Below are 72089 nucleotides of genomic sequence, written 5' to 3' on the forward strand. Positions count from 1 at the left end.
GTGCCGGATCGTTCCACAACGTGTCGGTAGGTCACCGATGAAATTCACCACAATATATCTCAGCCGACCGAGCCCCTTGTCTTATTGACCGTAGGTGTGCTTCTGCTGATGCCACTCGCCAGGGTCATCGTACAAAAGCCCCAGAGCCTCAAAAAACAGATCCACTGAAGTAAGACAGAAATCCTCTGGTTTGAGGCTGAAGGCCCAGGACTGCAGATCTCCCTGGAGGAGGGATATAATAATACCAACGCATTGAATCTCAGATCCTGAAGAGGTAGGTCTAAGTTTAAAGTACAACTAGCAGCCCTCCTTGAAGTTCCAGAATATCCTACGGTCTCTTGAGAAGCGGTCTGGCGAGTTGAGGCATGGTTCTGCAGGAACGTCCCTGAGGATATGGGGGTTTCGGGTGATGCCCTCCTGGGTAGTCACCCGAATGGAAAGTTCCTGTAGGGATTGAGTCAAATTTTGGATCTGGGTATTAAAGAACTGGGCCGCAGCCTGATGTCCAGGATCCATTATATTTTCCTAGGTACGGCCTGGGTATGAGGTTTTGGCCAGTAATAATGTTAGGAACCCCTCCAGCCAGTACAGCAAAACCCGGAGTCTGCTCCGAAAGTCCAGTGTTCACTGTTGCCCCTAATGGTGGGGACAGACTTGGCTGCAGACAAACCGAGGGTCATGAGATGTGCACTGGCTGGGGAGAACCTAGGAATAGAGTTACCGAGGCCGTAGAGTAGGAAGTGCAGGAGGGAGTCTGGTGAGACACCGAGTGGCCACTGGAATAAATAAGGAACAGTTGGTAGAGAAGTCCCCTGATCCACAGTGACTACTGTACCGGAAAGGAACGGAACTTGCAGTGATAGGTAAAGATGATGAAACTAAACGTAGGCAGTACAAGCCAGACAACGTATAAATGGGTTCTACTGATATGTATGTGGTATATGCTGTTATTGGTTTCCGGATACAGGGCTAAAATTTCTCTGTCGAAATTTCCGAATGGTGATGAAACGTATCAGGTCATATCAAATGTATCAGATTGATTGCATTCCTTTCGGAACACCAAATGATCAACTTTTATTTTGCTGAGAAAATTACTACTCACTTATCATTGAGTGATACATGAATGAGAAAATGTCTGCCGTCTACTCCACTGTCAGTACTGTATGTGAGTATTGTATCAGAGCCGCGGGTGTAAACATTGCTAAAAGTCCAGCTGTGACTGATTATTTTAGAGAGACATTGGAATTGGAGATCTTATTGATTTTCTCTAGAGCATTGTCAGTGCTTATGGAATGGATCCCCAAACAAATTCAAGAGATCTATCAGCACTTGTGAGCTGTATCTCTGCTGTTTTAATAATCTGTAGTATTCACACTGTTGGCTATCTTCTCTATACTGATAAGCGGATTGGCATTTAAATACAAATAGGCTTTTGAGCTAATTCAAGTGCCCTGCGCTATAATAACTATTATACCATTGAATTCACTGGTGCACAATAACTCATTCTGACTATGGATGACATTACATTTAACTACTTTGTTCACCAAGTTTATTTTCTCACTTGTTACATCAGGGTGCTAACATTACACAAATTCACTGTTGCAAACATTGTTGTTGTTGTTGTTTGATTGCGAATGAGAATGCAACCAATTGCTTTGTTCAATAAGTCCAACAGCAGAGTTTTGGTGTCACACCCATTGGCAGATGTGAACTGTGTCACTGGATACATTTCACTTTTTTACCAGCTACAAAAACTAAGATAATTGATTTTTGTGTCTTCAAAAATTAGAACGAAGTTATAGATTGATACCAATTGATCTTTTTTTTTACATTCCTATATTTTTACATGCTGGCATGGTATACTTTTCTCTTATTTTAAGAACTTGACATCTGTTGATCTTATACAGCATAACCCCACCCATCAAGTACCTGCTGTGAACCTATAAATTGATTAAGCAGATTTCATTTCTGTACTTTTGTTTGAGATGCATGTTTTGCTATCAGTAGCTGATACGTAGTGCTGGTCCTCCATTGCCTTTTGGAGGCTCTTCGGGTACCTCTCGGTAGGTTAGCTCTCAATTTAAAAACACATGAATGTATGACCCATACATAGGGACTCTCATAGTTTAGAGTTAAGACCACCCTATCAGCAAAAGAGCTGAAAGGTAGTGGGTGACTTATTATGCATTTGGAAATGTGTGTAACTAAGAATTCTGCATTTGTATGCACAAGTAGAAAAGCAAAGCAGCTCTTTTACTGACTCACAGCAGTGTTGCTGGGGTGTTTTCTCTGTATGTTTTCCTCCTATATATTAACCCACCCTTTCACACTCCTGCTGTGAACATATAAATAGATTGAGCAACTTCCATGTCTGTATTGATCGTATACAGCATAAAGTGTGGCAATTTCTGTTTTTATATTTTATTGTTATTTCTAATCAATTAAATATTTATATATTTTTATAGAGATCTGTGTCAGTGGTATTTGTGATAAGGATTTAGGACAACTCTCAATGCTGCACATGGTTATATTTTTTTTATTGCCTAGCAACCGGAATGTTCCCAGTGGAATATTGTGGTATGTTCAAATAATTTATTAAGTGACTATAAGAAACATACTAGCAATAAAAACAAGCAAAAATTAAGTGATTAAATAGTATACACTATTATTATTATTATTATTAATTTTTATTTATAGGGCGCCACAAAGTATCCGTAGCGCCGTACAAGGACAAACAATGGCACAGTACAAGGTGAAACAGCACAGTACAAGTAACAGTAAGCACTACAACTCTGGGGGCTCAGGTACAGCATGAAAGAGAGGGAGGGAGGGGGCTAGAAACAGTTGGTCACATCAGGGAGCCCCTCTGTCTCATTTCAGACACATGATTTCTTAGAGAGAAGACTTCTGGGGCCTGATTCATTAAGGATCTTAAATGAAGAGGTGTCTTATTTCAGTCTCCTGGACAAAACCATGTTATAATGCAAGGGGTGCAAACTAGTTTTCTGTTTTGCACATAAGTTAAATACTGACTGTTTTTCATGTAGCACACAAATATCAACTTTATATTTCAGTGTACAAATAAGCTATCAAGTATTTGTGTGCTACATGAAAAAACAGTCAGTATTTAACTTATGTGCAAAACAGAAAACTAGTTTGCACCCCTTGCATTGTACCATGGTTCTGTCCAGGAGACTAAAATATGATACCTCTTCATTTAAGATCCTTAATGAATCAGGCCCCTGGACATCAATTCCTTGTGATCTCAGTATAAGACCACTCTTTCTTTATTTAACTCATTCTTATATAGATGTTATTTTAAAGATGACTTCCTTGACCATGACCATATAGGGTAATAATACAATTGTACATATATGATTCGCTTAGCACAGCATACCAGTTATGGTCACATCATTCAAGTAGAAACAATACACTCTTGATTTTTATTTGGACTAATTACCATTATGGTGATATGAAGTGATGTTAACATATGATCCAACTGATTTAAATGGCAACATCTCTGCAGTTTTGATACAAATTTATCAAGTACACAAAATAGAAGTTTAATCATAATCTAGATTACAAATAGTACTGCTATAATGTATAAAATACTGTGTAAAATACCACCTAATCCTCCTTTCCATCCAATGAACTAATTTTCAACCAGCTTAATCGTCTACCATCTATGTCTTGTTCAGGCTGATTAAATTTCTCTTTACATTATTCTTTCAATTGTGTAAGTTTGAGTACATGTCCTGCAGTAAAATCAGCAAAATTATCAGGGATTTAGCTACAGCAGGCAGGGCCTACTATTTGACACAAATCTCCTTTTGCTGCTGTCAAGTAGTTCAACACCAAACTATGCTGGTTTAACACTTTAGCATGAAATTGCAAACTGTCACTTAAAACTTGTGCGATGTCCAACATCTCATCAGTAACATTATCAAATAATTTGGCAAAAGCTTCCAATTCATGAATGCTTTTCATGGAACCCCCAAATTTTGACAAAGAGAAACCCAACTTGCTATACCAAGGCTGATAAATTAAATATTGACTGTGTTTTCTGTTATTTGCTCTTTTTTGCATCATATGGTGTGGCACAATCGATAAGGTCTTGTATCCAGGTAGCCGTAAATAATCGAGCTAGAGTACAAGTACTTGTACCTCCTATAGGTAAAAATGTGTATGCCTGATGACCACATACATAATAAAACCCTTTGGGTAACTTATGCTGTCCTCCAAACACTATGGGCCTGATTCATTAAAGAAAGTAAAACAAAAAAATTAGTAGCTTTGCACTTGGGCACAACCATGTTGCATTGGAGGGGGAGCTAAATTTAACATGTGGGGACAGATTGGGGAAAGCTATCAAGCATTTGTATGCTACATGAATAAACAGCCAGTATTTAACTCTTGTGCAAAATAATAAACTAATATACACCCCTTGCATTGTAACATGGTTTTGCCAAGGTGCAAAGGTACTCAATTGTTTTGCCTTACTGTCCTTAATGAATTAAGCCCTATATTTTTTGCATGCCAGAATAACCTTGGGTCTGATTCAAGGAAAGTGAAGCAAAACAATTGAGTAACTTTGCACCTTGGCAAAACCATGTTACATTGGAGTGGGAGGTAAATTTAAAATGTGGGGACAGATTTATAGTTGGGGTAGAGCATGTCCTAGATCAACTTTACATTTCAGTGTAAAAATAAAGCTACGAAGTATTTGTGTGCTACATAAAATAATAATAAAATAATATAAATAATATTAAATGCAAAATAATAAACTAATTTGCACCCCTTGCATTGTAACTTGGTTTTGTCCAGGAGAAAACTTACTCCTTTTTCTGCCTTACTTTCTTTAATGAATTAGGCCCCTTGAGACATTCCCGACTGGACACCATTTGCACAATGAAGCTTTTGCTTTTGATAGACTACGTGCACACCAGATGCCATTACTATCAGAGTATCATTATTGGGATTATTCATGGGAGTATATGAAGTCCATTCAATAATTAAAAATATTAAAGCAATTGGACCAGGTAAGCATAACAGAGCCCATAGCTTCTTGTCAGGCAGGGTCCGAACAAGGTAAAGTAAAGATTAATTTTCTGTGCTCTATGCTTCTCTGGGATACAACTTAGAAGTAGGAAGATAGACAGGGTTAGTTTCACCATCAATCAACATATAATACATTTGTCCTAGCCCTGCAGTCACTACTTCCTCTTTATGTTGGTGCCAACAGCCAATATCCAAACTTTTGCACCCGGTATCTCATAAATCTGTTGTGTGATTATGTATGTGGTATCTGGTATAATAACCACTATTCCCATCGTATCTCCTTTTTTTGAATGCACAGTAATCATGGGGAAAAAAAGCTGTATAAAGTATTGTCCTAATTCATCTTGTTGCAGTCTATCTGGCCATGTACATTAAGCCCTGGTACTGTTAGTGGGAAGAAAATACATAGCTTCTCCATGTTCTACATTTTAAAATGCCAGTAGATACTCTTAATTGTTCTGCTTGATCTGCACCTGGCTCATAAATTTGTCTTTCACACAATGTCACACTTTCTCTGACGAACAGTGGAAAACTATGTGTGTCTGCCTTAAATTGGGATATTTCATGTAATGTGAGTGCATGTGGAAACCTAGGTGCAGGGGGCTGTAACAAACGCTGCAAGGAAGTCCAATCACCAATCGCATCTTTATTTATACTGCACACACCATCCCTACAGACACTATCCCAACCCCTCAATAGATGCATTGGGTGTTTTCTTCCTAAATTGTTCTTTTAACGAGTCATTCATTCTTTCAATTAATACTGCTGGCACCAGTGAAATAGGATCTGTCGTGTTTTTACATTTCAGAAGGGATGCCATATTGTGTGCAAATATTCTGCAATAACTTTAGAGTGGCATTTCGATTAGCATGGGCAGTGGGTAACACCAGTAGTACTCCAGAGTAGCCTTCTACTAATGTACAGCAATTTTGCTGTTTCCTGTAGTTATAGGTTCTGCCATACTTGTCCAGCTTGTTTTTCTCTGGCAATAAACCCCAAATCTCCAATGAAACCTTTTCTGTTATTTAGGTGTTGACAGGTTTCACACTTTTGGACAATGTCTCTTGCCATGATTTGTGTGAGAGAAATTCCTTTTGCTTTAGCCCAGTCATAAGTTCATTCAGATCCTCTGTGCCCTGATTGGGCATGAGCCCAATCTCCTAGATTGTATAACTCAGTCTCATCCATTGTAGATAGTTCTACAGCTTTTACTTGCACTAGAGCATTTGCGATATCATTGTGCTCAGGCCTGTATGAGCATTTAGATGGCCTATGCTGACTTATCGTTTGTCACATTAATTCCATATATTAGGCCATAAATCAGGCCCTCCACAGATTGGCTTGCTATTAACTCTTCAGTCAACTTACTTCCAGGTCAGCATCCAGGTAGTTAAACCCTTGAATACTGCCCAACTCTCTATATAGATAACAATAGGGCCATCTATTACTTCAAGGTACATGTTAACTGCTTTCAGTTCTGCATACTAACTGGATCCACCTTACTCACTCTCATGTAGTATCATTTGTTGTATAGGTTGATATGCTGCAACTGTTCAGCTTCAACCATTTCTTGTTAAAGTTGCTGGACCATCAGTAAACCATACCAAATGCCTCTTCAATCAAAGAGAAGTAGGGCACGGCTATTGCTACAGGTCCACCTCCAATCTCCAATATCCAAGGGGATAACTTCTGCTCTGCAGCTTCAAATGTAATCATGCCAACCAGTTTTGTGCTGATTGTAGGGGTTATTGTGAAGATACTCCACCTCTTTCTGACAGGTACCACTTCAATTTCTCTATGGTGGGTTTCTGTGCAACTGCTGTCTAGATTCAAGTCATTCCTGTCTAACTCATCCAGCAATTGGTAAATCAGTTCTTATGGACACTGGCTGCTGCTTTGTGGTCGACTACACATGCTGTAGAGTTGTGTATGTTGACAGTAGCTGCTTCTCTGGAGGAGAAAACTGTGTAGGCCAAAATCCAATAGGAGTCTTTCTATCTCCTGGAGTTGATGACTTCTATCACAGTAACATCTAAAAAGAAAGGCTGATCTGAGTGTAGAGGACCTAGGGTATTATGGGTCTGTATTACTTGCATTTCAGCTTGAAAGGCATCCTACTGCTCTGCGGTCCACATAATTTACTTTTTTTGAGTCCATTGTAGATAGGTCTTAAAATAAGGCCAACTGCTCTTGTGACAGACCCGGGCCTTATATTAAGAATGTCGTGCCAACCCGGTCTGTCCTCAGTGGGCCAACTGAACAACCATGGCCCACTCTGTTATTAAATGCCGCCCGGTGGCCAGATCTGTTATTGCTGTGGTGTCCAGAGAGGGAGGGGAGAGGCAGTGAATCAGCTGTGGACCCTGTGACATCTAATATCTAAATATCTTATCTAAAATCAGGAGGGGGTCTCTCCCTGTTTGCTAACTATTGTTCTAGCAAGTCTGCAACACGGTCCGAATGGCACCATCACCGCAGGGGGGGAGACCACTGATGTCATGCACTCTTTCCACCCCTGTTACCACCCAAACTCTTCACACCACCAATCACAAGAGGACAATGAGTGGGGGGGTGTGGAAGTGACAAAAGGGAGCTGTCTGGGGGAGGGGGGTTGTTGTTGGAGAATCTTGAGACAGCGAGGACTTGGACTGTTACCGTATTCTCGCAGGGTCTTAAGGGAATGCTTGAGGCAGGAGCTTCTTGACAGAGATCGGACAGTGTACCTCTAGGACTGATTCTGTTACCACTCCATCGGGAGACACTCGCAGATTCTGGGGAATTGGTGAGCCTACATCGGTAGGGAGACTATACCCAGGGTCCGACCAAGCTGTTGGAGAGTTGGCCGAGCGGCTGGGATCAGCAAGATACACAAACCCACCTTAAGGATCAGAAACCGTGGCCCACTTGGATTGTCAGCTGTGGATTCTATTACCAGGAGTTTGGGCCTGCTAGGACTCTGCTCTGTGCTTGGAGGTAACCTGCTGGGGACTTGGTTGGGGAGTTTTTACTTGCACTGGTGATTTTCTGACACTTGATATATTTGGTGGGGGAACAAGTTTCTCCTTGGGGAGCACTGTTGTATTTTACTAAGTGTGTACACTTTGTTTAATAAAAGGGATTATTATTTCTTTCCTGTCTCCTTACCTGTGTGACCTGTGAACCTAGAGGGCAGGGTATCTAGTGAGCTTTGGTTCTAACCCCGGTGTCCTTACAGCTCTTCAGTAGCCCATTGTTCTAAGAATCTGTTATGCTTCTTTCATAGTAGTTGTAGACTTCAACCGCTGCGGTCCTGACCATATCATGCCTAGAAATGTAACATTCTTTATTGAGCCTTGACCTTTGTCAAGATTAATCATCCAGTCGCCACTTAACATAAAGTCAGTAACAGTCTTTAAATCCTGTGTCGCCTGCTCTTTTGATTCATCTGCAACCTGATATCATTGAAGTAATGATACATTTGAAAAGTGTTTTGCGGTGTAACATTGGCAAGGTCAAGTGTAACTGGTCCATGACAAATGGTAGGGCTGCGAATACAGCCCTGTGGAAAAAGCAGTCGGAATGTATTGTCTGCCATCCCAAGTAAAAGCAAATTTGTCCTGAGACTCAGCAGCAATAGGAATTGAAAAGAAAGAATTTGCCAGAGCCAATACTACAGGCTATTCTCCTGCTGTTTCAGTGATTTTCTATGGTGATCATATCAGTTACTGCAGCCGCAATGGGAGAAGCTATCTTGTTGAGTTCCTGTAATTAATTGTGAGTCAATTTGAACTATCCAGTTTCTTTATGGGGTACAATGGAGTGTTAAATGGGCTGACCGCTTCTTGGAACACACCTGTTGGTAGCAATGCTAGCACAGTTTCTCTAATTGCTTTAAAACCTCCTTGTATGTAGTAGTTTGAGGCTTACAGGTTGTGCAGGAGGAGGAATGTACTCTGGGGACCATTTTGCATGCACTCTAATTATCGGTTTCACTGCAGACACCAAGTAGCGTCTTACAGAACAACCAAAGAACATAAGTGCCTGAGGATGTGTGTATGGACTGCCCACTCAAAATATTTATTCCAATTATGTTATGTTGTAGTTCAGATACCAACACTTCAGCTGGAAAAATTGGTCCTTTCCTTATTTTGAGTCTGCACTGAACAAGGGCCACCCACGTTTGTGTACATCCTAAGCCTTTTATAGTTACCCATGTATGTTGTGAAGTGGGGAGATGTGAAACATGAAATAGTGAGACTTCTGCTCCTGTGTTCAGCAAAGCTGTACATCTTATAGGGCTCACATTTGGTTGCCAATATATTGCCACAGTATCAGGATTCCAAGCATGAACTCAAGAGAGATTGCTGATGTAAACATATAAACATAAGTATCTTTATAAACAGCGATTCACAGGCAGAGAATAGTGCAGCAAACAACAACACAATTCAAGGCAGCAGATACAACAGCAGGACTGGCAATATAACCGAATAACTCAGGAAATAACAAATGGTAAACAGTTCATAGAGGCCGTACTGAGTAGCCGGATAGCAGACCTAGCTCAGAGGCTGGAGAATTAAAGAAGACTGAGACACAGAATGTACCACGGTGGCACAAGGCACGAGGTATTGGATAACCACAGATGGCAGGATAACTGGTGTACTCAGGAGGAATGAGGTACAGAATGAACCCTGGTAGACAGGACATGAGGTCTTGCCAGGAGGCACAAGGGACTGGATTAATCACAGATGGCAGGATACCTTGTTTATGCAGGAGGCACAAGATATTAGATAACCACAGATGGCAGGATACCTGGTTTACTCAGGAGGCACAAGGCATCAGACGAACCACAGTAGACAGGACTGGAAGTCTTGCCAGTAGGCATGAGGCACAAGATTGGTCTGTGAGTGTCAGGGTAGAGGAGGTTCAAACAAGCCAAAGGGTCAAAAGCCAGGAGAGCCACATGGCTATCAGGGAATGAGCTGGAGCATAGTCGACAATGGAGCCTGGGTCTAGGTCAGAAGATAAACAGCAAAGCCAAGGAAAAATCAGGGATCAATACTGGGAAGTTAGACTGGGACAGGAGGTGTAAGTGCAGCTTAAGGAGGGAGATTAACTCTTGCTAGTGACTGTACAATGGTAGAACAGCAGCACCTCTGGTGGTAGGAAGGTACTGCAAGCCAGTTTCATATGAAGACAAAGTTCATAGTTCTTAGCAGACAGGAACCACAGGAGGCAAGCAGCATCCTCATGTTAGGTGCTGTAGTGCTGCCGGTGGTAGGTCATGACACACTGTTACATAAGGGCGCCCGTCCCTAGGTTTCAAAATACAGATGTTAAAATGTATTTGTGGCTTCTGGGACCTGCCTTCCTTTCATAAAGGGTGTTGCACCCTCTGCCCACCTTTCCCACCCACCTGCACCTTGCTCAAGTGCTTTTGTACTTCTGCATATGTGTTAAAAAAGGTTGGTGCTGTGGGTTTTACTGAGGGAGAAGGAGGTGCTTCCTTTTCCACATCACTCTTTGCAATGTGCTTAGAGACATTACCTTTGTGTTTCTCTTGCACTGCTTACTGCTATTTAAACAAATCTGCAGTGGGTATACCATGTGTTTTGTCTTTAGGTATTCCTGCATTTTACAAATTAAAGAAAACATTTGTTTTCTAGTCACTTTGTATTGAGTATCTGTGGTGGGGAGCTTTTACTGTTTCTGTTGTTCTCCAATCCCTCCTGTAACAAGGTGTTGCCTATGCTTCCTAAAAGTAAAACTCTGCTAACTGACTCAATATGGTACATACATCAAATACAGTTGTTTCAATAGCTTGTTTAACAACAACATTGCAAATATAGTACATTTCAAATGAACAGGACCTGTTTGCAATAATTGTGTTATCATACAAGGGGCTAGTTTTGCCATATCAGGTCCTGTCCATACCACATTTACATAGAAAACAGTGCCAACAGCATCCTGCTTTACAGTGTTTGAATTATGTCTCTTTATTCTAGTCAAACATGCTAATAAATGGAACCTCTGAATCCCTGCTATATCAGACCAAAGTGTTTTAGGTACCAAGTTTGATGGGTGATAATACACTTGTGCAATCTCTCTCTAAATGTAACAGTGAAAATGCATTGTTAGTCTGTCTTGCTCCAATCTGACACTGGGATCCAGTAAAATGATTTCTGTATTAGTTAACATTACCCCATCTACTCCTGTTTCCCACAATCTTAACAACCAGCTTAAAAAAATCCTCATTATATCTTTGTCTGTGTTTATTCCCCATTTCTGACAATTCTGTAGCAATATGTGACCTGGTTTCCTCAGTCCATCCAGCTATGGACTGCGGTTGAAATGTCCCACTTCCACTCTGCTTATATTCTCTTATATGCTGTTTAGTGTTTATAGTCAATAACTGTATATCTTCTGTGTACTCAATCTCTTCATCAAAGAAATCTGTACCAATATGGGTTAGATCCTCCCAAGCTTGTTTCAGAATACGCATTCTCACACGTACAGACAGATTTATTACCCTTTTTTTCTTTGTATTTTGTTTACAACATCAACCACATACTTGGAGAATTGTTGCTCTAACTCACCATTCTCTTTTTGTTGATCCCTCATGCAAATTCTGAGTAAAGTCTCTCACATTCAATTTTCTGATCTACCATTACTTATAGGCATATATTTAAAACATTAGCAGCTACAATCTTCTCTCCCTTTTCAAATCTTTATAGATCTCTGTTACAGGCTGCCTGTTGAGGGTCAGCTAGATGCACTGGTGTAATTTATTTAACGATTTCCCTTCTCTAGGCTCTATCTTTTAAACCACCATGTCACGGGCACTAGGAGTCTTTACCCAGGGATCACCAGGTGATAGGCTTACCAGAGCAGTATAGGTGGTAATATGGTACTCTGGTAGCAGGGTGATCACGGAACAGGAAATAGCAGATGATGAGATGCTCAGGAAAGTCTATGACTAGCAGCACTGGCAATATGGAGGTAATAATACACGAGGAACTGTATGGACAAAGGACACGTGAAGGTAGTCAGTGGTCTGCGGTAGCAAGTTGTACCACTGCTATAGTGAGGAGGAATGTCCAACAGAAACGAGGAGGTGATGAGAGTCAGCGGTCTGCGGATAGCAAGTTGTACCGCTGTCTGAGTGAAGGAATGGAATCCAAGTGGAGGTATCCGGGGAGTCAGTGGTCTGCGTTTAGCAAGTTGTACCACTGCTATGTGAGAGGATACTGGAACAGGTGATACTGGAAACAGGGATCAGTGGTCTGCCACTAGCAAGTTGTACCACTGAATATATATGTGAGGAGGTGCACGGGGAGAGACTGCAACACAAGATAGACACGGGCACCTTAAACTTGATCCACAGAAATATGCACAATATATATATATATATGACTGAACAGCACTGCCATAATAGAAAGTCTCTTGAAGTAATCCGGCACGAGATAACACAGTCAATGATGGCAATAGACTCAGCGGATAGCAAGCTCCAGAGGAGAACCAACACAGTCCAGCAAGATATGCAATACACCAGCACAGTCAATGAGAAGTATGCATACCGTGGTTCAGAAGCAGGCAGTCAGACAGGAGTGCAGAGATACCTGAACGGCAGGAGGCCGGCAGGATGCAAAGTCCCTGGATGGGTGAAGCGGTGGTCTAGTAGGTGCAGCGCACAGGTAGGAAGGCCAGCAGGGAAAGCGTGGAGAGCGGATCAGCAGTAGATGGATGAGTAGAGCTGAGGAGTAGCAGCAGCAGGTCTCTGCGGACACACGGAGGTAGCCAATAGCAACCAGCAGGTGCAGTAACGATGGCACACGGGAGAGCAGAGTTGAACTGGAACTGTTGATCACGGAGAGTAGCGAATAGCAATAGTGGCAGCAGTCTCGAGGAAACACGGGAGAGTTGAGATGAACTGAAGACTGAAGCGCCCAGAGGCAGCGGATAGGAATCAGCCAAACAGTCACGATGAAACACAGACGAGTTGCAGGTTAAAGACTGTAGTGCACGGAGGCAGCGGATAGGAATCAGCTAACAGTCACGATGAAACACAGACGAGTTGCAGGTTGAAGACTGTAGTGCACGGAGGCAGCGGATAGGAATCAGCTAACAGTCACGATGATGAATAGGTGAGTGGATGTGGATTGAAGACTGTAGTGCACGGAGGCAGCGGATAGGAATCAGCTAACAGTCACAATAATATATGGTAGAGTTGAAGTGGTTAGAAGACTGTAGTGCACGGAGGCAGCGGATAGGAATCAGCTAACAGTCACGATGATACACAGACGAGTAGAAGTGGTATGGGAACCACAGTAGTAGAAGTGGTTTGGAAACCACAGAGGTAGAAGTGGTTTGGAAACCACAGGAATCAGCAGCGCTGAATAACGAGGAAACACAGGAACACCTTCAGAGACTCATGGGGAATGAGACTCCAAGATCAGGCAACGTGGTGTTGACCACAGGTGCTTAATATAGGGAGTGTTGCCTGATCTGCCAATTAAGTTAAAGGAACATACACTGAAGGATTAGAAAGGGCTGCGCATGCGCAGTCCCTCAGGATGGAGGACGGCCACGGTTCCTAAATGTCCGGGAAGAAGCACTCACAGTCCGGTGAGTGACACACCACAAGCATTTTTAATTAGTATCAGTTTAAATTCAAAATAAACTACTGATATCCTCACGACTATGCCAATGTTATTCCCAGTGGAAAGTATGTTACATTAGTGATTTATTAAGTCACTGTAAGAAACTTACTAGCAATAAAAACAAACCACATTCTGGCCTGAAAGTCCGATCACATAATCGGCAAGACCAATGAGGATAGAAAGCACCCACTGTACTATAAACAAAAATATAACAAGAAACATCTAAGTACAATATATAATGTAAGAGGGAAAAGGAAAACAAATAACACCAAAATATAGAAACATAGAGCACAAGCCCTCAATTAAACATAAACTATGTAATATATTAATTATAATGATCTAGATCACACAGGGATCCAGACAAATGGATAAGGTTAGTATACTATATATAGAAATACTCATTAATGAAATATGTTCATAAACAAAAAGAATAACATAATAAAAATACTAAAGTCACAATTTCAATATAAAATGTAATTAGATACAAACACAGTTACAATACACAAATTAAATTAAATACAAACATATGTTGTTTTCTGCTTTAACATTCCAATGGGATATTTCTTTCATGCAGTTGACCAAATGGAAATGTCAATTAAGTAATGCAGATAGACAGCCGCAATTGTATATAATAGAGTCACTAATTGTTTAAGTACTATCAGCTGTAGGCGTCAATATGCAATAAGCCAATCAGGAGCAGCTAGGTATGTACAAATAGTCTTAGGTAAGAAGCTGCCAACTGTTGCTTCTCCATGTCAGTGTAGAGGTGCCATAGGGACATTAAAAATACTGAATGAGTGACAATATTTTGTAGCCAAAATAACTACATCTACTATAATGTATGTAAGTAAACCTCCAATATTTATTATTGATTTTTTCTAAATCAAGATTAAACTCTGCCTATGTGATATATAAGGTAAAAACTATGCCAAAAGTGAATGTAAGAATTACCTCACTCCTCTTGTGACTAAGCTTTGCAGCCGAAACACATGTCGATCTTTGCAGACTTTGGACTGCTATATTCTCAGAGATCTCAATAGAACATTTAAACTCTCAGGTACATGATTTTCAGTCACATCACTTGAATCAGTTACAGGGCAGGTGTAAGAGCCAGGTCACTGTTACATTTGCTAGAACGTGTGTTTGCAATCAAGGGCAACTGTTAAAAATACATTTTATTTATAGTTGGCAATAAAATGAAAAATGTATTTAATGTAAAAAACATGTGTTAGTGTATTTAATCCTTTTTTTCCCATTGGTTTCTGATGGGACTTTATATACATATCCTGGAATGTGTGGTGTCTGTCTGCATACAGCAAGTGCCATATAGGCAGAATGTACTTACACCTGTATTGAACTATAAATGTTTCTTGAGATCCTCTTCTTGTTGAATACTGCCATACTTTGCGTTCCTTAATGAATCAGGCCCAACTGTTTTAATGTAGGGGGGTTTCTGAGTCTCTAGGAACCCCCCCTGCGCTAACTAAGTGGCCACTGTCCTATACAGCAGCCGCGGCGCTGTCAAAGAAGCGTCCGCGGTGGTGCTGTAGTGTATTCAGCACCGCCGCGGACGCTTCTGAGACAGCGCCGCGGCTGCTGTATAGGACAGAGCTGACGAAACGGAGCGTGCAGCAGCTCTCTCTCGGGTTGTTTTTTTTGGGGGGGGCGGGGCAATCCTCTGTGCGCCCCTGACTATACCTCTGCAGAATAAACCAGCCTTACAGGGTCTGAACAGCCTGTATTTCTGCTGCATCTAGAGATACTGACTGACAGGATTCCAAGAAAAGAGCAGCTGGATTGGTATTGAGCCTGGAGGATCAAAGAATGCAGGTGATGTGGAATTTCCACATAAACTTGTTTCATAGACTTCCTCAAGGGGATATTCCACTTCACTAATAAAGTAGCAGATGCACCAATAATGGCTTTTATTGAGAGCTTAACATTAAAATAAAGTACATTCTAAGCTATTAGGAGTTACGAAAACTAAACTACTAGACTAAGTATAACTCAGACAAAATTCATTTAGATGGACAGCACATGCACTGAAGAAATCATTGTGCATGTGACAATTTAAAATAAACAAGTCTATGTCTCATTCATATCTCACCTATAGATATTATGAACCCCTATTTTTGAGGTGTCAAGGAGACCAGATAGCTATAAACATGGTTGACTTGGGATACTCTCCATAGAAGAAACAATAGCTATTTATTGAGAAGTTGAAGGACTCCCAGTGATTCTGTGCTTTGTCAAATATAAAGTATTATTTTTCACGTATATTTGGAAATAAACTGGAGCAGACTTGTGCAATAAAATCATTAGAGAGTATTTGAAAAAGTCACAGTCTGTGATGAAACATGTCAATCCTGAAGGGATCACCTATGGGAGAGTTGGATATACACATTCAAATTTCTGAAAGTTTGATTACTGTGTACGATCATTACAAGTGCACATAATAGTCACAGCAGCGGTATTCGATAGTTGAATCCTTAATATGCAGTTGAACCTTCTTGCATTATTCATTTTTATATTTAGGTTTTAATACTATAGTTGTGTATTGTTATAATAAATAAAATAATTTTTTATACAAGCTAGAAGACTTTTGAATGTTTCCTTGCCATATTTCTCAAAATGTATATATATTTTTTTTATATAAGATGTTTTTTTTTACCTATGTTACGTAGCACTTCTATTGGTGTGGTTAACTATGGCCTTATTTACAAACCAAAGAAAATGTCCCATTGTCTATTCGCCTTGCACATACATAATTGTAAATCTGCATATAGATTTTATGAACTTCCCTCAGGAAAAGCACTATTTTGCAGAAATTTACTAGAGTGGATTTTTTTTGCTGTTTTCAAACCATCACATATCGTATGTGGTTTTCAAATCCCAACCTCAGGATTTACTAACGAGGCAGTATTTATATATAATTTTGTTAAGGGGAAAAGTATAAATATATAATTTTGTTAAGGGGGAAATATAAATATTTTACTTTATTATGGGGTAATATTTGCTTTATAATGGGGGCAATAACAATTTATTTATGGGGCAAACAACTAATATTTTATTATGGGTCACCATTTATAGTGCATATGGGTGTAAGTGTATGCTGGCACTTGTAATGACATAAGTGTGTGTTGAATGAATAGTGTACACACAATGAAATATTGTGTTACCCCTGTCATAAATAAATTATTATTGCCCCCATTAAAAAATCAATTACTATCCCCCCCCAAAAATATATTAATATTCCTCTCTCTAAATTAATATTTAAACTTCTTATGCCTAAGCACAGAAGCTTTTCGACGCTAATGAGGATATGAACATAAGATAAAGTAAATACCTATACAATACACATAAACCTCATTAAGTCCCATAGGATAAAGAGTACCACATTTTAGAGTCCAAGAAGAATCAATTAACCATAGCTTAAGCTGATACTGTATATGTAGTCAGTGTTTTGGAGTGCAGTTGTAAACTATAATACATTGGCAGGACCTCTAGGTCCCTCAAGGCCCAATTTCGGGAACACAGGAGGAACATATTGAATAATGTATTAGTACACAGCGTCTCTAGGCACTTCTCTACTGTACATGGTGGTAATCCAGATTGTTTTACAGTAGTGGGAGTAGAATTTATAGACAATATGATCAGAAGAGGGGATAGATTTACTAAGCTATGCTTAAGTGAATCTTCTTGGACCCTGACACTTGGTACTCTTTAATCTGTGAGACTTAATGAGGCCTTGGACCATAATTGTTTAAATTGATGTGTCCATGAGAGAGTTATATCTCATCCTTAATGGATCAGTATTACAGATTTTTTTTATGTTTATTCTATATTATTGTTAATTTTATTTTCTTTCAACTTATATTTAGTTTTATTTTTATTCTGGTTGGTTGGATTAAATTTATAGAATTTATGAAAGGTCTGAATTTTGATACTTGCTTTTCTTTGCATTTTATTAATTCTGTGTTTATTATTTATTTATTTATTTTCTATATGTATATTGTTTAATTGGACAGAAGGGACTCTTATAGAATTGATAATATATGTTATTTTATTATTTTGTAATAGTATTTTTTTAAATAAATTTTCTAGTGTGCAAAGTAAATTTGCAGTAACAATAAGTATTTGCTTAATCTACTAATATTTCTTATGATTGACTGGCTAATTAACTTGTCATGTGGAGTCTGATTAGCGGGGAGGATGTCATCTTTTGCAGCCCTTAAATAGAAGCTATTATGAACTGTTTGAGAAAGTCTTGCTGATACAAGATGAAACGCGTTAGCTGTGAACTCCATACACTGAAATCCGTCTCTCTTCTGTATGCCATCACTGTTCAGGCGGAGCTGAATTTTGCGATCTGTATTACTATCGGAGGATCTAATAAGGCAACCCCACCTGTTGTTTTTATGGAGACGCTACAGAAACCATGGCCGCAAATAGTATGCATGTATCCTGAAGTTAAGTATCCCTTTGGAGTGTTGGCCATCAAATGTATACGGGTAAGACGTATTTGCACTTTATTACCATTTGGGACCGCTATTGAAAAACAGGACAGAAGGACATATTCTCCAATATCTGACCTGGATAGTTCTTATGCGGGACCTTGTTATCTCCGTTTACCTCAAAGTGGGATCTGTGTGACACACACAATTATTTTATGGGACTGCATTTTCTCCCTCATGTGAATGCTTTTGGGATTCCTCAGGAGAATATATTTATTTTAAAGTCTTTAAGGCCTGAGTTGACTTTATATGGATTTTATTGCTGGAACTTGGCTTGGAGTTATCCTTATCTCTTCATATTTGCATATTAATACTTATTGGTAATATTTTATATGTATATATAGTGATTAAAGTATAGTTTTAGAGACCCTCACATGTTACATTTATCTTTTTTGAAATGTATTAATGTGTATATATATATTTATTAATCCAGCGATCAATCTGCACAGCGCAGTTCTGTTTCCTTTTTGTGCAAGTATAAATTAATATTACCCCCTTATATAATAGACTAAATTATAGTTTCTTCCTTAATAGATAAATAATTATTGCCCCAATAATAAATAAGTCAATAGTGTCCCCATTTTGTTCTGAGCTAACTCGCCTATCAGAACCATGTCTGAAAAATGTGCCTTTTTATCTGGCAATTGTGTATGCAGTTTTGCAAACTGCAACATCACACATTGCACACTTTATAGTCTTTCCATGTAAAAAAAAAAAAAATGGCATGGCGGTTTCAGAACTGGCTCTTTGAAAACATTCTGTTTGATGTGCTTGACATTTGTTGACCTGGTTTACAATCTCTTTCCGCATCAATCATAGATCACCAGACATGACTCTGGCTAGTGCTTTCATGTACACAATTATTGGATGGGCAGCATGCCCATAGCCATAGTGACTTTTGATCTTTTTTGGAATGATCACTCTTTTGCCCCATTACAGACAGCCTTTATGAGCGGACAGTTCATGTTGATGACTTTAATATGGCCTGAACCCCTCAGAAAGTCTCTCAGTTGGCCATTCCTTTCACATGCAGTTGAAATCTAGGGTTATTATAAGATTTTTGGCAATAAGTTTTGCAATCTGTTCAAACTGTAGAGGAGAATTGGGCAGGGATTGTAACTTTGGAAAAACCAATGGTGGTGGGGTAGCACAGTTTGGTACTTGCAAAGATAGGTGGCTCAGAACATCTGCATGAGAAATAATGACAGCTTAAATTAGATTGTTATTAGTAAAACACTTTAATGCGAAATGTGAAATCAACCACATTGTTTGGGCAAGCAGTTTATTATATCCCCATTCTGCTTAACCATATGAGCAATTAATGTAATCCAGCTTGGTTTTTTTATAACTGACTCAAGAATACATTGTGCAGTGAGGTACTCAAATTCAATTAAGCTTTTTGGGTATAACACATATGGAACTGTTTTATGTTTCCTGTGTATTAGAGAAACTACTGGAAACCAATTAAATTGTACTTGAGGTCCATTATAAGTTCCCAAGTCATTCTAAAAAGCTTGAACAAATTCTTCAACTACATCCATTAGCGGGCCTTCAGACATGAACGCCTTGGACACTAATACAAAGCTGGTTGAATTGTTTTTTTCCTAAAATATTTTTACTGGACTTTTAAGATGATAAAAGGCAATTTCCCAATAAAATTAATGGAGCAGACTCCTACATCACAGCTACCTGCCAATTCAATGTTACAATTATCAACTCTCAGGTTACAAGAATGCATTTACAATAATGGAATGTTTATGGAAAAAAGCGTATGTAATGCCCCTTTTTTAATAATTGAAACTCCAGACTGAATCAACATCTATTTCACACATACGGCCATTCATTAACACATCTACAGTCATTTCTGAACCTGCAGCCACATTTTTGCCCACATATCATAAAGTAGGTCTGTTGTAACATTTCACTTTTTTGCATATACAGATTGGAATGTATGTCTTCCTTGGACTATCTGCTTCTTCTTCTTCTTCTTAGCTTTTGCTTTGTACATTCTCATAATGTGTCCTTTACTTTTACAAAAATTACTAACACTGTACTGCAATAGTTTAATTTACAGTTGTAACTATGTTAAGTTTGTGAAAATTCTCTGAGGTTCATTTTGGCAAATCGTGTGCATGTTGATAGCTGCAAGATGAATTTCTGTAGCGTGTAATGATTGTCTCCCTGTAGCTAAGGCCTTTCCCTGTGCAGCTGCAAAAGTTAAATCAGGTTTATGGAGGAGACAACGATGTAGTGGCTTATTAGTAACACCACAAACTAAGAACACTTGCAGCATTTCATTAAGAACTTCCCCAAAATTACAGTGGTCTGCTATACCCCTTAGCTCTGCAACATATGTACAAATAGTCTTTGGTAAGAAGCTGCTGCCTGTTGCTCCTCAATGTCAGTGTAGGGGTATCATAGGGACATTAAAAATACTGAATGAGTAACAATATTTCGTAACCAATATAACCATATCTACAATAATGTATTGTAATGTGAGTAAAGTTACTAAGTTTTAGTTGAAGTTGTATTGATTGACGGTAAGTTAATGTATTATTATTTTACATCTGAGGGCTCAAACGATTACTCCTACCATTTTTATGTACATATGGTTTAAAGCTCCAACAAACTATTATTTACAACAAGAACAATAGAGTGTTATTTGTGTATGTAGTAGAATGCCTGAGATAATTACCTGCGGTCAAGCAGGGTTTTACGTTAGGGAGTTCATTGTACCCATAAATACTAATTACTATCTCTGGGATCTCTCTGGAGAAACAGTAGGAGCTCTAATATACATATTTTATAAGGAAAACACATTGTTACTGAAATCAGTTGTAAGCTAGTGAACCATGTAACAGCTAGTAATTAAGCAAGGAATTTAATATATCCCCTCATATTCACATAATATATCAGGTGTACGACTGGAGAATTATCTCAACAGATACTTGCTACAAAGACAAAACAGTGTTACTGACTTGGTTACTAACAGATCCGAGACAGCTTCCTACGTGGCAGCGACATAGTATGGTAAATAATCCCTAGATTAAAAACAACTGCAATATAACCTAACTGGGTTATGTTGCAGATTTTTTTATCTAGGGATAATGTGTGACATATAGACTGGTTATAATATCTACATAATATTTATATGATTACCGTTTAGTAGAAAGACAGGAAACTTTTAAAACTACATTCATGTCCTTGAGTGCACCATTAAAGACAAATACTCTTCCTAATTGATACATGGGATCCAAGATCCTTAGCAAATACCTGAAATATGGGATATGCACCAACCACGAGAACCTACTTTGAATGCAATAGGTATAGAAAACACTTTAGTACCCCGCCAAAATCTATGCCCATGACTATATCAGTCAGGCTTTTAACAGGAGATCATAGTTTTCTAATAAATCCCACATCACACATAAATTACTGGATCAAATGGTTCTCAACAATTCAGAATAACAATCTGAAGGTGTAAATAAAGTAACAAAATTGTCTATTTTGATGTACTCAGTTTCATTGCAGATATACACTATAAATATATCTAATTGTAGTCTAAGCCCTTCTTACACTTTTAGACATACCTTAACATTAAATTTAAAAGACATATGGAGAATCAAACACCATAATATTAAACACTACACATACTTTTCGTATATCCACAAATCATACCCCTGATAAGATCTAATTCTAACAGACAAATGGTCTCTCTAACAAATCCAAAATATAGACAATATCGCCCAATAAGATCGTCAGATCATTTTATTATGGAAATTGGATCTAATCTCTTCTGAAAGATATCCATGACCAAAGAGATTAGCAAATGATCTAATGATATTGACAAAGGCCAAAACAAACCTACCAGGAAGCATTACAAATATTCCAACAAACAAATCACCTAGGAGACACTATTTAATCATTGGGGTGCGCTCAAGGCTGTTCTGAGAGACGCAGCCATAAAAGTAGCAACTAAACATAAGCAAACAAATTCAAAAACAAATGATAGAACTTGAGCAGAAGCATAGAAATTTTAAATCAATCAAAAACTCCTAGGGCCTAATTCATTAAGTGTTACATGAAAAAACAGTCAGTATTTAACTTATGTGCAAAACAGAATACTAATTTGCACCCCTTGCATTGTAACATGGTTTTGTCCAGGAGACTTAAATAAGAAGTTAAGAGCCTTAATTAATCAGGCCCCTAGATATGATAAAAAAACAAATCTGGTATTTATTCCAAATACAAAAAGCGATATCCCATTTAAATCAAAATGTTATAGTCTTGGTAACAGACTAGTAGATTGCTGACCTTAATTGAGAGGGAAACAGCAATAAATAGAATTAAAAATGTACACAATAAGCAGAGAAATCACTAGAAATACCAAACAGATTTGCAGCCTATTATGATAAAATATAATCTAGACTCTCACACATCCCACAGATGAATCAATAAACTCTTTTCTAGAGCAACTAAAAATTATCTTCTATTAACATAAAGACAGCACAATCTCTATGTAAAAAAAAGTAAAAGTGGCCATATAAACACTCACAAAAGACCACATTCGCACACTAATAACTGTTATAATCCATTCCAGCAAGATCTAATATTCATGCTAACAAGATTTTTTAATGACGGCACTAAGGAAAACAAACCGTTGGCTGAGAAAATATGTGTGACTAAATCCACTAGAGGCACTCATTTAGGATATATGGAACATAAGTTGTATCTGTTCATAGATGATGATTTAGGTATTTGTGACCAGTCCCAACATCTCACTTCCAATCCTAAATGAAGTCCTTCACATTTAAGCAAAAGCCTCAATGCAGAAACACAATATTGATAAAATGGAAGCTCTCTCCATTAAAGTAAAACAAATGACTTTAAAATATCTTAAATATAAATAGCAAAATAAAACTCTGAGCTATCAAGAAATACAATTTCCAGTGGCAATTGAAAATACCACTGATTGCAATTATACACTCATTTTAGTTAAATTAGGTAAGCTCACCAAATCATGGGTCAACTTTGAGGTCTTGTGGTTGAGTTGAACTCAACAGCTAAAATTATGCTGCTACCCAAGATATTATACATATTTTGAAGAATACCATGTATATGGGATTCCTTAATAAATTATATGCTGTGATATCAGTATTTATATGTATTAAAAAGAAACCCAGATTAGCAAAAGTGGATGCAAAGTCACAAACTAGAAGGAAGAATGGCATTCCCATAGTCTATTAAAATTTCAAGGAGTGTGCCTTCTCTACAGTCCTACAGAAACCTTGGCTAGAAAAAAGTATGACTGTGACCTTTTCTATATTGGACCTTATATTGATTCCAAAAGCAATTCACACATCAGCATAGACACCCCAAACCTATCAAAGACTCATTACACGCATAGAACAAAATGATAACCTTGATATTAGATTCTAGTCATCATTTATTTAGTACATTCTACAAAATTATAGCTAGAATTTGATTGGCTGCTATAGGCAACATCTCCACTTTTCAAACCTGCCGTTAACTCATAGCTTGATAGATTTACCCCTTTGTGTTGTTTTTTTTTTATGTGTATTCATTATTTCTGCATATTGCAAGATAGCTACTAATAGTGGGGTCGTCATAAGACACCATACTCTTTTGTTTGGCCATTATCTATAGTTTTCTTTGCTATGCCATTAAATGTACAGTAGATATTGAATAATATGATTAAGATTCGTAACTTCCATATATCTCTCTTTTGGAAGGACAGTCCCTCTGTCCCTTTTTTTGTTTTAGTTTAGTTTAATTTATTGGTATGGATGGATAACACTTCATGCACTGCCAATAGTGTCTGTTTGACTCTTACATGCAGCGTCGGACTGGCCTGCCGGTGAGCCGGTCGATAGACCTGTAGGCCCCGACGCTGGTTAGCCATGCCCCTGCCTGGTCCGTGTTTCCGAACAGGTGAATATGTGATTTAAGTGCAGAGAGCCCAGACGCGACTGCGGCTCTCTGCACATGCGCAGTACAGATGAGTCATCACATGACTCATCTTGGAAGAAGAACCGGAAGAAGAGGACGTCCTGCCGCCCAGAGGAGCTACACGCAGAATGCAGGAGCAAGCAGCAGGTTAGTAAAGCGCGCAGCAGCGAGCAGCCTGTCATTTTGAAGGAGAGGGAAGAGAAACAAATGTGACATAAAAGATGAGGGGCAATGAGGGCATGAGAGCGATGGGCAATAAGGACATGAGAGAGATGGGCAATAAGGACATGAGATGCTGAGGGGCAATAAGGACATGAGATGCTGAGGGGCAATAAGGGCATGAGAGATGCTGAGGGGCAATAAGGACATGCGAGATGCTGAGGGGCAATAAGGACATGCGAGATGCTGAGGGGCAATAAGGACATGCGAGATGCTGAGGGGCAATAAGGACATGAGATGCTGAGGGGCAATAAGGGCATGAGAGATGCTGAGGGGCAATATGGACATGCGAGATGCTGAGGGGCAATAAGGGCATGAGAGATGCTGAGGGGCAATAAGGACATGAGATACTGAGGGGCAATAAGGGCATGAGAGATGATGAGGGGCAATAAGGACATGAGATGCTGAGGGGCAATAAGGGCATGAGAGATGCTGAGGGGCAATAAGGGCATGAGAGATGCTGAGGGGCAATAAGGGTATGAGAGAGAGGGGCCAGAGCAGCATGGCACAGGGTGATTAAGGGGGGGTCAGAAGCAGCATGGAGGGTGCAGTGTGATCATAAGGGGGCAGAGGATGGTGATGAAGGGGCACAGTAATGTGTGAGTGATGGCACAGCGGGCTTGTGACAATGTAATATGTGTGTGGTAGGTGATGGCTAACTAATGGGTGCTATTTTGTTTGTGGGGTGATGGTGGGGCAATTTAATTTTATAGTGGGGACTATTTAAGATGGGGTGGTTTGGGGGCTATTATTTAAATGTGGGGTTGAGTTTGAGGAGCATGAGGTCTATTTATTAAATGTGAATATGAATTATTTAATGGCAGTGACGGTTGCGGTAAATCGGTATATTTATTATACTTAAATGCTATTTATTGCTGGGACTGTCTGGAGGGAGGGAAATAGGTTTATTTATTAAATGTGAATACTATTACTTTAATGTTGGGGCTGAAGGAAGGCCTAAGCATTAATTGTGGGTCCTATTGATTTAACGCCAGGGCTGGTTGGAATTTTCTAATTGTGCCCATTTTTTTCCAAATAGGGAACATTCCAGGATCCAGACAAGCCGCAACTAAAGAAACCAGCAGCCACAGGTGGTGAGTGACAAGAACAGGTAGGACAATCTTTCAAATCTTCCAGTGGGACAATCCAGATTTTTTTTTTTTGTGACTGTTCCGCCCAATCTAAGGGTCAGGTCAAGACTGTGTACTCTTTATATACACACTGCATTTTTTATATACGTACAATACTGTGGTGCTAGTTGTCCTTCGTGGGCTGACCACTCCCCCTCTAGTGTCTGATCTTGCCTCTATGATGGCTGGCCACACCCCTTTGGTGGGCCCTAGCGTTGCAGTCCCCCGGTGGGCCCTTCATGTCCCAGTCCGACACTACTCACATTTGTTACAGCATGTACTCTACATACTAATACATGTTTAGTAATGTGGTTTTTATGCAGTAGCTGTGTAAAATAGGCTGAATTGGAAATTTTCAAAGGCACATGCCTCTGCCTATCAATGCAGAGAATACAATGTGTGAAAGTCAAATAATTGGATGAAGTCAACCAAATTGATTAATATTGCTTTACCGTACGATTGCAATTAGTACGCCACGTATTATGGCACAATTGCACAAATTAATAACACACACATTTACATTTGCACTTACACTTATAAATAATAAACATTTATTAAGGATGTATTAGAGATAGTTTATACATAAATGATAATATATTAAAGGTATCTAAGGCTCAGGATATAGGAAATGTATCATGTTTAGTGTCATTTTTATCTGCACATTACCATTTGGAATCCACCACTTTCTGCAAAGCGATCGCTACCTGCGATCACTAGTTATTGAAGATAAAATATTAATTATCAAAATGACATTGTGTTTGGAAAGCTGATAGGTTGGTGGAGTCTAGTTTAAGTTAGTTTCCTAGGCACAGCTTGTGATCAGCTGTTGGGGGTGAGGTGGTCACACCTTATCAGAGGAATCCTTTGAATTAACCTATGACCAGCAGACAACTGGATCATCATTATCCCTGAGTTAATGAAGACTCATAGACGTGATGCTTGTGTACATAGTGACATCATTAGTAGTTTTTTTTTCTATACTGAAACTGCATGTAGGCAAACTGCTCCCCCAGCTAGCTTTCTTAGCCTGACTACAGACAACATGATTCTATCTTATTCTGGGCCTGGGTGAAGCACTAGAGGAAATGTAATATATTCAGTGTTTTTATACTTTCCTGTTTTATTGTAATATCTTTTATGCGTTATAATGGCTTGCTGTAAATCCTGCTATATTATGCATTTAAATATCTTTGTGCTTTGGAACCACAATAATTGCATTGGGCAATGTTTATTGGTAAGCAATAAAATGAACTTAATAAATGGAATACAATAGAAATACAGTGGGCATAATTTATGACCTGAAAAAGTGCAGTGAAAAATATTTCTGTGGTGACATCATTTTGGTAAACCTAAATTTCTACCATAGTGCATTGGTTTGCAAAGCAAAATGGCAGTGTTTGTGGAGGAACAGAATATTACGTTGGCCAATGGTCAGTATAAAAATGAGACTTCACTTTTCAGGGTGAGATTATTAAAATTCGATAAATGGTTTAGAAGGTGCATGTAAGGGGCACTACTTGTTTTGTTGAAGGGCACAGAGTAATTTTTAGAAAAAGCAAGAAAACTTTTTGCACCAGCTTAAAGCTGGCAGAGATCAGGACTAATCTCATAATTTTAATGGGACACATGTTGCAGCTTCCAGTTAGGTTGGGTACACACTATTAAAAATTTCTCCTGATGTGATATCCATAATGATTTTACCAACAATTAAAAATAAAAAAAAGCCCTGATCAGCATGCCGATTCATGTGTACACACTAAACATATTTTACACGATTTACCTTCAGATCTTTGGTCTTCATCTGTCATAACAATGGGTTGAGAAGATTGTGACTCTGCACACTTCATAGAGGTCTATGGACACTGTCGGTCGTGTGTGCATACACATTGCAGAGCTCCATCATTGAACAACATTTTATTCCGGTTTATGAAATGATACAATGTGCTTTGGATTTATAATCTTTCCCCATTGCAGTGTACACACTAATGGGATATTAGCTCGAACTTTCGTTTATCGCTTCATAACACTGAAAACACTGTAGTGTGTACCCAATGTGTACCCAGCTTTACACTTCTGCTTGAAAGAGCAATATAAAAAAAAAGCTTCAAATACACAAAAGTTCCACATGTGATAAAAGCAGTTCCAATGTCCCCTCTCTCTCATGAATTATTCAAGCCATAATTGGGGCTTAACCAGGCAGTATTTTAGCGGAAAAGCTGAAAAGTTTCATTTAACTGAGGGGGTAGCTTAAAAGTAGTAGATAGTTGGACCAGGGTCGGAAGAATGTATTGCCGGACCCCATAGAAAACTTTGGGTAGTGGGCTGTTGATGCATTTTTGCCTCGCAGGCTCCACTCTCTGCTCTCAGTAGAGCAGATTGGATTATTCTTCTGAATATGTGCAGACCTGTGAAGATGGGGAGAGGCACATGAGGAAGTCATGCAAGCAGGGTGCCCAGAAAGCATGTTTGTGTCGCTGAACCATACACACTGAGGGCATGATTCATTAAGGATCTTAACTTAAGAAACTTCTTATTTAAGTCTCCTGGACAAAACCATGTTACAATGCAAGGGGTGCAAATTAGTATTCTGTTTTGCACATACGTTAAATACTAACTGTTTTTTCATGTAGCACACAAATACTTGATAGCTTATTTGTACACTGAAATTGAAAGTTTATATTTGTGTGCTACATGAAAAAACAGTCAGTATTTAACTTATGTGCAAAACAGAATACTATTTTGCACCCCTTGCATTGTAACATGGTTTTGTCCAGGAGACTTAAATAAGAAGTTTCTTATGTTAAGATCCTTAATGAATCAGGTCCTGAGAGAACAAAACTGGTTAGCTGTGAAATTCTACATAAAGAACCAGATAACAGAAGATGCCTCCTTCTTCTTTTGAGAGCAAGTTGTTGCCTTAGAAGGATCATGGGCTTCTGAGGTCGGGACGACCAGGATTTGCTGGGCCCACCTCACTTCCAGGCCCCCGTAGCAGCCACACCTCCTGCACCCACTATAGTTCCACTCTTAAGTTGGACTTTGATGTGACATTTACATTTTTACACAATGCACTTCCCCCATAAAGCCAGGTGAACTTCTAGCTTATAGAGCCATTCCCAAGACCAGAAGGTGAAGTGTGCAGGTTGAAACATCTGTGCACACTAAAGGCAACGATATGTGCTGCTCATCTAAGGAATTTGGTAAATGACAGTGTCTTTAAACAAAAGATACTAAGTGGTTCCTGCTTGAACACTCAAGACCTGATTCGGTGTAGGGTGTTTGTGAATGTGGGCCATATTCAGAATTAAAGATGCGTCCAGGTATGATTAAGTAGCACATGTGTCCACTTGACAACTGAAACAGCTCTCAGCCACTTATATCCAACTTGTGAACATGCACAAAAACCTTTAATTTTATATGTTATGAGCACAATTTTGACAAAGCATCATGTTACACTTGGATAACCTAGCTTATATAGCAGGAACAACTTCCCGACTTGTGCAGACAATTTTATTTTTATTTTTTATCCTTGCCACAATACCCTTGGTAATTCCTAATCTATGACCAAGTGACTACTAAAGTCTCAGTAAGCATCTGTGAATTATTCACAAACCTCTAACGACAAGCAGTTCGCTAGTTCGGGTTTTCAACATCATCATCATCTTACAGCTAATGATGCACTTGTAGGAATGTAGTGTGTGTGTGGGAGGGAGCCAAGATCTTTTCTCCCCACATTACTTAATTTTTTTTGCCACCTTTAGAGTATCAGAGATAAGGTCTCATGCATTAATTTTAATTGAGATGCAGTTTACACCTTCTCTGTAAACTTTCGTGGGAAACCACATTTCTAGGTGTACTTCAACCAATGTAATCTTTCTAGTGGATCAGCAATCCCAGAAGAGTAGACATATCTGGTGTCAATGCCAAGGACCACAAAGTAGGGGAACAAACATTGAAAGCTTTGTAGACAAATAGACGGATTTACATAAATAAAAAATAAGTAGAGCTCGTATTTTTTGCAGTTCATAAGTGAGTCTTAAAAGTGTCTGAAATCACTTACCTAATAGCTTTGATTAAATATTATCATGTATCATAATTGTCAGATGAATGCTTATCCACTGTATAATAAAGAAACAGGCTATATATATTTAGTCTTTACAGTCTTAAAAATAAGTCTTTATATATTTGTTAGACCTCTGATGCATGGAGATGGGGAGAGAACATCACAACATGCTGCATGATAATGATTAATCTCATTATCCTGTGTGCTTACTCTAATCCTACTCCCTCTCCGGGCAAATATGGAAGAAAGAGTGGAAATGTTCCAGTCTTTACTCCATATTTGATTTAATAAATAAGCTCTATAATTTGTAAATCATTGGTAAAAGGAAATGGAACCTAGGGAATTCTTACTTAGAACTTCCTAGGTAATGGCATAGGTAGTACCTAGCTGCACACAATGCTAGTCACAACTATTCTAGGTATAACTAATGATCACATTTCATCATATGACTGCAGAAAATCAGTGTTTAAGCCTGGTCTTTTGAATTCACTTACCGACTTTGCAAGCATTTCAGTTTTTCTCTCTTTCTAATTTAAACCTACATACTTCCAAAAAAATGAAGGGATTGATTCAGAGTGAGGCATATGTCAATTTGTGTTGTGTATCTTTGCATTTTTTCGCACTCTGCATGCTGGGAAATGGAACATACACTACTGTGGCTATTCAGACCTATGGCCCTTATGACTCATTATGCCTGAAGAGGCATGGAGGGAGGTTCTAACGCAGGCAATGTACAGTATGGGCGTGTACACATAACTGCCTATGGATTCAGACTGGGACGTAGTCCCAGATACAGCTAAAAAAAGCGTTTTTATTTGTGGATGGTCAAATAGCTGTAAGATGATGATTTTTCATATATTTTAGTATCTATATGCCTGTTCTAGTGGGTTGTTTTATCTGGTCATATTTGAGTGTTGTGGTTGAACTAAAGATTTTAATCATTTAGGGTTTTTTTAACATTTTGCATTCAAATACAATTTTTGCAGCTTTTCAAAACAGCACCTCAACTTTCCAGAAGCCAGTTAGAAGATAACAAAGCTGCAAGAATAAGCAAGAGAGTACAGCACAATCTGTCTAAATTTGAATGCTGGAGAATACTTGTGAATATTCCTTTAATGAATTTGTGTGTGTGTACTTGCATTCCTGTACTTATGGGGACATTGACCTGTTTACACACCAACACTGTGGGATCCTTGGTTGTAGTGTGGACAAAAATGAGGTCTCCACAAAGCTTACCAGGGCTAATCAATGTAGGGGATCTTGCTGATATCCTCGGCATAAAAATCTGGTATGTCACCGCGAGTCACTTTTGTCAGACCAAAAGTGTGCGTGTGTGTGATGTGGAGGGGAGAGTGTGTGCACTCCACCACTAGAGGTCAGTTGACCATCCATACGTATGTACCACTACAAGTAGGAAGAAGGGGAGATTGCACCTTTCCTGGCCTTTTTACATCAAATGGAGATAAGACACGATCGCATCAATCTGCTGCTGAAAGTAAAGTGGGGACTGTGGAGCATGACACAGCACATTGGTGGCTTCCACTATAGCCTGAAGAGCAGTGGAGATGAGTATGCCCTTTACACTTCAGAGGAGAGTGGTTGAGACATCAGCGGTAATTGCCCGGCAGTGGAACAAAGTGCAGGTACCAAGAGATGTGGGCTATGCATGACCATTCTCGACCTAATGGCAGCAGTGTTTTAAACACAGGAGGTCGGAAAGACGACGCAGTGTCCATCCAAACACTTGATGATGATATCCAAAAACAGTGATGGCTCCAGGGCGTATAACAAAAAGCAATACTGACTGTTCTGTGAGAAGCCCCTCTAAAAAATAGCCCGACATTTGGAGTATGTTCATCTTAATGAGACTGAAGTAGCCTGGGCCATGAAATTTCACAAGCACTCAAAAGAAAGGTGCATGAAAATGGCACATCTTCGCAATAGAGGCTACTTTGTGCACAACACTAAGGCGATAAGGATAGGAAGCAACGTTCTAGTACCATGCAAACTTCCAGAAATAGACATGAATGCTGAAAGCTTCATGCACTGTGCAGCCTGCCAAGGCTTGTTTGCAAGAAAATACCTGTAGACACACATGAAGGTATAAACAAAACCAAAGGGGCAACAATCCCAAGCATGGCAAAAACAGAGTCCATTCTATGTGTGCCTTTGCACAGCCTGTACCACATGAAATCTTAATCACAGTCAAAAATTACTGATACATCATGCAGATAGGGCTGCATCTCTTCAACCGGGTCTGTTCAGATGTTGGCATGCTACTGTTACAGGTCAGAAGAGCTACCCCCTTGGAGAGAATGGAAGACTTTACCATCCCATCAAACTTTCTGCACATAGTAGACTCTGTGAAGCTGGTAGCTGGCTATGACAAGGAGACAGTCATATTTAAGACACTCTTGCTGGCACTGAAGGTCGGGTATGGCTTGCAAAAGATAGTGAGCATTCTGGAGTGATGGAGGCCTGCACTGCTGTAGTAGAAAATGCACGTACCTTCATTAAGATCTATGAGGCAAGATGGAATGAGTTGATCTCATCAGGTGCCTTAAAAACTCTTAAGGAGTCCCAGTGGAACAAGTCTCACCTCTTACCTTTCACTGAAGATGTGAAAAAGGTGCACTTGTATCTTGATGAGAAGCAACAAGCCTCCCGAAGCAGTTTATCCACTGGGCCTACACTTAACAACTGGGCATTGCTTGCAAAAGTCATCCTGGAGTGGCTAACTTATATGTCAAAGCCTCCGATTGTATACGCTTGTTTGCCCAAGAGTGTGAGGTGAAACATCACCACGCTCTATCTTATACAAATCTCTGAAAGCACATTGCCACTCTTTCAAATGTCTTCAACCTAAATGCCAAAGAACTGGATCAGTTGGCTGACCTCCTTCGGAATCACATCTGGGTCCCCCGGCAGTTTTACGGCCTCCCAGGGGGTACCTGCCAACTTGAGCAGCAAACTTTTAATGGCTCCTGAAAGTGGCAAACTGGCTGAATTCAAAGACAAGAATTTGGACAAGATGGACATTGATTTAGGGGGTAAATAGTCCAGAATTTCCTGGTTTTTGACATATGCGCGTTGAGAAACGGACTCCGGGGACGCATGTGCAAGATGGCGCTGGACACTATAAATAGACTCCCGGTTTGTATGTTAGTATTTCTACTGAAGAAGTCTTTTAAAAGACGAAACACGTTGAGAACTCTTGGTGGACTGTTTACATATCATTAACAGATAAGCCTATTGTAATTGTTATAACTATTGGGATTCATCTATACATCTATACATTGTGGTAACATTGTAAGGAATACACCTGTTGTACCATTTTATCTACAGATAAGCATTTCTTACTTGTCATAATGTGAGTGTGATTTTATTTGAGTAATAAAGTCTTTGTAAGAACATACTACACCATATGGGGTTTTTCTGCTTTGCCCATAAGCATAGAAGAACACTAATGAAAAACAAGCGATAAGAAATACAGATAAGCCTGTATTTTTATACTTCTGGTACGCTTAATCACGAGTGTGCATTGTAGTGGTGGGATCCACATTGGTTATGTTATATTACAATACTACACTATATGTGATTTTCTCCTGTTTTCTTAATCTATGAGATGTCTCCATACTTCTGAGAAGCATACCTGGGGGTAAATGTATGAACCTCCGGATTCTTCAACTCCGGCAAGTTCAGCGTCTTCAGCGCTTAAATTTAAAGCGGCGCTGCCTTGTAAAGGGAGACTTCCCTTTACAAGGCAGCGCCGCTTTAAATTTAAGCGCTGAAGACGCTGAACTTGCCGGAGTTGAAGAATCCGGAGGTTCATACATTTACCCCCTGATTGGACTTGTATAATAGATCTTCTGATGTGCGCATGATTATACATACATTTGGTACGCATATAAGAATATTATTTTTGGAGGCAATATATCTGTTTTTAACTATACTACACTATATCCTTTTCCTTTTTTCTTGACTAACCCCTTTTGTTTACATTTTCTTTACTTTCTTTCTCCTACAACACTGCTCCATTTAGCTACACTTATGGCTTATATTAAATGGTTTTCAATAGTGAAGGAGCATGGAGTTTTTATTGCAGGTTGCAATTTAGGCTGAGTACACACTACAGTATTTTCAGCTGAGTATTGGGTCAATCGAATAATAAATGACGTTTGGGCCTATATCGCATTAGTGTGTACACTGAAATTATGAACGATTGTCGTTCCAAAGCTCATCATATCGTTTTATTTGATTTTAAAACTGAACTGAAAATCTCGTTCATCAATGGAACAATGTCCTTCCAATCCTGCAGGGTGTACGAACTTACGAATCAATTGTCTGACATTTTGCTGCTATTTCCTCAACAGCGACACCTTGTAAATTTAAATTAAATATGTTATATCTATGTCTCTCATATGGTGTAATGTTAAAATGACAAGGAAATGGGATTAGTGTTGTTTTAAAGGAAAAGCAATATTAAGCCTGATTTACATGCTCCATATATCATTTCACTCTGAGAACTGTTTTAAAAAAAATTCTAATACGACTGAGGCATCCAAAAAATCATGGGCAGAGGATGAGGACGTTTATGTGCCCAGTTGGCATATTTTGAACTCCTGTATTTTATTCTTGATGAAGAAATAGCAAGACAGTCTACCTGCAACATGGAGATGGAGAGCAGTTCCCCACCTGAACTTCTACAAACAGACGTCATAACGGCAAGTGGCACAGTAAGTAAAACATACAACACTGTAAATGGGTAAAGTATTTATTTATGATGTAAATGAGTTCTCTGTACAGCGCTGCGGAATTAGTGGCGCTATATAAATAAATGATGATGATGATGATGATTATTTACATTTAGGCTGGTCCAGTGTGCAATATGATGTAGCACGTGCCCTTGTGTTTAAAACTCCCATTGTCCAATAGATTGTAAGCTTCCAAGCAGGGTTCTTTTACCTCTCTGTCTGTATGTATTACCCAGTATTGTTTTATTAATGTTTGTTCCCAATTGTAAAGCGCTACGCAATTTGCTGGCGTTATATAAATAAATGTTGATGATGATGATGATTTAGCTGGCAATTAAGTTTACAATCAAACATACAATGCAAATGCACATACATTACAAAATGTCATTCTGCCAGCCTAGGACATAGCACCCTCACCATTAAAATATAAGGCTCCAAGTTTATCTTTGCCATGTTACTGCCATTTCTCACCTGAGAACACTCCATTACTCCACTACCATTTCCATATCTTCTACAGTGCTCTGTCATATGGTGCTCTACACTGCACAAACTGTGGCTTTTACGTCTAGGAAAGTTGTGTAAGACACAACAAGCCATCACCACCTTGTCTACTTTGTTTAGGCGCAGATTTATGGTGAACTCTAAATCTGTTTAATGTCTACTTTATATTGTACATATGCATGTGCGTATCCTGCAGTCTGTTCTTTTTGTCTACATATTGCAAGTGACATTTAGCTACAGTGTACATATTCCTAGATTCAGAGGTGACATAATATGTATAAAAATGTTATTAACATACAAAGAATTGTCTAATTAACTTTCAATAGCATGGGTCATACAGACGACATTGAGTTATCAGTTGTGAATGGAAGAAAGAAGGTTTCCCAACCAGTATTGGAAGAAGTTCTTTAATGGTGGTTGAGCTGTGGAATTCCTTGCCAGATAAGGTGGTGATGACAAATACCCTAAACAAATTTAGGAAACAGATTTGATGCCTTCTCCTTCTCTAAGAAATGATACCTGTAGCTATAATTAGAAACAATTGCAATAGTATTAGGAAATAGTTGAGCATTCTGGATTCCTCTTATTCTTAGATGTATATCTAGTCTCTAATCACTGTTCCCTTTGCCACAATTATTGAGTAATTCTTGTTATACTGTTTTGGTCCTATTAGCAGACTCACTCACCTTTCTCTTATTCCTGTGTTTAATTGTTCTGACTCATGTCTTTGTCCTGAACAAAATGAAAGTACTTACTCAATGCATTATGCTCTCTCTTGCTGCTGAACCCTGGTCTACCTAATCACCTGTTCTGACTTGTGTTTCTGAAGTCCTTTATAAGCCGGACTGAGAGCCAAAATTAATTACAAACTAGATAAAATTATACTTGGTAATATGAATTAAAAGGAAACTGAACAACATTTTCTCTTGTAACTATCTATAATATAAAAGCCTAGCGGTGTGTGTGTTAGTCTGTGTGTGAAAAAAAAAACCAAGCTGCAGCGCCACCTGCTGGGCGGAGTTATACACTGACCTACTAAATTCTTAGCATTATCTAATATATAAAAGTAAAAGCCTAGCGGCGTGTGTTAGTGTGTGTGTGTGTGTAAAAAACTATTTTCTCATAAAGGGCTCATCCAATTGACCTGAAATTTGGTATACTGACATTATTTGCCAAAAAAATTAGAATAGTGAAGTCAGTTAACTTCCATCATCCTCCCTTCCCCCCGTGGGAGGGGTAGTAAAGGCTAAATTTACGAGTTGAGGGGTCAAACTCATTTTCGTGAGGTAATTTTACGTCATGAACACACATTAAAAATGGCGCTTGCGTCGGGAAGTAACGCTCTTCCCCTGAGGAGGCTGGGCTAGGCCAAAATGCATGACAAGAACCTTTTTAAGGCCTTAAGTAGCTTGATTTGACTAGAATGCATGAGTATCATGCACGGGTTAACTTGTCTATAATATGGCTCATTACACTTTTAAGAAGATTCCTAAGGAAATTGGAAATTCTTTATTTGTGATCCTTTCATAAAAATAGGCCTGTGCCATTCCATCAAAATCTATGTTTACATTCAGAGGAACAAATTTTTTTTAAAAAACCTCATCACCCCAAATAATAAATTTTGAAAACCGTACAAACAATATTCTACTATTCCCACTTCTTGCTATTCTCTGAAATGGAAGGATACATATATAATCTGACACTTGTCCTCAGCCATATCATTTTAATCTGCTGTTACTTTGGACCAGTTATATGCATAATAATATATATAATAATTTTAATAATAAATGACAAAACTAACAATATATTCATTATAATAATACATATGTGGTCTACAATATGATGAGTGCAGAAAAAGGAAACCAAAAGAATGTTTCAGACAACACTGTCAGTGAATATTTACATCAGATTTTTATTTATAAATGTAGCCCAATGTTGCTTCTTAGCACTCTGAACTGCACCACAATCTTGCATATTCAGTACATTTCATATAGCCTAGGAAGCTATAGATTAAAAGATTTTTTTTTAACTAAAAGTTTTTAGGTCTTTAAATGATACTCAAAAGCCTGAAGGTTTAATATAAATGAAAAAAAAATTATATATATATATATATATATATATATATACATACATATATATATTGGCCTATATATATATTTTTATATATATATATATATATATATATATATATATATATATATATATATATATATATATATATATATACATATTGGGCCTGGGAGATCCAGGGGAAAGATTTATCCTTGGCTACAAAGTAATGACTTATTTGGGCTTTTACAAAAAAGATTTAGATGTAAAATGTTAAATAAATCATTCACTGATATTGATTCACATAAACCTTTGAGTAACTCAGGTAATTTTCACTTGGATAGGACATCTGCTTTTTTAAGGCAAATGTGGTTACCAGAAGCAAACAAAAAGATCAGGGGGTAAATGTATCAAGCTGAGAGTTTTCCGGTGGGTTTAAAAAGTGGAGATGTCGCCTATAGCAACCAATCAGATTCTAGCTGTCATTTTGTAGAATGTACTAAATAAATGATAGCTACAATCTGGTTGGATTTTCAAACTCGCCGGAAAACTCTTAGCTTGATACATTTACCCCCAGGTATCAAAAAGAGGGCCTGTTCAAGCGGTGGCTGTAAGCACAAGAGCTCCACTGAATGTGACCCACAGATTGGAAAAGAAGTAGTACTTATAACTTGTCTGATGATATCCCTACTAATTCTGAAATAAAAGTTTTAATTAGGGAGTTGTCCTTTGTATTTATCAACAAAGTGATTTTGACTTTGAAGTTGATTTGTACAATTTCCCCAAAAAAATTAAATTGAAAAGTTCTGATTTCAGCTATCTCTGGGTAGTTAATGCCACTTTTCTTTCTTGGGGAGCTTTTCTTTTAAAGACAGAAATGGCCTTCTGAGGAGTTCCAGGACATGCCGGATTGGTCCTTATCTGTGTTTACTTTTTCACAGGTAAACATGCAGAGAAGGGATAGAGTATGAGTGAATCTTGATATAATTATGGGCAAGTATTATTCTGTGGCTATACAGCTGAATTGGTTTAAACAGGAGAGGTCACATTTAAAATACCATGTAGACATCTATAACTATCTAACTAGCTATATCTATGGTCCTTTTCAAATAACAAACACACAGCTAAAGATATGAGGCCCACTTTGTGTGATGCACATTCACACAGGAATTTGGTGGACAATAATCCTTTTGCCTAGGCTGAGACAAAGTACTAATCTGCATTAGGGGTGTGCACCGGCCACTTTTGGTGTTTTGAGTTTTGGGTTCTGATTAGCTTGAGGTTTTGGGTTCTGATTTGTTTTGCCAAAACACCCCACAAAAGGTTTTGGTTCTGATTTTGGGTTTTGGGTTCTGATTTTTTTTTAAAAAAGCATAAAAAGTGCTAAAATCCATATTTTATTTTTTTCACTCCTACACTATGATTAACCTCAATTACATTCATTTCCACTAATTTCCAGTCTATTCTGAACACCTCACACCTCACAATATTGTTTTTAGTCCAAAAGGTTGCACCGAGGTAGCTGGATGTCTAAGCTAAGCGACACAAGTGGGCGGCACAAACACGTGGCCCATCTAGGAGTGGCACTGCAGTGGCAGACAGGATAGCAGTTTGCAAGAGTTTGCTAGAGGTGCAAGATGGAATTGTCCTTGGGCCCTCTCACCCACCCTGATGTTGTTGAAATAGGACATTCACACTTTACCAAACCAATCAGGAACAGTGAACGTAGTTTAATCTCTGGTACTAATATTTCTGGACTGCAGGAACAGTGAACGTAGTTTAATCTCTGGTACTAATATTTCTGGACTGCAGGAACAGTGAACGTAGTTTAATCTCTGGTACTAATATTTCTGGACTGCAGGAACAGTGAACGTAGTTTAATCTCTGGTACTAATATTTCTGGACTGCAGGAACAGTGAACGTAGTTTAATCTCTGGTTCTAATATTTCTGGACTGCAGGAACAGTGAACGTAGTTTAATCTCTGGTACTAATATTTCTGGACTGCCTAGTTAAGTGGAATCTCGACAGGATTTGGTACCGGGGACACAATACCTCCATCAACCGTCTAAATCCCACTCCACTGATGGCGGACACCGGACGCACGTCTAACACCAACATAGCTGTTACGGCCGCAGTTATCCGCTTTGCCATAGGATGACTACTGTCGTACTTCGTGCTCATGGCAAACGACTGTTGGACGGTCAACTGTTTGGTGAAAGACGTAGCGTTCTTACGACTTCCCCTCTGGGAAGATGACTGACTACCAGCAGTAACAGCAGCAGTGGCAGTAGTAGGCATACCGCTGCAGGATCCTCCGGAAGAATCCCAGATTGAAGAGGACTCAGTAATGCCGGTGACATGGCCTGCAGGACTATCTCTGATGGAGATCGTGGAGGAAGTTGACGAGGAGGGTGTTGCTGGTGTGGATACAACAGGACCAAGGGATTTAGGTGTCCCTGGACTGCTGACGGTCCTAGCCACAGGTCCTGAACTAAACACTGAATTATGAAGGTTCTTCAGGTGACGTATAAGGGAGGATGTCCCTAGGTAGCCAAGATCCTTACCCCTGCTTATTTGAGCTTTACATAAGGTACATATGGCCATACATTTGTTGTCCAGATTGGGATAGAAATAACTCCAGACCGAAGAGGTGGATTTTTTGGTCTTCTGCCCAGGCATGACGATGGGCTTTTTCATCCCATGGACAGCAACTGTTTCCCCCCCTGGTGCCTCATTTAAGATAACCACATCAGCATCCTCCTCGTCAACTTCCTCCTCAGCGCCAGCTACATCAATATCCTCCTCCCGGTGTACAACATTGACACCTTCATTAGCCAAATCTGTAACTGGTCTGTGGGTGATCCTTCCAGCATATGCAGAGGGCGTGCTGCAAATGGTGGAAGGAGCCACCTCTTCCCGTACAGTGATGGGAAGGTCAGGCTTCGCAACCACCAACACCCTTGGACTCGCCTTGGGGATTTGTGATGACATCTCTTTAGAAGGCAGAGTTGTTTGCTGTGATGTTGCTGACAGCATAACTCTTTTATTTTTTTTGAGGGGGGGGAGGAGGGCTTAGATTCTTGGGTGAAGCTGAACCACTAGTCATGAACACAGGCCAGGGCCTAAGCCGTTCCTTGCCACTCCGTGTCGTAAATGGCATATTGGCAAGTTTACGTTTCTCCTCAGATGATTTCAATATTCTTTTTTTGCTAATTTTAGTGAACTTTGGCTTTTTGGATTTTACATGCCCTCTACTAGGAGATTGGGCATCGCCCTTGGCAGACGACGTTGATGGCATTTCGTTGTCTATGTCATGACTAGTGGCACCAGCTTCAGCATTAGGAAGAAGTGGTTCTTGATCTTTCCCTACTTTATCCTCCAAATTTTGGTACTCCATTATATGCAGCACAAGAGAGCGTACCCCTAAACCACACACACTCGGCAAAGCCTTTACAAATTATCTGCAGCACAGGAGAGTACCACTGGACTGGAGTTATACAGCAGTACCTAATTTTTGGTACAGTAGCAACAGTGAACGTAGTTTGAAATAGCAGTACCTAATTTTTGGTACAGCAGCAACAGTGAACGTAGTTTGAAATAGCAGTACCTATTTTTTGGTACAGCAGCAACAGTGAGCGTAGTTTGAAATTGCAGTACCTATTTTTTGGTACAGCAGCAACAGTGAACGTAGTTTGAAATTGCTGTACCTATTTTTTGGTACAGCAGCAACAGTGAACGTATTTTTATATATTGCAGTACTAATATTTCTTGACTGCAGGAACAGTGAACCTATTCATATATTGCAGTAGAAATTTTTATAGACTTTTTTTATATTTTTTTTATATTTTTTTTAATTATTTTTATATATTTTTTTATAATTTTTTTTTTATTTTTTTTTACTTTTTAATAATTTTTAAATAACAATGGCCTTAGCAGAACAGAGCACAGGACACAGCACCACTGGACTCAGCAGGACAGAGCACAGTACACAGCACCACTGGACTCAGCAGGACAGAGCACTGGACAAAGCACCACTAAACTGATCAGCAGGACAGAGCACAGGATCTCCCAAATAACCACTGAAAATAACTAAGCAGGACAGGGGCTCCCAAACAACCTCCCTCTTCAGTGATCGCAGGCAGAATGAAGATGGCGGCCGCGAGTGGGGAATTTATGACATCCGAGTCTCGCGAGATCCGACGCGAGACTTGGATGTCATAGCCTCGTTTTGGATTGATTTGGCGGCCAGAAGTACCCGAACAGTGCTCGGATCCCGTCGGATCCGCACTGTTCGGGTGGGCTCGAATTACCGAAATCCGAGCCCGCTCATCTTTAATCTGCATGTATACACATGTTAACAAAGCCACACTACCAGTCATTTTACAACATAATAATACAGTAGATACAAGTTTAAAAAATACATTATTTTACAAACTATGACTGAGAAATATGGAGAAGAAAAGGTATATGTTTTATAGTCCACACTTTATAAGTGCACACATTGGAGGCCGGCTGATACTTTTTGAACCCACTGTTTAAGAGTTCTGAATTTGTGGTCATGTGTGTTGAGCTGAAACCTGCCCTATTTTATTAGCTCAGCTATTTAAACCTGCTCTATGGACACGCCTGTTCCAGAGTATTAGGCTCCAGACTTTTACTCCAGCGTTCCTGTACATCTGTGAATTTGACCTGCACTGTTCATGACCTCTCTTCTGCCTGTCTTTTGGTACTGTTTATGCGCCTGATTGTTGCTCACCCAGCCTGTTCTGACACTCTGTTTACTGATTTGGCACTCTGAAGTCCATTTGTTTTCAGTGCCAGCTACGTTGACCAGACTCTTCTTGCTGTTGATACCATCTCATCACACCTGGTGGAATCGTAGAGGGCCACAAACTGTGAACCCACCAGCACCGGAGCCCAAACCTCCTTGCAGAAGTCCCAGTCAATAACTGGTGGCTTGTTAGGCTCAACTGTATCTGCTAGAATCGTAACAATGAGAATGAGGTGCAAACTGGTTCAGGTGAGATTAATACCCCTTGTCATCACATTCCAACCCCACTGTTTTGTAGCACTGGCTGCAGGATGGCTATGGCTTACCCCAAGCAAACTTCCTTCCTGAAATCCAAAGTCTATGGCCTAAGCCACTGAACTGACCCATTGGGGTTTCACCTGGGATTGGGGGGATTGTAGGCTGCAGTATATAGTTCCTGAGTTACTCACCGGTATCCCAGGGAATTATGCCAAACAAATCACATGGTGAAAGGGGCTGCATGGTTGAACAAGTGACAAGGGAAACAGTGCTTGTGCAAAGGTCCGGTGGCACTACATGGGGCTAGGTCAGTGCAGGGTCACATGAAATCAACACAATTTTAGAGAAAAATTCTACCTTACATTCTCTAATTTCAATTAAAGTTGGTAAAATAAATGCTGGCATGGGTGTAAAGTAAACCCCCAAATCTTAGACTGATTTATACACTGGTTTTGGAGTTATATGCCTTTAAAGCTGTAATTTTTTTAATGAAAAATTTGAAATCAAAATTTGGATTTTCTCAAAAAGACTATTTTTTAATTATTGTTTATTGTTAATAAATCCCCAATGTTTTATTTTGGGATCATGATGGGATCATCTGCTACAAGAGCTTTCATTTTTGAGTGATTCATGAAAATTGTATTTATTGAGGCACTACACATCTGAGAAAATCAACAAAACAATATTTTTTCCAGTGAACTTCATTAGAAGTTCCTCTTAAGGTGTGTTTTTAAATGGCATTCTACAGACAGCACCTGTTCCCACTCCTGCGCAGGTGTCCGAACTTAAGTGGAATTATACTCCATGTGGAAAGACACTTCTATTATGTTGACTAGGCATGTCTTTTAAATTTCCCTGGACCACTTTTAGTTAGGTTTGGGTGGGCTTTGGTCAGTGAAGAAAAGCCCCTTGGTCATTAATTTAAGCACACCCAAACCTTACTTGACCCTGGATCATTTGTGTCCCATTTGAAAAAGCGGAGTATTTAATTATAATGGAGTATCAGACTGGGAGAATGGGTACTGGGAGCAGGGAGGAACAGCAATTTGGAGAAAGGATGCAGGGAGGGAGAGACACAGCAGAGTTGGAAACCTCAGTCACCTGACCAGACAGAGAAAAGAAGGCACAGCCCATGAGGCTGCTGCTGATCTCCACAGGTCAAAGCAGCATGTGATGGGCTCCTCCAACCAGAGCTCAACACATGCTCCTCACATCTCTCAGCAGAGTCTCATGGGAATTATTTTACGGACTCCCCGGCAGCCTGTTAGAACCTGGTTTGGTGTTTAAATTGGTTTAGAGCAGTGTTTAAATTAGTTTAGGGACATAAAGAATAATAAAGATGGAGGGAAGTGACAGGCACCTTATGTTGCATTGTTTCAACCCATTTAAAAAGGCTAATCATACTTCTAATAAGAAGAGGTTGAGAACTGTTTCAGAATGGATGTGTGAATCATTTTCTGAAATGCCAAAAGTTGCTAAAGTTTGTGCCAGATGCAGAAAACACCTTGGGACACTTTGAAATGAGCAAGAGGGTCATTGTTCAGTTTCTATTGTAGATGTTCTATGTAAGGTGAATCTGTTAACTCCAACAGGTCGACTGTACACCATTTCTGAAATGGAAATACTAAAAACAAATGAAGCCGTCAGCCAGTTCTAACCCATCAAGTAGCACCATCTATCCAGAGCAGCAGCACCAATTGGTAATGATATGTAGTAAGCTTTCTTAAAATACTTGAAAGACATAATATTATCCCAAATGTTTTAAATATTTCAGTATTAACATACTGTGTCATTGTACATAATATACATCAAAGGAATTGTTTAAGGAGATACATTAAAAGTAATGAACAGGCCTAGATAGTTCTCATTTTCATTATTTTAACAAACAGTCCAAAGGGCAAGCTCTTGTAGCAGATGATCCCATCATGATCCCAAAACAAAACTTTGGTGATTTATTAACAACTGTATGAACAATTTTTGAGATGTGTTTCAAAAATGTAAAATAAAATGGCTTTTTGGGAAAATCTAAAATTTTATTTTGAAAACGTTACATTTTTAATTTTTATAGAAACATACTGCTGTGTTATATGTCAAAAAATGTTAAAAGCAAACTTTTTGTTAAAAAGATTGCAGCTTTAAAGGCATATAGCTTGAAACCAGTGTACATATCAATGTAAGATTTTGGGGGGTGGACTACATGGCAGCATTTATTATATCAAATTTAATTACAATCTGAAATGGTTAGTTTAAAAATCCTGTGTTGATTTGATGTGACCATGTAGCCCATGGCTAGCACTGGGGTAAAGTCCTATAGCCCCATTTCTTTCTCCATTGTTCTGTGTCTAGGAAGCTTGTAAACCCCCAGAAAATTCAAATGTGCAAATAGGGTTACCGAACAATATGTTCCATTAGCCCTTCCCACCCTCAAACAAAACACAGAGAGCTCCCATAGGTAGACAAACCTATAATTCTGAGTCCACTACATCCACTGACTGACCCTCCATGGAAAATCCAGTGAAGACCTGGGACTCCTTGTATGGCTCCTGTTTCTTGAAACTCAATGATTCCTTCTCCAATCATGCAATAAGTTTCTGCAAAGCTGCATTAACACCACATTGCTCTGGGCGAACTATGGGTTGTGCTGGTTTCTCGTGGACAAATACTCTAATTTTAAGGCTTACACCCTCCAACCCTGCAGCCATTTCTGCTGTTTACCAAACTTCCATCACCTCTGGTTCATTAGGGTAGTGGGTACTTTCTGCCTTCCCCTTGTACAAGAAAAAGCTGTCCAGAAGCATGCAAATGCTTGGGCTCTGAAATGAGGACTATCCAGGCCTGAAGCTCTCTCAGGTATCGCAAAGACAATGGGGTTGGTTGTGGATATGTACTGTAGATCAGTCAGGGAAATCCTTACAATTTGATCTGGAACAAGTGGCTGTGTTGGCATTGGCGGAGACAACTACTTTTCATGAACAATTGGCTTGCCCTCCTCAGATTTTGTCTCCTCTATGTCAAACACTTTTAATGGTGGTGTAACTTCCTCCCTGGCTGAGGAATGAAACTGGTGCAGGCAGCGCCCCCTGTTGCCTTGGATGACAGCCTCTTCCAGCAGGGCTGGCTGGTCAGCTGTGAATGTAGTGCTACCAGCGCACTGAATGCCTGGAATTGCATCACAGTGTGGCTTCTACCTACTCTCATACATGTTGAGACTGGGACCAACTACCACATACTCTGCTTCAAGGGCTTCTGGAGCCTGATCAGTATCTGTGGCAGGGATCTGTCCTGCTCTCTCTTCATTTAGTACCTCAGTGAGAATATGCAGACCCTACTCCAGGGAAAGGGATAGCAATTGAGTTCATATAATTAGGGACAGGGATTTTTCTGTGCCTATACAGCATAATTGGTTTATACAGGAGAGGTTACATCCCAGATACCTTATATTTAAATGTATAATGCATTCATCTGTAATTAAACAAATAGCTCTATCGAAAAACCTTTTCATACAGAGAGACACATTTAAATAAAAGAGATGAGACATCCCTTGTGTGATGTACATTCATACAGGAATTTGGTGGACAATAATTGTTTTGCCTAGACTGAGACAATAGACTAAACTGCATGTATGCACAAGTTAACAAAGACATGTAACCAGACAGGTTACAACTTAAAAATACAGTATATACCAGTTACAAAACATGTAACAGAGGGACAAAAAAAGTACATGTTTTTATAGCTTTTATAGTCCACACTTTCATTTTTGAGAAATGAGGTACAGGCTGGTTGAGGTGAGATTAATACAAAGAGAAGACTTGTTTTGAAAATCACATAATTGGTGAGAGAAATACTTTATGATCATTCACAAACAGATTTTCAACTGGCTGATAGCATTGTGTTACTTATCTGAGTGAATTCAAGAGTCAAATGCTATAAAAATTTGATCCTTCTACATCATACAAGAAAGAATTATGGTATTATCAGGTATACAATAGGGGTCACAGCACTCAAGAAGCCAATACACACCTGAACTAGTAGAGCTGCTAGTAATTTAACAAGGTATCCCTCCTTGACTTAAACAAATGTATAAAAAACAAACAATTCCTGTGCTCATAACAGATGTAACACTAATAATGGTAACCTGGACTATTAAACTAGGTTATGATGTTGTACTACATAATAGATCTATTAAAGATGATGAAAAATGCGTTAATCGCATGTGCATATGTGCAAACCAATTTTAATGATGATAACATATAATATATGTCACAGTAAAAACACAATAAAAAATACACAATCTAAAAAATAATTGGACGGTTACCTTGTAAGAGCTATATAAACACAATAAAAACTAAAAACAGTAAATAGCAAGATTGTTCATATTATAGAAATGCACATAACCAATTCAATTAAAGTGCAAAACTGTAGGTGCTCCTAATTTAAATGCCAGACAAAGGAGAAAAAACAATGCAATCCTCAATCGCAGACACATAATATTTAAATAGTCATATTGTATTCCAAAGTACCAATTGGTGGATATGAAAAGTAGATATCAATATAGGCAATTGTTAGTAATGTCCTGGTAGATTGATGGTGATGATCCAGATCGATCATACACTGTCTGAAGTGCTACAATAATGATGGACTGATAAACCAATTTTATGATTTATATCCAATGTAGTGTAAATAAACAACCAATAAACCATATGAATACTTGATGTGTGCTGAAAAACCAATGTCTGTTGCTGGGTACCCAGGAATTGTAGATCGAGCTATGGAGTCTGAAGTTCTGTTGTGCGTTCCACTCTTGAACGCACACGCCGTCTCCTGCTTCCTGTATGCGTGTCGTCAGTTCTGGAGGTGTGTTCCAACCCGTTTCATCTTCTATGAGAGACTTTCTTAAGGGTGATAGGGATAGGTGAAAATCATCTCTATTTATGTGTCCTGCTGAGTTTTGATTGGTTCATTGCAAGCATCTATCTTGTGTCCTTTGATGGAGAGCTGTCAGGCCTAAATCAAATTAATTCTATCTCTTATGTACTGATCGGATCATAGTCCTTAACTAGGTATGTAACCTGACATATTTTGTAATGCTATGTAGTAAAATCGCCATCTACAGTAATACATAAATGATAGCATTCCATATTGTAATTCCAACCAAAAGGGAAAAAAGGGGGAAAAAAGAAGGGGGACTATTATTGTTTTAACCAAAAACACCAAAGGCTCCAAATAAAGAATTACAGTTGGGACAAATATAATATTTTATACATAGTAAGAAATATATTAAGGATGTACTCCATAAGTCACATGTAACTCCTACCAAATTAACAAGCTGTATCAGATTCTTGATTCATATGTAACTAAAAAAATAACTGTCTTTATGTAATTTATATTAATATTGTCTGTTCATCTGATAAGAATAGTGACCATGTAGGTATCCTGATATTAATAAACTCTACTCTATCTAATCTCATAAATGAATTTGATAAATCAGGATGATTGGGGGCATTGTTAAATGAACAATATAATAAATGTATCAAAAGTATAAAGTGTGCTAGTAAAATAAACATAAAATTAGTTGTGTTGAATACATATGGTCTCATAACTGAGGAGCGAATCTGGTGCTATGGAGACGATACATTGATGATATTTTAATCATTTCAAAAGGCACACAGTATGATTTAAATGTTTTTTAGAGTATTTGAATAGCAACAAAAGTGGCCTTCATTTTACATCCAGTTTTATTCAAACCAGGGTTGAATTTTGAGATTTAGAAATGTTTAGTAAAGATCGAGTTTTAGCCACTAGGACTTTTAGAAAGTCAGTTGATGCAAATAGTTACATTTTAGCCGTTAGTCAGCACCATTCCAGTTGCATCAATAAGATCCCTTAAGGTCAATTTACTCATGTCAGAAGGAACTGCACTCATATAGAAGACTATAGAATACAAGGAAATTAGATGAAACAACAGTTTAATGACAAAAAATACAACCAACATATAATTAACAGGGACTTTAAATTAGTTGAAAGATCTGATAGGAAAACTTTATTAGAATATAGGGCGAGAGACAATGACGAAAACAACAACAAGGTCTACTTGATATTCTCAATATTCAGACCAGGCACAAGCTTTATGCCAGATAATTAAGAAACACTGGCACATTCTCTGAAAAGATGAGATTCTAAAAAAATCACTTATCTGAACATCCTGATATTGTTTTAAAAAAAAAGCTCCAAATTTTAAAAAGGCACTAGTGACCAACCATATCAAAGTAGAGAATGAACATACTGATTGGTTGACCACTGAAGGAAAGAAACCAGGATTATATCATTGTGGGTGTTGCAAAAATTGCACATCTTTAAGATTTAGACATATGAAACCAATCACATAATATGTGTCGACTCATACGGGAAAAAGCTACAAAATCCAAGACTTCATAACTTGTAATACTGCCAGCGTCATTTATTTGATGGAATATCTGTGTAAAAAACAATACATAGGGAGAACCATACAGCCATTAAGAACGAGAATTGGGGAACATTTACGAAATATCAGAATAGGTTTCAAAAAACACAATCTGTCCCATCATTTTAAAACTGTACATGAAGGAATAATAGATGGTGTGATATGTATAAAGTAGCAAAGAAAAACTGGAGAGGAGGAGACAACATTAAACAGATTAACAAGGAAGAAGCCAAATTTATATACGGACTTAAAACCCAAAGGCCTCAATATTGATTCTGAGGTGGCATCACTAATATAGTCATATATAGCAGTACACACTAGTTGGTTATACAGATGTGTACCGGCCTGAAGGTGATAGATCCACCTTTGATTGTGATGCAGATGAGGTTATTTCAGTTGAGGTTTCATAGGTTCTACAGTCGCATCACTCAAGGTACGCCCAAAACCGTCCGATCTTGGAAGCAAAGCAGAGTAAGCAAGACCAGTAACAGTTTGGGGACTGCCTGTGAACCTCTGGTACAGTAGAACTAGCCTCCCTACCATTTACTGCATGCATTCATTTGCGGGATCGGTCCTCCCTGAAGTCGGGTTACAACACTGATGTATACCCACTGCTCAACACAACTAGTATGATTTATTTTACGTTTATTTTACTTTAGACTCCATAGCTCGATCTTCATTTCCTGGGTACCCAGCAACGGATATTGGCTTTTAGCACACAGCTAGTACTCATATGGTTTAGTGGTTGATTACTCACACTACATTGCATACAAATCATAAAATTTGTTTATCACTCCATCATTATTGTGGCACTTCAGACAGTGTATGATCGATCAGGGTCATCACCACCAATCTACCTGGACATTACTAACAATTGCCTATATTGATATCCACATTCCATATCCACCGATTGTATATATATATATATATATATATATATATATATATATATATATATATATATATAAATATTACATGTGTAATGCTTAAATTCTGTCTCCTGGCAGGCCCATTGCTTTGTTTTGTAGCTCCCTATGTCAACCATAGTCACAGTATGCAATTACAAGATGTATTCCGTACAACAGCTACAATCTTCCTTAATACGAAACACCATGGACTTTTTGGTAATTTGGCTGGTCTTTCATCTGTTCCAAATCCTTGTTATCTAGTTACTTTAGATGTTTCAAGTTTGCACACTAGTTTTCCACATGGTAATGGCACTGATGCTGTTGGACTATCAATCATCTTTAGTTCACACTATTCTGGTCCCTTTGTAGATTGTTTATAGCTTTTAATTGACATTATTCTTCATAAGAATTCACTTCGGTTGAACATACTTTTTTATATAGGTACTGCAATGGGGTCAAATATGACCCACCCTTATGCTAAATTGTTTATGCGTCAATTTTCACCTCATTGATAACTCGTTTATTGCGTGGAATGGAGATAAAACTACCTTTGTGGATAAACTCAATTAGTTGCATACCACAATTCATTTTACTTTGTCCTATGCCCACAATTGCTTTTTGTATGTAAATATTGCATGTTCTGAATCCGGATTTTCTACTTCTATTTCTAAAAGCAAGCTGAATTTTATGATTGAATTAAATCCACAATGTTTCAATGACCATGTTTTCACTAATTGGTAATTTTCCCTTTAATTAATTTTTACAGGACACTTTTTATTGATACATGTTCTCAGAAGGATCCTTTGAGTGGAGATTAATCTCTCTATTGGTCTATTATATGGACTATAGCTACAAATGCACAATTTTTACTCATCATCCGTCCTGATGAAGTTCAAACTGAACAAAACGCGTTGAGGCTGTTCCCTATCACCCACTCCTGGTACATTTGAGGCTATACTGTCTTCCTGATCTTTGAGAGTGATCCCTTTGAGAACTTCTGTGTGGAGCCCATTGGTGTTTACCTCATGAAATATCCAGAGATCTACACTGTTAAGCAGTATTCCCTTTATCCCAGGATTTCAGATAAGCTTTTAAACTTTATATACATTGTGAGTGTGCATTTTTTATATGCTGAATACATTATTTGTATATAAATACTACACTATATGGCTCTTTCCTCTTATAATACATTGGCTGAGTGGAGTTTGTGAGCTGTGACTGTGCTGTGACCGGTGATCCAGATATATTATATCCACGCAAGCTATCTATACATCTGTTCCTGACCTACTAGGCTGATTGGAGGCCATGTTCAGGCATTCCAGATACAGATAAGCTGTTTATTTATACTTGTTTGGTACGCTGCCACCTATTACTTTTTATTATATTTAACGGGTGCCTTTGACATTCTTTCTTTTGCTTTCTCTGTCTCGGTTTCGGTATATGGTTGGAATCTATTGGAAACTGGACGATGTTGATCTTACCAGCTAGACATATATTTAAGTCTGCATTTCCGTTATACTACAGCACTTATTGATTGTCTGGGTGATTTAAACCAGCTAACACTGCTCTATTTGGCGCCACTATTCCTCCTACCTTTGTATATATTGATGATAGATATATATATATATATATATATATTCACAAGTTAACCCATGCATGATACTCATGCATTCTAGTCAAATCAAGCTACTTAAGGTCTTAAAAAAGTTCTTGTCATGCATTTGGGCCTAGCCCAGGCCTCCTCAGGGGAAGATCGCTACTTCCTGATGCAAGCGCCCTTTTTAATGTGTGTTCATGAGGTAAAATTACCTCACGAAAATGAGTTTGACCCCTCAACTCATAAATGTAGCCTTTACTACCCCTCCCACGGGGGGAAGGGGGGATGAAGGAAGTTTACTGACTTGACTATTCTAATTTTTTTGTCAAATAATGTCAGTATACCAAATTTCAGGTCAATTGGATGAGCCCTTTCTGAGAAAATAGTTTTTTCCACACACACTAACGCACGCCTCTATACATGTGTGTTCATGAGGTAAAATTACCTCATGAAAATGAGTTTGAGCAATCCAAATTCCAGCCCTTTTTGAATTTTTTTTCCCACACACACTAAGAATTTAGTAGGTCAGTGTATAACTCTGCCCAGCAGGTGGCGCTGCAACTTGGTTTTTTTTTTCCACACACAGACGCCACTAAGCATTTATATATTAGATAAATAAATAAATATATATATATATATATATATATATATATATATATAAAGGGTCATTCTGAAGAGCTCAGTGATTTCAAGCGTAGTACTGTGGTTGGATGCCACCTTTGCAATATGGCTGTTAGGGTAAGACTGGAGGCCATGATATCTGTGTATAATGGAATTAATCTAGTTGCCTTCTTGCTGAAGTTCATAGTGGTGACTGAATACAAACTAATAGCACCAAGGGGGTCTACTGTTAGTGCTTATTTATTTATTTTTTTATTTTTAAATCAGGTAAAGTTTTATTGCATTTTTTTCTTTTTTTTTTTTCTTTTACACTTTAACAGCAAAAAAGCCCAAAACATTAGGCTAAAACAACAACTACAACACACACAGTGATACAAGCAGTGTCAAATATTCATACACAGTAGATCCAAAATGCATTGATATTCAGATTTTCAAACCAGGGTATGCACATCAACCAAAATTTCGAGATACAATGAGATAATAACACAGTAGTATTAATACAAAATACAATCGTTGACCTTAATAATAAAGTAGGCGGCTGGATGTCTGCCCCAAGCATTGCATTAGGAGAGCTCCACCTCCCTCAATCCTTCTGTAACATATGGGGATATTCTCCACCTGTACCATATTCTTACATATTTATCCACTAGGTTCCTACTGGTGTACATGAACCTCTCATGGCCGACTGTATCGTTAACAAGATCAATCCAGCTGCTCAAAGTCGGGCCTTCCAGTGCCATCCCCTTCCTAGCTATGACCACTTTTGCCAATATAAGTAACGTATTAATGAGCAATCTAATAAGCCTACAGGTGATTTTGTTCAAGCCCAAACCAAATATACATAGTTTTGGCGTCAAGGCAGATACTCCCACCTCCAATCATTTAATACAATCCTCCACCTTTCCCCAAAAGCATGAAACCAATGGACACTCCCAGAGCATATGCCAAAAGTTCCCTTTCTCACTCCCACACTTAGGACACAGAACCACCTGACACCTATTAAATTTGGAAAGCCGAAGAGGAGTAAGATACACTCTGTGCAGCAGAAAAAACTGAACCTGGCAAAATTTAACCGATGCAGTGACCTCTTTTGGGCTACACAACATCATATCCCATGCCTTATCACTAATTTGCCCGAGATCACCCTCCCACCTGCATCGCAGCTCCGACAAGCTCCCCACACCAGATCCTTCCACCAATAATGAATACAGAAATGAAATTTGCCGCCTCTGGCCCAACCTTGACAGTTGCACCCTCAAAGAATCTGCATTGAAACTCGGGGCAACTCCCCGAAACTGCGAGGCAAGAGCATGTCTTAACTGCAAATACCTATAAAAGTAACCCCTAGGTAGCTCATGTAATCACTGTAGTTGTTCAAATGAATATAGTATCCCATTCTCATACAATTGTCCAATATGTGTTATATTGTAAATTCGCCAAGCTCCAGCTCCCTCCATCCTAACCAGTTCTCCAAAGTCCAAGTTATCCCAAAGTGGAGTGCATGGGTCCAAGTCCAGTCCACCCCCAATCCGGAATGAAAATCGCCAGATCTTCATGGCCTGTATCAATAAAGGGGGATCACCTCCAATCTTTCTACCAGCCAAAAGAAACTGCACCCGTGTATGTTTAGAACCTGTCCCAGAGACTAGAAAATCATGCAAATCCACACCCATCCGCGACCGGAACCATACCTCAATATGTGTCAGCTGAGCGGCAAAATAATAAAGCCGCAGATTCGGCAAAGCCAAACCCCCCGACCCTCGAGAACCATATAAAGTGGTAAGCTTAACTCTTGCTCTCTTGCCTGCCCACACCAAAGAAGCCATGAGACACTCAATATAACGAAATATACTATGAGGGATATATATCGGCGACTGCTGCAAAACATACAAAAACTTTGGTTGAATTATCATTTTGACCAGATTAATTCTACCTGTGACCGATAATGGCAGCTGTTTCCATACCCCGATCCAGCTCTTAAGATAGTCAATCTGAGGCTGGATATTATGCTGGACATATTGACCCATATCATTAGAAATCCAGATACCAAGATATTTAAATACCGGAGTCCATTTAAGAGGAGTCTGCAGGACCTGACCTATAGGGCAAGTACCCTTAATCGGAGTCACACTAGCTTTGTCCTAGTTGATCAAAAGCCCCGAGTACCTACCGAACACCGAGACCACTCAGAGTAACATTGGTAATGATTTATTAGGATATGACAGAAAAAGCAGCATATCATCTGCGTAAAGGGCAATTTTGTCCGTCCTGCAGCCCATCTTAAACCCAGTAATGTCTGACTGCATCTTAACAACACATGCCAGTGGCTCTATGGCCAAGGCAACTAGGGTGGGAGACAGAGGGCAACCCTGTCTTGTACCTCTAGCCATACCAAACTGACGGGACACAAAGCCATTTACACAGACTCTAGCTGTAAGACAAGTATACAGTAATCGTACCCATTGAACAAAAACCGGCCCAAACCCAAATTTCAATAGCACCACCTACAGGTACCTCCACTCCACAGAGTCAAGGGCCCTAGCAGCATCTAACGACACCACCACTGCCTCCTCCTCCGCAGGGTGGGGCAACTGCAGAAGACAAAAAAGCCTACGCAAATTTGTAGCCGTAGATTTTCCCAGCATAAAACCAGTTTGGTCAGAGTGCACAATATCACCAATCACCCGACTCAAGCGTGACACCAGAATTTTTGCCAATATCTTAATATCCATTGTCAGTAATGATATAGGTCTGTATGATTCCGGAAACAAGGGATCCTTTCCCGTTTTAGGGATAAGGACTATAAGAGCTTCAGACATAGACGGAGATCTCTAAAACTTGTAAACATGTCTTGCAAGCGAGGCACAAAAAAACCCAAATGCTTCTTATACAACTCTATGGGTATCCCATCTATGCCTGGAGCCCTGCCATTTGGAAACGAGGATATCGCAGCTACAATCTCCTCATCAGTGATTGACAGGTCCAAATTTCTCTACTATCTGCGCTAAGCTCGGGCAGGGAAAAAGCCACCAGGTACGTGTCTAAATCAGAATCTGAGTACTCAGCTCTAGACGCATAAGCATCTTTAAAATATACATAGAAAATATCTCTGATCTCTTCGGTCAAGGTATGCACAACACCCAAAGTATCTGTAATTCCCGCCACTACAGCCGCCGCCCTCTCTGATCTAGCTAAATACGCCAAAAATCTGCCACATTTATCCGCTTCAAAGTATTGAGTATGCTTAGCAAATAACAACTTACGTCTAGATTTATCTAACAAGTAATCCGACCATTCTCTCTGTACCGCTAACCAAGCCATTCTGTCAGAAGCCATATGAGAAGAGAGATACACCTCCTCCAAATGCAAAACCTCTTTTTCTAATCTATCACCTCTCAACCTAGACTCTCTTTTGAAACAGTTAATACTTCTAATTAAGGAGCCTCTTAAAAAAGCCTTGAATGAATCCCAAACGAGAGGCAGAGCCGCTGTATCTACATTAGTAGCAAAGTACCCTTCCCATTGAGATTCTAAAGTATTTCCATCCTGCAATAATGTCAACCAGAAGGGGTTAAGTCTCCAAAACGCTTGACCTCGAGAAACATTAAGCTTTACTGTTAGTACCAATGGAGAATGATCTGAAATCCCTCTTGGTAAATATGCAGCATCCGAGACAGCCGGCAGCAACCCCTTTGATACAAGTCCTAAATCAATTCGAGAGAAGGCATTATACGAAGTGGAATAACATGAGAAACAGACCTCTACTGGATGACTCAGATGCCACACGTCCACCAAACCCATCTCTTCCACCAGATCAGCAAATTTCGATTTTCTGACATATGTAGTATCCCCCACCTCCCTCCACCTATCAACATTAGGATCCAACACATTATTGAAATTCCCACAGCAAATCACAGGAGTGTCAGGAGAAAGAGAGATAAAGTCACTGCATTTTTTAAAAAACTTCACCACTATAAGGGGGCGGGACATAAACTGACAGTACGTTTATACGTTTAGAATCAAAAATACCCCTTACAAAAACATATCTACCAAATGGGTCCAATTCCACCATTTCCAAAATAAAATGTACTTTTTTACATATAAGGAGAGATACCCCTCTAGAATGACCCATGTAAGTAGCATGATATGACCATCCAACCCACGGTTTCTTAAGGGCCAGCAATTTACCTCCCACTAGATGAGTTTCAGTTAGACATATAACATCCGCCTCATACTTTTTTAATTGGGATATGACCAAAGACCGTTTAATTTTATCATTTAGGCCACGAACATTCCAAGTCAGGATTTTAATAGAGCCCCTATTCATCTTCCCAGTCGCCATAACACCAGGGAATACACATGAGACATTTCCCCATATAAATCAACCCCCTCTAGCCCAGGCAGACACCCAGCCACCAGTGAACCACATTAGTATATACCAAAATAGTCAATCTCAACATCTGAAAGTATTTGCATAGAGAAAAAATATCACACTTGACACTGCATTGAACTCTAACAAACCTACCCCTCCCTACCCTATCCAAACAACCCCCCTCCCCTTACATCCACCCCCAACTTAGAAATACCTGGATCCCATTACCCCTATCCCGCACCTCCTCAAACAACGCACACAGCTATCTTCACGTATTTATGGAAACACCAGTATACACTGAAAAAAGGAGAGGGAGATTGCGACCCTTTAAGCAAGGGAAGCCCCCCAGCCAATAACTTTACCCTACTACTCCTCTAGTACCCCACATCCACCTGATCCACTAGCACCAAATATAAGATCCAAAAATTTTTTCCAGAAATATCACCTTATAATTGACACCTTCGTAAACATTCAGTAATTTCTATATTAATCAAAGCATTTCAGTATGTATAAACATAAATCAAAGTGATATACATCTACGGAGCTTATCTCTCAAACATTATAACTGTCAGAGGCATACAATTTTTAATAGCCTCATTTCAGTCCAGGAGGTTAATACGTCAACAGAAGCATCTTCAATCCGGACGAGGACCTCTAGGAGCTCTCCTATCCAACCAGTGAGACGCCTCCGACGGCGATCCAAAGAACAGGGTAGTTCCATCTGCAACCATACGCAACTTGGCCGGGAAAAGCATAGCATACGGCAATTGCATCTCACGAAGATGACGCTTCACCTGTATAAACTGAGCTCTGCTCTTTTGTACATCCACGAGAAGTCAAGAAATACAGCCACTCTTTGGTTTTGATACATTAAGGGGCCATTGGTCCGAGCCAGGTGCAGAATAGTATCCCGATCTTTATAGTGTAGCACTTTAGCAATAAATGTGCATGGCTGCGCACCAGGAGGCGGCCTCTGAGTCGGAATCCGATGCGCCCTCTCCACCGCAAACTGGGCCATGAACTCCTCTCTGCCGAATGTCTGGATCATCCAATTCTCCAAGAATGTCTGCGGACTATCACCCTCTGCCTTTTCAGGGAGACCCACCAGAAGAACATTGCTGCGTCTGAGGCGGCCCTCCATGTCTGACATTTTTTGTTTAACCGACACCATCTGAGCTTTCAAATCAGCAACTTTCTGTGGTAAAGGAACTGTAGTATCCTCTAGTATGGAGATGCGGGCCTCTGTCTCTGACACACGCTCACGAATCTTCTGAAAATCCTGCCGCATCAACGATAGGTCAACCTGCATCTCTCCAATTTTATCCATTACCTTCTTTTCAGAAGCAGCGATAGCTTTCAGGACCTCCTGAAGAGTAGATCCCACAGGTGAATCCGTATCTTTGGAAGACTGAGGTACCTGCAGTTCAGAAGCAGGAGCTCCTCCCGAGGCTGCGGCAGGATTAGAACGAGCATACTTCTCCAATCTGCCCCCGGCAGTGGTGTTTGCAGAATGTTTACCCATACTGGCCCTTTCTATTCACAGGTGCTGACGGGTGCACCCCTAGATGTTATATATGTAGCTTTAGATATAAAAGGGGGCCACAGCAGAGCGTCCAGCAGCAGCTGGTATTATAACCAGAATTTGACCAGTGAAGGACCAATTACTGCACACATTCCAGCCAAAGTACACACTCAGAGAGATGACAAGGAGAAAGGGCCTCCAGGCAACAATAACAGCAGCACAGAGTATTTTCCACGCACAGAGAAATGACAGGGAGAAAAGGCCTCCAGGCAGCCACAAGAGCAGCACAGAGTATATTCCCCTTACTGCTCCAGAAACAGGGTTCTTACTGCTGCAGATAGGGATTAATATTATGTCAGCTGCCCCTCCAGTGCTGCGAGACTGTATGTCAGTCTTTATTTCACCGACCGTTATGTCCAAGATGGCGCCGCGTCTCACTCCCCGGCATGAACACCACACTCCAGCAGTAGCAGTCAGCCACCTTCTCTTCACCCTCGAGCAGCCTCCTTACCGGCCAAATAGACACCCGATCAGCGCAGACCAGAAGACCCAGGCACCACCAGAGATAGAGAGCCCCCTCCTCCTTCACCGCATGAACTCTGCTCCAGCACAGCTCTGGAAACCAGCACCAACCACAGCCTCCGCGACCCGCCGACACAGCCCAAACTTGGAGCAGAGGAAACAGAAGAAGTTCCGCCACAGAACCAGGTAAGTTTAGTGCCTTTTTACCACACCAGGATATCTGCTCCGGATATTTAGCCTGGGGAGCTCCGATGCACACAGCCTACTCCATGCTCCACCAGGCCACGTCCCCCTACTGTTAGTGCTTTTAACAAAACAAATTATATGAAACTTGTTTCTCTGCAACTCACTTACAAACAGTAATCCTCACTACAGAGATAATGTCATTTTTAACTGTTTGTTGCTAAATGTATGCTAAAAGAACAATAGATAAATGCATTGTAGGAGACTGTCATGAAAAAAAAATAACATTCAAGCAACGTTACTTGGCAGCCACTACAAGGGTAAGACCAGACCAGTGCCATTTTTTTAAGTGGGCAAGTCAGGCTACACAGGGTATGGACTACCTTTAGGTGAACCTAGGTGGTTGCCTAGAGTGCCAAAGATTAAGGGGTTCCTAATCCACTGAATAAGTGACTTAATGTCAAGTATCCAGTGTTTTTAATGCCCCCATGGCACCCACACATGGAGCTCCAGCTTCTTACATGTGAAGCCACTTGCTGCTGCTCTTCCTTGGCTGTGATGGTCTGGGAGTGTAGTACTTGGCTATGATGTCTCAACCAAGTGCCATACTCCCAGTCTTATGAGCAATGAATGCTTCATGTTCGCTAAGTAACAAGCAGTAGAGGTACTTGGCTAATGCTTGCCTATCCTCCTCCTTCTACCTCTCCGAGTGTAAAGAGCCATAAGTGTAAGATACAGCAAAATCTACATATAGATGTATGTGTACACAGTTTTGGTACATATGGAGTATGAAACTTGAGTCCTATGCAAAAAAAAAAACAGACACATGTCCAATTCTACATAAGCCTCTTTGAGTCTATTTTGCACATTGTATATAACCAAAAACAACACAAAAGAGGACTTTTCTTTTAAAGGGGATCCAGCATGTAAACATAATCCCTAATTACCAATCTCAAAGTAATGATAGTTGAGCTGCTGATGTGGGTGTTACTGTGTCTCCAAATATGTGGGCCATGAGCCTAAATTTTCAAGCAATTCAAACATATTGACAAAGGAGGGTTAAGGTAGATGTTAAAAATACCGGTATGTTGAGTTGAACAATTTAGTTTTGTTTAGAAAAGAATAGAGCACTGTGTATTTTAATTGCATTCCTTTAGCCATTAAAGGGTATTTTGAATCAATGAATTATAAAGAAGCTTAACAAGTAATAAATATGATGTGGCAGATAGCCATCAAATTAATGAAATCATGCATGTTTAAAGAAAATCCTTTAAATCATATCATGCCAAATTGTTCCTATCTAAGTTAGCAAAGATACCAATAAATTACTTTTTAGAGTGATGTGTTACAATGTTTGTAATTTGTATCAGTTAAGGCAAAATTGAGAGAACAGTCTAGAAAATGAATTACTAACATACTTTCAATTATGTTCATGTTTAGTCAAGTCTCTCATTTCAAAGTGCCAATTGCAATGTTGCTTTGTAAGCATTCATATGAAAGATGCAAAATATAATACTGTTTCTTCACTCCGTAAGGCACTGGACACAAGTGTTGCTTAAAAGTGAATTCAAAAACATGTACTTCAACTAGGCTTTCAAAGCTTTCGGCAGCATAGTTTACTATGTGCTAGTTAAGCACTCCGATATAATTCCATAATATCATCCAAAGCATTAATGCTCAGGAAAGCTGATGGCAACATAGAAATTAATGCTAATAATAGCGAAGTGAAAAGTGTGCGTATGACTGATGACGGGTTGGACGTATAGTATGTCTGGGGGATTTTCTTGCATAAGATACATATTTTCATACTGTGCATGAGCAAGAAGTGGACACATACCTCCGTATCAAGTTTTTGTGTATCTTCGACTCACTACTCCTTATGCTTGGAGAGGCTTTGTGAGAAAAGGAAGGGGCAGGCAAGCTATGGTCAAGTACAGTATGGGTGTGTTTAAGTAATTTTGACTCAATTAGATGTGGACACAAATACAGATATGACTGTCAGGAGGTGTATTTCTTGCGGGTGCTGGAGGTCTGTTGCAAATATACATAATATTGGTGATTGCCTGTTTGTGGATTGATCCTCCAGCCAATAGTACTTCATTGATTAGCATTGTGGCTATGTTAAATCAATTAAATTGATTAGTGTCATCTTTTCACAATACTTTATTGACTTTTCCATTTGGACTACTGCATAAAAGACAACTTCCATTTAAGTTTAATAAGGGATAAACAATGGATTTGGTATATATATATATATATATATATATATATATATATATATAGTGTATGGTAATACATAATTGAAACATGTTTTCATTAAATTTTTCAGCTGTGGACAATTAGGGTAATGCGACTTCTACATTGAGTATTAACATGCAACTAATGCATATGTATCCAACTCTTCCATGAGGTGTACATACAAATGGTATGGCCAAGGCTGAACAATATATAGGTGTGTATGGCAGAGGAGAGGTTGGAATCTTTAGTTTTCACATAACATACTGTTTAGACAAATAGGTTCCTATTCTAAGAAGCGGAAGTGGCGCAAAGCAATTTACATTTGCCAACAAGCATCTTCCTGCAGGCCGCAATGAGGAGAATGAACTCCAGCCAGGCCCTGTTACTAGAGAGAGATTAGATAGAGTACAGTGGATCTCTCTGACATGCCACTGCTACCATCACATAATGTATATAAATATAAGGCAGAAGAGATGGCACAATAAAATTGGAAGATTAGCTAACACAACTGGAAAAGAGGACCAAAAAGCAAATCTACACAAGTGCAATAAATAGATATTATAATAAAGGAGTGCCTCTCTAAGCGACAAGACCAGCCATTCCTGTGTTCTTTTGTGACATGCTCATACTCTGGTAATTGCCAAAGACCACGTCACCAATATGCTAATTAGGTTTGTGCCCACATTCAATAGTTTATCCTGATCTCCATGTATTAGTGTTAGGAACCCCAACAGCCAGCAACACAAAACCCGGAGTCTTACTCAGAAGTCTGGTTTTCGCTGGAGCCCCTAGTGGTGGGGACAGACTTGGCCGCAGACAGCTGAGGGTCGTGAATTGTGCGCGGACTGGGGAGAACCCAGCGATAGAGTATATGAGCAGAAGCAGAGTGAGGTCCAGGCAAAGGTCGAGGACGGCAGCAGACAGAATATCCAGTACACAAACCGGGGTCAGAGTTCACAGGCAAATCAGCAGCGTAGGAGTCCAGGCAAAGAAGTCTAGGGGCACAAGCAATCAAACAAAGTCAGATATCAGGCAAAGGTCGGCAACAAGAAATCTATCCAAAGGTACAGAAACCAGGAGCACAGCAGGCAAGTCAGCAACTAAGCAGGAACTATAACCGGCAGGGAGGGCTTGCCCCTACCTGCCTTAAATACTCATGCAGCCCAATAGGAATTGCCCTGAGAGCAAGGGGGCAGAGAAACAAACAACTACCAGTAATTACTGCTTTGCGCACGCGCCCGGCTGCCCTAGATGCCGAGATGCGGTGCTAGTGACCAGAGAGCGTCCCGACCGTTGCCTTGGCAATGGCCGGGACAAAGCGGAAGTGACGTATACCCCTTCCAATGAACAAGAAAATGAGTTTGTCCTTGGACCTTTTTTGAATCCAAAATTTTCTCGTCTTCAAATTCTTGCTGTCCATCGATGGATAGAGGCTGAGGTTTAGAAGGTCGTTGATGTCTGAACTTCTTGGAGGAACGAACGGGTTTCAGCAAGGAGCAGTGGAACGTGTTGGGTACCTTTAATGATTCCGGAAGTTTGAGTTTGAAAGACACTGGGTTAATTTGTTTCAGGATGGGAAAAGGACCAATAACTTTTTGCATGGTTGGCGGAGTTTGATGGTCCGGGTTGACAACCAAACAAAGTCTCCAACCTTAAAGGAACAGGCAGAACGGTGCAGATCGGCAAAAACTTTGGACTTAAAAGAGGCTCGGAGTAAGGATTGATGTACCATCTTCCAAATTCTTCTAAGCCGGGTGGCCGTAGACCTAGGTTTCAAAGATTTATCAGTAGGCAGGAAAGACAATGAGTTGGCTCTGGGGTGATACCCGAAGTTGCAGTAGAATGGAGAATGTTGGGATGACGAATGGCATGCGTTGTTGTAGGCGAATTCAGCCCATGGAAGAAGGTCCACCCAGTTGTCGTGGCTTTTAGAAATATAAAATCGCAGGTATTGCTCTAGAGATTGGTTCACCCTCTAAGTCTGTCCGTTAGACTGCGGATGGTAGGCAGAGGACAGACTAAGATTAATACCCAGCAGAGAGCAAAATGACCTCCAGAAGGCTGCAATGAACTGAGAGCCTCGATCCGATACTATATTTTCAGGGAGGCCATGGATTCGGAATACGTGTTTAATGAATAATGACGCTAGGTTGCGTGCTGAAGGCAGTTTACACAACGGAATGAAGTGGGCCATTTTACTGAACCTATCTACAGTAACCCATATGGTGTTGCACCCGGAGGAAGGAGGTAAGTCGACAATAAAATCCATGTGGGTCCAAGGTCTGACTGGAACAGGCAATGGTAACAATAGTCCGGTAGGTGATCTCCGAGCAACCTTGTTTTTTGAGCACAGATCACAAGATAATATGTATTCTTTAATATCCGCAGACATAGACGGCCACCATACAACCCGGGATATGATTTCAGTGGTCTTGGCAATTCCAGGATGTCCAGAAGACTGGTTGTCGTGACCTTCAGATAAAACTGCTTTCCTGAGGTGGATAGGCACAAACAGTTTGTCTGTAGGGGTTTCAGGAGGTGCTTGTGATTGGGCTTGTAACAGAATTTTTCTCAAATCCTGAGTGAAGGCAATCAATACCGATTAGGCCGGAACAATCAGACACCACTCAGTGGTGGGAGTCTGACACAAAATGAAACTACGGGATAAGGCATCTGCCCTAGGGTTCTTCGAGCCAGGCCGGAAAGTTATAATAGAACGGAACCAGGAGAAGAAGAGGGACCATCGTGCCTGTCTGGAGTTCAACCTTTTGGCTGATTGGACGTAAGATAGGTTCTTATGGTCGGTGTAAATGGTGATGAGATGTTTTGCTCCTTCAAGCCAATGGCGCCACTCTTCCAATACCCATTTAATGGCCAGTAGCTCTCGATTGCCTACGTCATAATGCTCTTCAGTGGAGGAGAACCTTCGAGATAAGAAGGCACAAGGATGAAGGCGATGATCTTTTGGGTCTTTTTGTGACAGCACGGCCCCTACTCCTACCTCTGAGGCATCCATTTCTACAATAAATGGAAGGTCTAGGTTAGGATGTCTCAACACAGGCGCAGACACAAAAGCCTGTTTCAAAGCTTTAAAAGCAGACACTGCGGCAGGTGGCCAGATTTTTGGATCAGCACCCTTGCGAGTCAGAGCAGTGATGGGAGCAACGAGAATAGAAAAGGAACTGATGAATTTCCTATAATAGTTTGCAAATCTTAGGAATCTCTGAATGGCTTTGAGATTCGAGGGCTGTACCCAGTCTAGGATTGCTTGTACTTTCGTTGGATCCATAGCGAAGCCTTCTGGGGAAATCACATATCCCAGGAAAGTGACTTTAGTAACTTCGAACTCACATTTCTCTAATTTGGCATATAGATGATGATGACGAAGTTTTCGTTAGAACTTGCCGAACATGAACTCGATGCCGTTTTAATGAACGAGAGAAAATGAATATTTCATCCAAATAGACCACTACAAAGGAGCCCAAGAACTCACGAAGGACATCATTGATCAAATCTTGAAAGACAGCGGGAGCATTACTGAGACCAAAGGGCATTACGAGGTATTCATAATGGCCTGTCTGAGTATTAAAGGCCGTTTTCCATTCGTCGCCACTCCGGATTCATATCAGATTATAAGCTCCACGCAGATCAATTTTAGAGTAAATTTTTGCTCCTTTAAGTTGGTCAAAGATGACTGAGATAAGTGGCAAAGGATACGTGTTTTTGATGGTTATGTTATTCAACCCTCTGTAATCAATACAGGGCCTTAACCCACCATCCTTTTTGGCCCCAAAGAAGAATCCTGCTCCAGCGGGTGACTTAGAAGGCCTGATGAAACCTTTTCGTAAGTTTTCTTCCACATATGACTCCATGGCTTGGGTTTCTGGAAGAGATAACGCGTACAGTATTCCCTTCAGTAATCTAGAACCCGGGATGATGTCATTGCACAATCGTACTCCCGGTGAGGGGGAAGAGTGTCAGCTTCTTTTCTAGAAAAAATGTCCCGGAACTCACGGTACGGAGGAGGCAAAAACTCAGAACTAGTATGGGTGATCCTAATTGGCAAGGACAAGCAGGAAGAAGAGCATTTAGGACCCCATTGAATTATCTCGCTCCTAATCCAATCAATATGAGGATTATGCAGAGCTAGCCAGGGATGACCCAAGATCAAAGGCACTGAAGGGCAATGAATTAAGTACAAGGAGATTATTTCGGAGTGAAGAGCGCAAATCTTCAACTGCAGAGGAGGAGAACGATGATGAATTTCTCTGTGGTTGAGACGATTCCCATCCAATCCGCACACAGAAATTATGGAATCTAGGGGAACAGCTGAGAACCCCAAGGAACGAGCAAAGGTTAAATCTAAAAAATTCCCAGCAGCTCCACTGTCCACAAATGCTGGAACTGAAACGACTTGACCACCATATGTGAGTTGGGCAGGTATTTGTAGAGAATTTGTTGGAGAGATGGCTTGTAGGCCTAAGTGTACTCCCTCCACGTTCACTTGGCCAGATCTTTTCCCGGTCTGATGGGACAAGTACGAAGCAAATGGCCTTTTTCTCCACAGTATAGGCAGAGACCCAAGGTACGCCTTGGAGTACGTTCCTCAGATGACAGCCAATATGCTCCCAGTTGCATAGGTTCAACCTGATCCATGGGGGCAACTTGAGGAGGCATAGGAGAATAAGATGAAGAGTTTTCCTTCTCAGCTTTCCTTTTTTTATATCTCCTGTCAATCCGAATGGCTAACTTCATGAGTTCCTCAAGGGACTCCGCGGTAGGGTACTGGACTAGGGAGTCTTTAATTTGATCAGAAAGACCCAAGCGGAATTGACTGTGAAGAGCTGGGTCATTCCATGCACAGTCTGAGGACCACCGCCTGAAGTTGGAGCAGTACTCTTCAGCGGAACGTTGTCCCTGCGTTAATGATCGAAGCTGTGCTTCAGCAGAAGCCACTCGGTCCGGATCATCATTAAATCAAACCAAGCGCTTCAAAAAAGGCGTCTACAGACTGCAACTGAGGACAATTGGGATCCAGGCTAAACACCCAAGATTGAGGATCCCCTTGAAGGAGAGAAATGATTATCCCCACCCTTTGCTGTGGAGACCCAGACGACAGTGGTCTCAATTTAAAGTAAAGTTTACAACTTTCCCGGAAGTTACGGAAGTGCTTGCAATCTCCCGCAAATCGGTCTGAAAGATGCATCTTGTGTTTCACAACAGAAGGCTGAGCAGCTTGTGAGACTCTGGATGCCTGTTCCTGGGCAGCCTGTCGCTGGGACAACTCCTGGACCATTTGAGACAGGGTCTGTATCTGTACCGCCAACACTTGAGCCGGACTTGGTTCCATAGGTCAGACAATTCACTCACTTCTAGTATTTTTGGGCCGGTTATAATGTTAGGAACCCCAACAGCCAGCAACACAAAACCCGGAGTCTACTCAGAAGTCTGGTTTTCGCTGGAGCCCCTAGTGGTGGGGACAGACTTGGCCGCAGACAGCTGAGGGTCGTGAATTGTGCGCGGACTGGGAAGAACCCAGTGATAGAGTATATGAGCAGAAGCAGAGTGAGGTCCAGGCAAAGGCCGGCAGCAGACAGAATATCCAGTACACAAACCGGGGTAAGAGATCACAGGCAAATCAGCAGCGTAGGAGTCCGGGCAAAGAGGTCTAGGGGCACAGGCAATCAAACAAAGTCAGGAATCAGGCAAAGGTCGGCAAAAAGAAATCTATCCAAAGGTACAGAAACCAGGAACACAGCAGGCAAGTGTCACTCACCGGACCGTGAGTGCCTCTGCGCTTGTGCGTGGTTCTCTATCCTTCCTGCCGGCGCCTGTCCTGAGCCGCGGCTGTCCGCCATCTTGATGGACTGCGCATGCGCAGCAGCCATGAACTCTTATGACCTTGCTTATAACCTAATTGGTGGATCAATCACCTCTCCCTATTTAAGGCACCTGTGACCATGGTATCGTTGCCTGATCTTGAGTCTCATTCCCTGTGAGTCTCTGAAGGTGTCTCCTTTGTCCTGCTCGTATCTTCAGTTTCCTGCTGGATTACCTGCTCTACTCACCTGCGGTTCCCATACCCGCTACTGACTCCTGTGTCCTGCTCGTGTCTTCAGCTGTCTGCTGGATGACCTGCTCTGCTCACCTGCGGTTCCCATACCCGCTACAGTCTCTCAGCTCTCCTGCTGTGCCTGCATATCCTCGTTGGACAAGCTTCTCTACTCAGCAGCGGTATGCATACTTGTTATTGACTATCAGCTGTTATGCTGCATTTCCGCTTTGGACAAGCTTCTCTACTCAGCAGCGGTATACATACCCGCTATAGACTATTAGCTGTGATGCTGCATATCTGTTTGGGACTAGCTCCTCTGCTCTCCAATTGTATTTATACAGTTATAGACTCTTATCACTCCTCCACTTATCCGCACCTGGACAAGTCCTCACCTCATCACAGCAGTGGTACAACTTGCTATATGCAGACCACTGACTCTCCCGCTACCTACCTACACCTGGACAAGTCTTCCCTTCACAGCAGTGGTACAACTTGCTATACGCAGACCACTGACTCTCCCGCTACCTACCTGCACCTGGACAAGTCTTCCCTTCACAGCAGTGGTACAACTTGCTATACGCAGACCACTGACTCTCCCACTACCTACCTGCACCTGGACAAGTCTTCTCATCACAGCAGTGGTACAACTTGCTATACGCAGACCACTGACTCTCCCGCTACCTACCTGCACCTGGACAAGTCTTCCTTTCACAGCAGTGGTACAACTTGCTATCCGCAGACCACTGACTCTCCCGTTACCTTCCTTCACCTGTTCACGTCCACTCTACTCTCCTACCAGTACAGCTGCAAGTCGCTGACTCTCCTACCAGTATAGCTGCAAGTCACTGACTCTCATCAATTCCATTCGGCATTCGCTCTCCATCTGCTGTTATATATGTTCCTACTATTCACCCTACTGCCAGAGGACCGTTGTGCAAACTCCGCCCCTCTGGTAAGCATTATCAACTGGTGAATCCTGGGCAGAACTCCTAGTGCCCGTGACAGCAAGTCAGCAACTAAGCAGGAACTATAACCAGCAATAGGAATTGCCCTGAGAGCAAGGGGGCAGAGAAACAAACAACTAGCAGTAATTAATGCTTTGCGCACGCGCCCGGCTGCCCTAGATGCCAGGACGCGGCGCTAGTGACCAGAGAGCGTCCCGACCGTTGCCTTGGCGAGTTGTGGCGGTGCCTAAAGCCGCGGCGGCTCTTTACAATTAGAGAATATTGCTTTCCCGATTATTTATTATTGTTCATATATATATAGTGTCACTATATTACTCGTCGCTTTATGAGTTTTTTTTCTAAATTCCCAAACATCAACACATTTTGACAACACTTATGCAAGTCATTTTTAAGAAAAACAAATGTAAAGTTAATAAAGCACAAAGTCAGGACCTGTGTGATATAGTAACCCCATTCTAAAATAGAGTGAAGCTACAATAAGAATAATTTAATTTAAAACGAAATAAAAAAAAACACAAAACACATGAAAAAGCCATAATAATAAATAAAATATATAAAAATAGTGGTGTTTTGTCTAGTGTTAATGTTATTTTAAAAAAATATATATATATGCTCAATTTATGATTATTAGAAACCACAGCAGAACATTTAATAACATGTTTGTTCCATTTTAAAATGTTATTTTAATGTCAAAATACATTTAATGTATTAATTTATATCATTACTAGGAAACAAGACACAAAATATGTATAAAAAGTCACAGAATAATTATTTCAGAAAATATATCTGTTTTTTGCCAAGACAATTCTCCACATGGGCCCACTGCATCTATAATCCTGATCAAATTCTTGTCCTGATTATCTATTAATTATGAAGAAAATTTAAGTTAGCTAATGAGCACAATCTGGATGCATGATGGTATTAGCTGACTACACATTATGCCACGAGTTATGATAATAAGACCTGACCAAAATACAACTGAGTCTGTCCACTCTGGTTCACGGGGCTGAATCCATCTCTAGCAGTGGCAGGCTGGGCCAGGGTGCGGTTTGTTCAATTTGTTTTTGGCCTGCCAGCTGCCTGTGGTTTACTCTACATAAGTGCACCTGGCGGCCATTTAAACTCAAGCACAATCAGAGTGAACAGGCAGCTCCCTTTCTCATACTTTCTTTGATCTTTACACCAATAGAAATTAGGGAGGAGGGGGATCTGCTAATCTGTCCGCCCTAAAAGAAAAGTCTAGGGGCTAGATTTACTAAGCTGCGGGTTTGAAAAAGTGGGGATGTTGCCTATAGCAACCAATCAGATTCTAGCTGTCATTTTGTAGAAAGTACTAAATAAATGAAAGCTAGAATCTGATTGGTTGCTATAGGCAACATCCCCACTTTTTCAAACCCGCAGCTTAGTAAATCTAGCCCTAGATCTCTGCCTGAGTACTCCTGACCAGCACAACTATGACTGTCAAAAGTGAAAATACCAAAAAGTTAATCACAGGAAAGAAGTGATAATGCAGAAACTCATAACTCATATAAGGGATAAACTTGTGCAGAAAAGAACAAAATTCCAAATACAAAAGCGGTGGTCAGACTTAAAAAGTGAAGAACAAAGAAGACTTTTGAGAATCTGAAAGAACAATAAGAAAAGTGAGCATAAAAAGTGTTTTTTTAAAAACGTTTAAAACTAGTTAGTAAACAGTGATAGTAATTAACAGTAACAAGAACAATTAGTATGATTAATAACATTTTTATATCTACTTACAGAAAGAAAAATGCATGAAGAAGAGTGCTGCAAAAAAGTGATAGGAAAAGAAGGTAATTAAACCGTTGTGAAACTTTATGGCAACATACGGTGTCCCCTGTTCCGTTACAATAAGAAAAATGATACCTATTTTTCAGTTGCTATGGACCAGCCCAGCATTATGCCTGACCATACCCAAGAGGGATATCGGCATAAAGTGATTTCAAGCAGTGTTCAAGGTGAGCAAATGGTAGCTTGCCCTCTAGTAGAAACGGACTTGTGTTCCATTTGTTCATTACACATAATTAAAATACTTGTCCTTTCCTCATATAGATACCATCATCATATCTGACAAAAGAATACGGAAAAGTTGAGCGAATATTTTAAAGAAACAAGGGCTAACATCAATGATGTTAAGAAAAAGTTCAAGAAACTGGTGAAAAAAATCCCGGAATTGTTTCAAGTATATGAGAAAGTAATGTCAGAATGCAGTAGCCATGCTAAACGTTAAATATGTAAGAATTCTGTAAATTAAGAAGTTCTGCTGTTCCTATTTTTTCTACATCCATTTCACTGGATATTGCTAAAAAATAAACGCTATTGACAACAATTTGTGGTTTATTTGGTGCACTTGCAAGATAGACTTTAAATAAAGGCTTTAAAAGACAAACATGGTGTATGCATGTGAAAAATGATTCTATGCAATACACATCTATACAATACATAGCTCTGTGCTTTTGTTCTAGACAGGATGGACACAGGTGTATAGTTATGCAAATTGACATATGCAATACACATCTATATAAAAGGCTTCTTATACAGCCATAACTTTAGCACAGTTCCATACCAATACAGGTTTTACTTTCTATAATATGTAACCTGAATACACATAAATCTTAGAATATTATGTCATTGTATTTTAAAAGTAACTACATATAATAACAGGAAATCAAATATAAGGTCACCTGTTTTGTCAGGAAATACATGATACGGTTTACAGAATATGTATTTTCATAAGTGGTAAGAATACATGTTGTATATACTTTCCAACAGAAGCACATTCATGTCATATGAATGTTTCCAACAGGCTAACTGTTGCATCTCTATTAAAAGCACATTGTGCCCATTTAACTCATGTTTTGATACCGCACCATGTGGGAGAGGTAGAGACAGCAGATATTTACATACACAAGCCACAAAGGAGTCGCTGTTTGAGGAACTATCAACAGTCGGTCGAGCAATTGGTCATGATTTCATGCACACTGTAAAATCGAAAGGTGGAAGAAATGAGATTTTTAGTTTTGCGACCAAGCAAATGAACCAACAATCGGTGCTTTGGAGCGACTATCGGTCGTCGTGTAAGTGTACACACTACTGCAATAGATATCTGACTGATCCATTGGTTTTCAGGTGTGTAGCAGTATGGTATTTTCCTTTTATTAGCAAACAAGATGGAGTCTATCATTGATTTTTATGTGTCTCTTTATGAACAGATACTAAGTCTGTGAGGTTTCAGCACATTATTTACTTGTCTTTTATGGCCATGTTTTTCCTAAACCTAGTACAGTGGACTATGTCCTTCAACTCACCTCTGACCATCTTAAGGTAATGTTGGTTTTACAACAGACAGAGAGTATATGTGTATTCTTAAGTATTTGTTGTAATGTTTGTTCTTAAGCAATATATGGGTTTAATTACTCAGTTTGCAACCTTAGCTGTTTTACTCAGAATGATACTGTCATCAACTGTCCATATTGCATCAGCATTCACTTTACTGTAAGGAAAATGATTATATAAGATGGCATAGTTCAGACCTTCTTTAGACCTCGCTGGTGAGTCAGGAAGTCTATGCCAGATCTCCTCCATCAAAGTATTCTAGGATGCATGATTCAACTTGAAGTCTGCTTGTTGAATGTGGGGTCTCCATGCTATAAATCTGTGGAATTACGTGTGTGTCTAACAACCTATCGAAGCTAAGTATTTTAATTGTCATATTAATTATTAAATCTTATTTCTTATACATACTTTGTGAGTGTATCATTCTTTCTTTGTGCTATTATTTCATGATTGTAATCTTGCAACCTGATACAAGGTGTTTGGCCTACTAATTAGCTGAAAAACCTGTAGTGTGTACCCAGCCTTATACTTCTCTTTCTGAGTATTTTGCATATACGGCCACCTCTAAATGAGCCCCTTGATGTGCAGAACACTTTTTTCCCCCCAGATAACCTATTCTGCAGATATCAACTCTCTGCTTTCAGGAGAAGTCTTTGCAAATTAGAAGAGCATTAAAATACATTTTCTTCACTTTTTGTCAAAACACACATTTCAGTATAGCCTAATATAATTTTTAAATTAATTATGAGAGGGAGGGCACATCCTCGTAGTCTTTAGTGCATTTGTAATTCCCAGCTGAAGTGCAAGCCAAAGGGATGAGATGTGTTTCATTAAAAGTAAAGAATGAGACCCAATCTCTGTTAGCTCAGAGTTAGAAAAAGTCCTTTTGTACTGTGGAAATGGCCCAATAGCCTCAACTACTTCCATCAGCTGATGGAAACTTTTGCTCTTATGCAAATTCTGTCACCTAGGTGCAGTTAGTAACTTTGTGATGACTGTCACAGCATAGTCTTTGTATTAAAAACTATACATGGTACTAGATAGCACAGAACATGTGTATGCTAAGGAGTGAAACTATATAAATGAATTGTATGTACAGTATGCAATAAGAATATCCTGATTTATGTATTTAATGAAAAAATAAAAATAATAATAATGATTATAGTATTAAAAGTTATTAATTTTATAAAACATTTGGCAACTGCACTGTGACTAATGGGTGGCCTATTTGGGTGACGTTGGTTGAAATCATTTGCTATATCACGTGTGCTTCGATCTCCAGATTTCATGACAAACTTAATATGTTCTGTTTGTGTTAGTGCCATTGGGCCTGATTCATTAAGGATCTTAAATGAAGAGGATCCTTAT

Source organism: Mixophyes fleayi, chromosome 5, assembly GCF_038048845.1.
Source record: "Mixophyes fleayi isolate aMixFle1 chromosome 5, aMixFle1.hap1, whole genome shotgun sequence".
NCBI classification, from domain to species: Eukaryota; Metazoa; Chordata; class Amphibia; order Anura; family Limnodynastidae; genus Mixophyes; species Mixophyes fleayi.